This window comes from Salvia miltiorrhiza, chromosome 5 (assembly GCF_028751815.1).
Source record: "Salvia miltiorrhiza cultivar Shanhuang (shh) chromosome 5, IMPLAD_Smil_shh, whole genome shotgun sequence".
NCBI classification, from domain to species: Eukaryota; Viridiplantae; Streptophyta; class Magnoliopsida; order Lamiales; family Lamiaceae; genus Salvia; species Salvia miltiorrhiza.
Genome location: NC_080391.1, coordinates 13,374,913 through 13,435,860, shown reverse-complemented (window position 1 = coordinate 13,435,860; position 60,948 = coordinate 13,374,913). Strand labels below are relative to the sequence as shown.

Below are 60,948 nucleotides of genomic sequence, written 5' to 3'. Positions count from 1 at the left end.
CAATCACTGTTTAGTTCAAATTCCAGCGTGAATTTTAATTTTTTAAATGACATGGTATGAAACGACGTTGTGTTATGCCATGTCATTTAAAAAATAAAATATAAATAACATTATAGCATCCGGCAAGCTATATCACTTTTCTGGTGATTGAAAAATAGATGCACGATATTTTTTATACAAACTTCAGAGTTTGGGCATTTCGACTATATTTCTTATAGTTCAAGATATTTTTGATAAAACAAATATAGTTCGAGGTATAATATGATATTTATCCTATTTTATGTATCGAAGTTTAAAAGTTAACCAACAAAATGAGTAAAAGTGACGTTATATCCAATTACCCAATTCTTTGGGTCCGTTAAAGCCAGTCAAGGTCCGACTTTCATGGCACAGCCCTTATAGACAGACATTTCCAATAAATATGTTGCTTATATTTTCTTTATAATATTTATTTGATTTATAAGTTCAGAGATACACAAAACCCATATATTGCACCAAAAATTAGAATACATTAGCATTAACTAATTCCGAGAGAAGCTGTAGCTAAGTATATGTGATAATGTGAGATTTAAGTTAATAAGAAGTGGAGCTTAAAAATTCGACAATTTTGCACACTAGTAAAGTACACGATCAAACTCTTGATGCACCAAGCTTTCTCTCAAATAACCGGCGCAAAATGTATACTTGCAGACCGCTGGCCAAAACCAGAGCAGCTGATTCGAACAACGCTTTGTGAATTGCTCCTCTGCTCATTCTCTCATTCACTGAAACCAAAAACAAACCAACATAGTCACACTTCCTCTGCATTATGGCCACTATGAATGAATAAAACTGATGTTTGCATCTTTCAACTAAATTGTACAAATTGTAAGCGTTTGCTAAAAAGAGCCTCAGTGTGACCAAATTACCTATAGCCTGACGATCAGTTTGAGCCTCCAGCCAATGCTGCTCGAACTGAATATTGTACAATGCTTCCTCTAGTTTCCCAATATGCTCAAAAAGAGGTTTGAAATGCTCTGCACATGCCAACCAATTTATGAACCTGAGTTGAATATCATAAACAGTCCATACCAATGAAACAACAGGAGAGAGAGAGTCACCGTCTTTAGCATGCTCGTCATGGTACAGGAAATGACCAGCATGCACATCAAAGTCTATAGTTTCATGATACGGGGACTTATTGGTGAAACAGAACCGGTAAATTCCTTGATGATAAGCCACAAATTCATGCTTGTCACTTGTCTTGTCGCGGATGTCATGGACCTGTTCATCATTTGGTCCCTTAACCTGATGATTTTGTGATATCCATCAGGTCAATCTCATCATGTTAAGCAGATAATCAAGTAAGAAATTAAAAGAGAAAATTTAGAACCAACTAGTTTCAAGCAAAACTTAGTATATAGCTCAAAAAAATTATTCTTACTGAAAATTCTACTACTACTCTTTAACACGACAAATGTTTGTCTTATTAATCATTGACATTGAAGTAGTTGGAATTACTGAGGACCCAGAGATATACCTCTGCCATGCACATTTCATATTTAATTTTTTATAAGCAGACAAATAGACACCTAATGACAGATCTGTTGCAGCCAATTCCAGGATATAGACTTATCAAGTATAAATCCATTAGCACATAATATGATGACATTGGTAAAACCTGAATTTGGTGTTACCCGAAATCATTAGAAGATACTGCCTACAAACATACCAAAATGTTGCTGGACTTTTTGGTGCTGGCAAAAATGAGTTTTAAGATCTCTATAGGAAAATGTTGTATATTGACAGGAAAATGTATTAAGAGTGTGACATACCCCTCGATTTTATTATGAAAGAATCAAAATAGGTTGGAAAAAGAAAGAAAACATTGCCCAAGGTGTTTTCAAAAATTTGTTTTACATACATGAATTCACCATTGAAAATTTCTTGTGAAAAGGAAGTACAAAAGTTTACTCAAGTCAGGGCTTGATTAGCATCCCCTCCCAGTCAAACTTCTTCAAGTTACACTCTTTACTTGGCATGAAAAATAAAGAAATGGAAGCATATTAAATAAAGGATACCATCAGTAGCATACTTGGTTCTCAACTAAAGAGGAAGAGAACGCTTCAGATTAATTTGTTTCTAATACCATAGTTTCCATGGATTAATAGAACCAAATGTTAAACAAGAGATTTACCACAAGGTCTACACCATCTTCACTGTAATGCCATGACCCCTCAGATTTAATCACCACAAATGAGAAATGAACGGTATTCCCATACTCCACCTTGTGAGAAAAGCACTCTTCTCTATCTATAACAAATCTAATACCAAAAGCCCCACCAAAACTGCCTAAAATTACCATCAGAGCCACTGCTGCAACTGGAAGCCTCATCTGCAACCCAATTCCATGACTATATCAATTTTGTTTGGTGAAACCGTGAAACAAGGTATGGAGATAAGAGCTTTATGAGGCACAAATCATTTGGCATGTTAACATTAACAGTACATATATAAATATAGAGAGCATCCAATGAGAATGGATATCTTTCATGAGAAATGAGAATACATGAATAAATCAATGAAATCAATCAACCTGGCATGGACAAATGAATGTAACACATGGACAACACATTCAACTAATGTGGTTGTTCATTGTTACTTTGATTTGTTCATACCGGGTTCATGGATTTTATGGATTTGTTCATGTGTAATTCTCAGTGGACCCAAACCTATATATATATATATATTATAGTATATTTGTATGTAATATGTATCTATGTATATATATATACATACTATACATACACACACAGAAACACATAGACAGATAGAGAGAGAGCAGATTCTTTTATTATCAAGTTATCAACGAGACAGATTTAAGAGCATGAAAAGTTGCAGTATATACACAATTACATATTTCAATTTTCTTCCTATCATTTTATAGTTGTAATTGTAAGTCAAAACTTGTAGCCTTTAATTGTTTGAACATAAGGGTTCTGTACTTGATCATGGTATTAAAAACCATTTGATTCAAGTAATCTTGTCAGTTGTCATTGCATACAAGAGGACTACAGCTAATTATTGAAAGGATATGATAGAACTAAATATGTGAAATCATATGCATCACAAAAAATAATTTTCTACTTTATGATTTAATTATAAGACTCGACAGGTTTGTTGATAATCCATAATGACACCTTCATCTTTCTGCACAATTGAGGTTTATTATAAACTGTAAGAACAATTTGATATAGATATCAGTAGACTGACAAAGGAAACATAAACCTAAAAAAGTCCGAGGGTAACTAGTTTGAAAAGCTCTCCAACAAATTCAGCAGTGCAAGGTTCCATTGCGTAACCAAGATCCGTTAGATCAAGGGTGCTACAATTCTCAATATCAATAATTTACTATCTCCAGATATTATGCAATTTAACATCCAAAATGATCCATCTCCACCCAATTGGTTATGTACTCCCCTAATGCAAAATACTGGAGAATGTAATACTGGTTAAGCACAATACCGAAAGCAGCAATTTCTTATTGAAATGTCATTTCCGAAACTTCCAACTAAAATTTAAATATATAACGATAAATTGACAAAATCTACAGGGACATAACCAGGTAAAACAATGCGCCTACGTGGTTTAGCGGCAAAATCCCTAAATCCAAAACGAAATTTCAGGACTCCCTTCAATCCGCGAAAAACTTAAAAGTTATTCCGGATAAATAGAGCTAAAAAAAAAGAAGAAAAAAAGGAGCAGCAAAAGAATTGCACTTTTCCCAAATTATCAAGAACAGTACATTCCAGCCAAACTCAACAGAATCTGGTGGAGATAGACTTTCCGGACATATATCGTTCGAATAATTTTGAAAACCATAAATCATTAGCCCCAAACTCCATCAGAAACGGCGATCAAAATTGATGGTCCCGCACGGATTTATTAGAAAATTGAAAGGACTAAAAAATTCCACGCGATCGAAATTGACTCCCCGGAAATGAAAACGCACCTTGTAAAATTGTTTGATCGTAAATCCACGCGAGGTTTTCGAGCAAAGACTCTGTGGGAAAAATTATAGATTTGGGCGACGGTAAATGACTGAATCTATTCTTGTATGTATAGTGGGGAAGCGGAGTCATTGCTTATGACATGGTTTTGCCAACTCTCACCAGTAAGAAGCCGACACCCGTACTACTATGTTTGTTTTTAGGGTTATTCTTATAAATTAGCCACATGACCATGTTTTAGTTCGAATTTATAAATATAGTCTATGTTTATTTTCGTTATTACTCCGTCGTCCCTAAAAATCATGGACCAATTTTTTTTAAGAAAAAATATGATAGTTGTGTTTAAGTGAAAATTAAATTTCACATCTTTTTGCAAATAATGAGAGAAAAAATTTGTGGGATTATTTCCAAATAAAAAAAATACCACAATTTTCAAATAAAAAAATACCACAATCATCGCCCATTTTCCAGCAGGACCACTGACGTTGAGGCAAGGGCATTGTCGCAACGACGCTAGAAACCGAAGAGGGTGATGTACTCGTGAAGGATGTGGTAGAGATGCTTGTGGAGGTCCTACCGCTATCCTACTTGTTGATTAGGATTTTGGATCTTGATCACTAAAATCCTAATAATATATTACCGCAAGTAATACGGTACAATTGTAGCATATATAACAAATCGAGTAACTTATTCTCAAAGACTGACAAACGAAAATACAATGAGTAATCCTAAAATAAATACTGAATCAATATCTAGGCAAACAAACAAAAATATGACGAAGATCTAAAAATACGACTCAACTAATGCAAAATAAAATCAAAAAAATGAATCAAATAATAGAAACACCGATCCTAGGGAATGAAATTTCATCAATTAAACCTACACATGTGTACAATTAACCTAATAATCCAAATTAATCCAGTCTTGATGAGAGATGATCACATAAATAATCATACATTCTCGCTAGAGCAGTTTATGTCTCAAGAAAATATACTAACTCTTAAAAACACATAAGAATAACTCCCTATGATTCATCTATCTTCGTCGGGCCTCAAGGTTAAAATCATATCACACATTTCCTAATCTGCTCAATAGTTGTATCCGCTAGGTCTCAAACCGAATAACTAAACATGCAAATTATTGATTAGATAATTTACAAGAAATAAGCACCAGAAATTGTGAATCGGAAATTGGAAGGCAATAAGATATCAATAAATCAATAGCATAAATTCAATCAACTACATGCAATCCTATTATCAGTAAATAAACTAGCAATATATATTAAAATAAATCAAAAACATAATTAAAAGAAAAACAATTGAATAATAAAACTAGTAAAACCTGGAAAGAATCCGGATGAACGTGTCTTGAATCTTCAATCCCTGCAAAAAAATAAATCTAAGCTATGAAAACTAAAAAAACAATAAACTCTAATGATAAATACAATTTCATCTAATCGGCGGTGACGGATGGTAGTTAAGACGTCGCCAAAAAATTGGAAAAGAAAGGAGGTGTTGGAAATTCTTAGTTTCATCTAATGATAGGCATTAGAATAAACAATCAAGAATATGATCTAAATATATAATTGATTCGTATGTAGAGATAATTAAACTCACAACAGTTAGAATACTTACTTGTTGTGTAGCAATTTCTACAATTGAATGAACTGCTACATGGTATCCACATGTATTGCAAATCCGATGCAAGAACAATTTCTGGTGCAAAACTCAACCTTAAAAAGTTAGGAAAATTCCGATTAAATTCCACGGTGCTCAAAGTATTTTCTTACTTTGAGATATTAATAAATCGATAAACTAATAATATACATGCATTAAAGTCATTCTTCACAATTTAAAAAGTAAAACTTCACAATTTATAGAATCAAAATCATAAGTTGAAGTTATTATTCCACCACAATCCACACATCATTGTGATTGTAAACTAATCAAATAATTCATATTTGATTCAGTATTTGAATTTTGATATTCGTATTCAATAAATATTTGATTCGAAATATAAATATTCTATTATATTAGATTTCGTTAGTATTCTAATACAAATACAAAATCACGATATTCGACTCAATTCGATTCGTTTACAATCCCTAGAATCAACTAGGCTATCGAATTAAGATGATTGGAAGTGGTAGATGGGGAGAGTATGTAGCCCCGTTTGAGGAATTATGTAATGTAAGTGGTATAATTCACCAAACAACAACTCTATATTCGCCTCAGTTTAATAGCGTTGCTGACTGAACGTAATAATCGAATTCTTAAAGAGATGATAAATGTCTTGTTGATTAGTTCTGGATTACCTCATAACAGTTGGAGGGAAGTTGTTCTATCAGTAAATTATATCCTCAATAAAATTTCACTCATGGGAAGTTGTGTCACTCTCTATGAGCTATGAAAAGGAAAGAAGCCTTCATACAAATATATAAAAGTGTAGGGGTCTTTGGGCCAAATCTTAGACTCTGGACTAGATATTTTAGACCACCGATTTCCTCGACCCAAAGGATCGAGGCTCAATCCGTTGGGCCTGTGCTTGCACATGGGGACCATGTTCCCGTACGTAGTTAGTTTGGAGAGCCCACTCGTTGATCTCTCGGTTGCACCAGGAGCTGTCCCACAACAATTAGAAACCTCATGTCATAATGGGACGTGTAAAGGTTACGCAAGTAACCACCACATATTTATGACGACGACATGAGTTTGAGCCATGATGAGACGAGAGTTGTTACGACAGTAACCCCTGTTGAATTTGAATTAAGTAGGCTCCTATCTTTATGCTACTTTAAACCTTCAAATTCTCCTTCATGAGTGGATTGTATCTATAAATAGGATAGTTACTCATGTATTCCATACATCATAAAACTGCATACAAGCACTCATATTCTCTCTGCATACATATCATCTGAATTCTGTTCTCACCTCGTTTTCTTTCGTCGGAGCTCGTTGATTTGCGGTGTTTCTATTCACGAGACGAATTCGTTTTATCTTTAGGGACAATATAGCAAACCGAGAACACTATCAAAGTATATCTTGTCTTACGGATAGAGGACTCTTCGACTCGATTTTCTGCACCTGTCATACAATTTTGTTCAATTGTAAATTTCTATACAATTTATTCCTTTGTAATCTAGATCTCCTACCTTTCCATATCATTTTATAAGAGCATCCGTATTGGGCTTACTTGATAGCCTACTTGATAGCTTACTTGATAGTAGGGACCACATTGAGTAGAGGAGGCCACACTGGGGTTACTTGATAGCCTACTTGATTTTTTTAGTTTTGATTTTTATGATTTTCATTTAAATTTAATTGCTTAAATTTAAATAACACAATTTAATTCAAATTTAAATTGCATTAATTTTTATTAAATGACGATTTTATATATAAAAAAGAAAAGAAAAAACCCAAAAAAAACCCTTGAAAGCACAGAAGGAGCAGACTAAGGGCCGAACCTCATTAAAACCTTTTCACGGAAAACCCAGTGGGAAAAACCGTGAAAAGGAAAAAGAGTACTCGTCAAAACACAAAACGATAGAAGGAAAGAGCGGAAGGGAAAGTTTCCGGAACTCCGGCCTAACCATCGTCCCCAAACTATCCCGGCTCTCACCCCAAGAAAAAAACTAAACGGCCGGTTAGACGCCGTCGCCGTAAGAAGAACAAACCCAAACAAAGAAAAAGCATAGCAAAACATCCGGGTATATGCCATCTCCGTGAGCACTCCACAACCTCCAACCCGAAATCCAAACGTCTGCCAAGTGATCGAAGAAAAACCCAAACCAAGATCTCCCCAAACCGATGGCGACAAAACCAAGAAAAAGCCGAACCAAACAACAACCCACCAGCCCCAACTACCGTTTCTGACGCAGATGGCTATGCGAAGCCATGTCAAGGCGAACCGCAACCCTAATCTCCTCAATCTCGTGCGGCCACCACCCTTCCGAACGTTGTTGGTTAGCCATTAAATCTGCCGCCTTGTTTCCTTCTCTAAAGATGTGAGAAACCTGCAGCGAGAAAGCATCTAACATCTTTAAAATCCTATTCCACGCCGCCTTAAAACGCCAAGGCACATTTAAAGAACGAGAATTAAGAATGGATATCACGTAGGTGGAATCTGCTTCAATCCAAAGCTTGTGCCATCCACGATTGTGAGCTATTTGAATCGCTGAGATAACAGCCAGGAGTTCCGCTTCGAAGGCAAAACCCGAGCCACCTTTGAAGTGAAAACAACCACGCACCACATTCCAGTTATCTCTAAACACCCCACCTGCAGCAATAGTGCCCGGAGCTCCCGTCGCCGATCCATCAGTATTCACTTTGATCCACGGCGCCACAGGTGGCCACCAATGCACTTCGACAAACTCCGGAGGAGGAGCACTCCTGGTAGTAACACCCACTGCCCGGAGAATCAGATAATCCGACCAAGAATTCCACATGTAGCCTAATTTAGAAAAGTTATCATCAATCTCTTTGAAAGCCACTTTCACAGTGTGAATGACACGACTTGCTTCGAACTTTTGATTATCAAAGATACAATTGTTTCTCTGCATCCAGATGGCCCAGATGACCGTGATGATACCCACTTTCCAGAAATTACCGGTGAGGGGACTAAGTTTATACTGCCAAGCTGCAACCAAAAAACTATGAATATCATTCTCTTGCAACCCTTGCGTGAAATTAAACCACCCAAGTAACGTAGCCCAAATATTCTTCACACGCTCACAATTCCAGAAAAGGTGATCCTGAGACTCACTTCCTTTTAAGCAAAGCAAACAGACGTTAGGCATGATCATACCGTAGCGGATAAGGCGATCATAAGTCGGCATTCTATAATGAAGAAGACGCCAACAGATCAAAGAACGTCGAATCGGAATAAAAGATTCCCAAAGCCAAGAACCCCAAGACACCTTCGGATAATGATGACAATGCTTGTTGAAGGCCAACGCAGTAGTGACATTCCCTTGCAACGAGGGTTTCCAGAAACGCACATCTCCCTCATAACCAAGAGGAGTGAGTAAAATATCACACACTATCTCAGGAAAAGCATTAACAAAGGCTTGCGTGAAATGCCAGACCCCATCGTAGAAATAATCAGCCACCGATTGAGTAAGAAACGGAAGCATGAAAAGCGGAATACCGCATTTATTCATAAGATTATACCCAAGCCAGTCGTCATACCAGAACGAAGTAGAAGTGCCGTCACCAATATACGAGTACGAATCCGCCACCAAGCCATCAATTTCCTCACGTAAGCTCATCCAGATAGTAGAAGCAGCCACCAGAGATTTACAACGCCCAAAGCGATCGAGATATCTATCTCTAATCAAATCATATCCGAACTCACACCCACCAACCACCTTCCATGCCATTTTCATGAGATAGCTCTTATTCATGATTTCGAATGACCTTACCCCGAGACCGCCCTCCTCCTTAATCGAGCAGACCCTCTTCCAACTCACAGAACAAGACGGCGTCTGCTTGATGTTGCCAGTCCAAAGGAAATTACGGCAGCACGCATCGAGCTCCTTAATAAGAGCAGTCGGCCATCTATAAATCATCATGGAGTGCGTCAGGGAGCTTTGGATAACCGACCTGATCAGGCAAATCCTCCCAGCCATCGACAACTGTAATCCCTTCCATTTCGCGAACTTGTTTATCACACGATCATGTATCGGTCGAAGATAGGAGGCACGCACACGGCCCTTAAAGATAGGAACCCCAAGGTAAGAAATTGGAAAGTTCCCCTGGGAAAATCTCAATAATCTCCTTATAGCCCTGCAGGTTTGAGAAGGAACTTTGCTAGTAAAAAAAATTTGTGACTTTTCCGGGCTCACAATTTGATCTGAAATTTGACCATAATATTCCATAATTTTCTGAAATTGCATTAATTTAAAATCCTACAACATACCCAAAAAAAAAAAAAAAACCTAAAGACATAATTTAAAAATACTTAATTAAAACCTAAAAATCATAATTAAAAATTACATAAATTAAAATCCTACTCTAAATAAGTCCACGATGCTTGAACACTTCTTGGACCATGTAGTTGTGCAATGTTCTTTGTGCATCCGTCATGTGCGTCGTATCCGTGCTGAGGAGCTTCATATCGAGTTCCTCCCTCTTGAGCTCGTTCTTCTTGGCGTACTCGGCGGTGATTGCTTTCAAGTTCTGTTCGGACCTGTCCAACCTCTCCACCAATTCGGGTGGAGCCTCCGAGCTCTCCGACGCCTTCCCCTTTCCCTTCGCCGCCGCCTTCACCGCCTTGTTTCCAAATTAGCCAGGAAGACGAGATCTCCTCACCCAACGCCGAGGTGGTGAATTCGCCCGTCTCCGTAGTCTTCGTCCTTTTTGAGGAATGCACGTCTCCCTCGAGGTACATCGACTTAAACTTGTGGTTGTTCCGGAGAATTTTCCACGCGTTCCAATATTCGAACGCGCTCTTAGTTGGGCTCCTATCTTTGAAAAGGATTTGGGCCTTGTCCCGGAGCATGTCGTCCGAATTGTCTCCCAGAGCCGCACATCCGCGCTCACTCGGGCCCAATGCCCTTGAATTTGGCGGTGTTTGAGGTTGGCGCCGATGAGGGGGTTGACACGGTCAAGAATCCGTGTCCAGTACGCCTCCCCTTTTTGATCGGCCCCACGGATGGCGTCGTTGGTCTCCTCCGTCCAAATTTGGACGATGAGGTCCATCTCCTCGAGGGTGTAGGTATGACGGATAGTCCTTCCTTCCGCCGCCGCTGCCGCCTGCTTGTCATGCTTGATCTTGTAGGCGATTTCCTTCCTCCGGCTGCCTTTCTTCGATTTGGCGGCACTATGGGCTGCCGGTGGCTCCTCCTCGCCAGTTGGAGGGTCATCCCCCAAGTTACATCCCTCCAAATCGGGATGATAGTCGCCGGAGAGATCGGGGCACCAATTTAGATCATAGTAGTTTGGGTTGTGTGGATCCATGAAAATTGTAGAGAGAGGAAAAAGGTTGAAGATGGTGTAAAGAAAGAAGGTTGAAGATGGTGGAAATTGTATAGAGAGAAAGAAGGAAGAAAGGGTTTTTTAAAAGAGAAGAAAAAAAAATAAAAAATCGGTCAAAGACCGAGTACCAAGGCTGCCAACGATCATATTCCACCAATTTTGAAAATCTGATTTTTTTTTTTAATTCGGTATGCACGCGCCCGAATTTCTCCTCCTCAAGTGCTACACGATGCATCGAGGAGTCCTCGAGTGACGATGGGCTGCATCGCCCTACTCGATGTCGCCTCTACTCGAGTAGGGCGCATCGAGTAGAGCGATGCGAGTGCTCTAATCGCCACCAAACACGCTGTAATTTTCCAACATAAACTAATTACAAAATATAAAGCGTAGTTCCTCTGCCTCAAAGGAAAAGAAAATGTATTTCAAATGATAGGTTAAAATAAAATTTTTATTTTAAAATATAAATTAAAACTTTTTTAGCCTTGTTCATCACTTTGTTCAATTTAAGGTTTTGAGTTCGAATTTGGTAGAAGCCGAAATTTCAATTTTTGAATTTATATATTTTCACAATAAATTCATATATATTGTATATATAATTCATGATCACTAATTTGTACTCCCTCCGTCCCACGAAGCATGACATAGTTTTCTTTTTGGTCTGTCCCACGAAGCATGACACGTTTTTTAAAATGGCAAAAAAATTTACCTTTTATTCACATTTTCACTTTTCCACGTACCACACTTAACACACAAAATACCAATTTTTTAATTCCCGTACCGAAAAGAAGTGTGTCATGCTTCATGGAACGGAGGAAGTATTTCAGAAAAGTGCCATCCCTTGTATATCTGTTTATTTATTCAAGATTATTAGCAGAAAAAACGTACATTGTACATGTAATTAATGTTATTTTAATTGATAATTTAGTGTTTAAAAAATCTATTAATTCATTACTTTTATAATTTATTGGATGGATATATTTATTTATAAGTCTTATCAATAGCTATAAATATAAAGTATTCTTTATAAATTTTGGATGACAAATAAATGTATATCAAAATAAATTTATATTTTATAAATATAATAATAAATAGAGTAAAATTTTGAAGTAGCCAAAATGATGCATAAAACACAATTTATGGCCACACATTGAAAAAACACAAAATTTGGTCATTTTTATTGATTTGGACGTTTTTACCCTTAATGAGGCGGACCGGGTAGGATCAGGCACGCGGGTCGCGTGCCGGGTCGGGTTAGGCACTTATGGTTTTATTTTGGTTTTATGGTTAGTGCCATAAGTGCCAAGATTTTACTTTGGTTTTATTTTGGAAGTCCGTTGGCACTTATGGCACTAATAGTGCCAAAAGTGCCAACGGAAATTCAAAATAAAACTAAGTAAAATGGTCATTTGGGCACTTATGGCATTAATAGTACCATAAGTGTCATACGTTCAACACAAATACAGAAACAACAACATCATTTAAACCCTAAATGGAACATTTAAACCCCAAATGGATAATCTAAACACTAAATGGAATATCTAAACCCTATGGGGAAGTGTGCACTTATGGCACTAATAGTGCCATAAGTGCCATACGTGCAGCACAGATCAGATCAGATCAGATCGGTCGATGGCTGAAATCGAAGGAGGCGGAGATCAGATCTGCCGATGGAGGAGGCAGCGCAACGATCAGATCAGATCAGATCCACCGCCGCCGCCTCATCAGATCAGATCCAAAAAATCATTCCAGACACGCCCAAAAAAATTAGAAAAAATCAGAAACTCGAAATTCTCCCAATCGAAACGATGTCGTCGAACAACGAGAGCCCATCGTCGCCCACGGCGGCAGCCACCGTCGACACTATGCTTTTGCTTGGCGACCAGAGCCCCAGCAATCGCTCCAGCATCCTCGGCCTCCGCGGCGCAGCTCGCTTTCTCCACCGCGCTAGCAGCCACGGCCGCTCTATATGAGAGCCCTCCGTCTGCATCTGCAAAACTACGCCGGAACAAATCGAGGAGCGCCAGAGCGATTGGGCCAAATCGAAGAACTGCAGTGCGATGGGTAGAAAGGGCAAATTAGGCATTCCACCTAATTAATGGCTAAATTTTGATGTGTTTAGATATAGGGCTAAATTTTGATTTTGTATGCTCAATAGGGCCATTCGGCCCTATTGTTTCTAATAAATATATAATAGGGGTAAAATAGACAATCCACAAGTTGTTTTGTATTAGTATAGTATAGATTACAAATCATCAAAGTGATGCGTTATAGGTCAGTAAACAGAAACGAGCACTGCTGTGGACGCTATAACCAACGACTTGAACGTAACAGGCAACGGCATGCTTCCCTTATCCCTTCTACAGAAGAAGGCCTCGTAAACTGGCAAATTCAACATCACCCACACTCCGCATATCGCCAGCTGCGGCAGCAACTTATCAAACGCCTCCGATGCACAGCACAGCTTCACCGCACCCCACCCTAAGGCGAAAAGGTTGAGCAGCGCAAGCGTCGCAATGATTATCATCATGATGGACGAGCTCCCAAACTCGATCAGCCCCTTCCTGTACCTCTTTTCCGCCTCATCGTCCACAACTTTGGCAGTCAGCACAAATGCTGACTGCGACAGCCCTACCACCCTCATAACCGTCTCTATCAAGGCCAAGAAATAGGCCGTCACCCGCCTAATCACCACCATCCGCTGCACGTTCCACCACCCCTTGAGCGTATCGCCCACTGCAACGTCTTCTGCTAAGCTGTAAGCAGTCTTTGCAGTGAAGACGTACGCGAAGGGTATGATCCAGAAGCTAGAAACCTGGACCATCAATGATCAGTTATGTACAAGATTTTCTCAACTAGCTAGCTAAAATGAGGCCCTAGCTTCAAGGTTACCTTGGGGAACAAGGGCACGTCGCGGAGCAAAGCAAGAGCTGGGATGATGGCATAGCAAAGCGTAGGCAACGAAAGCATGGGCCAGAGAAGGTAGATACAGTATCCCATTTGGCCACCGAAACTGATCTTTCCGCGGCCGAGGATGAAGGGGCAGTACTTGGAGAGGAAGATCTGGAACATCCCCTCCGACCACCTCGTGAACTGAATGAGAGACACGTCCAAGGTTGTCGGAGCAACGCCTTTGAAGGCGTGCTTGCTCGGGTTGTAATACACCGGTTTCCATCCCCTGCATTGGATGGATAAGCCTGTCACTATGTCTTCCACGGGACATCCGTACACCAATCCCATCTGCATACATACCTCAAAATAGAGTCATTGATTCTATGCCTAATGCTTTCTACTAGTAGCAAGAGAGACGAGGCAAACCTCCTTTCCCCACGAAGTGCCTTTCTCGTAGCTACAATTGGCTAAAACCTTTGCAGTATTCTCTAGCTCTTCCTTACTTTTGCCCTTTATGTTATCTTCCACATCTCCGCTTTCAATCCTGTGGTTTACGGAGAACTTCTTTCCCGAAAGGCTTTCCCTCCTGTGGAAACATCCGGTGCCAACATATAGGGCCACACCGAAACCATCTAAGCCAGAGAGCTCAATCTTCATCATCACAACCACAGATTTATCAGTTAGACCCTCAAATCAAGAATGCAACCATGTCATAAACTATTATTCAAGTATAGAGTCAAGGCATACATACGTCGTTAGTCGCAAAATTTTGGTTTCCATAAATATCATTCTTGGTGATATTGTTATACTGCTGAGGATATTGGACGTAGCATGTCTGCGATCCATGCTTTTCGTCCAGAAAGAAGCACAATGCATCGTTTATTGCATCCGGATCATTCGAGTACATATCACAATCCACATTGAGAATGATTGGCGCGTTGCTGATTTCAGACGACACTCTTATCTGCAACATTCATTGCAGAAGAATGGTGATCTGTTTCTCAACAAAAACAGAGGAATTTAGTTGATTAATTACCAATGCATTCATAGATCCAGCTTTGAAGTTATGAGGCCATCCGGGCCTTTTTTCTCGGGACAAATACACTAGTGTTGGCAATCTGTTCCCCTCAACATCAGTTGCTTCAGGATTCCATCCATCTATCAAAATCTGAAACAAGCGAGTTTTACTCTCTCTCTCTCTCTCTGCTTAGGCTATTAAAAGTGACAAGTGCATATGAGAGATGAGAATAACCTGAAGAATGGATTGATGATCCTGCTTTTCGACCTTGGAATTCCACTCCGAGAAACCTTTATGCTGATTCCTAATGTGTTCCGGAACACAGCCCTTTGCAGCCGCTGAATCTATTCGGCCTTTCATCTCCTCGTAGAGTTGCTGATGCAAAACACCAACAATGTTTGAAATGAAATGAGTTGAAACCAAAATTCAAAAACTCCATTCATTCTCAATCACAAACCTTAACATTGGCCCATTCTCGGGCGAAGCTGGAGTCGTCGACAACGATGGTTTGAGAAAAATAGATAGCAGGGGATCTGGGCTCCACGTTGTATTTCTTGGAGAAAGGTATCCAGTATTTTGAAAAAGTAGAAGCCTCAAAGAGAGCATAGAAGGTGAGTTGAGAGCCGCCGTCGTCTGATAAGTAGACGCTCAATTTTTGGGATGGATAATTGTATGACATGACCGATAAAACCGTGCTCACCACCAGAGACGGCGGCTCTAATACCGGATCCGCCGTGCAAACAAATACATCAACCGCCGGTAGCTTCTCCCCGTATCTGCAAATCAGAGTTTATATATGTTGTCCAAATCAAATAATAGGAATTGAGAGAGAGAGAGATACCTTGAGGAAAGCCTATCCTTAAAGGGGTAGCGGTAGACGACGGTCCAGCGGCCGGACTGAGAGATAATCCAGTAGAATCCAAAGAGCAGCTCCGCGCACAGCATCGCAATCCAACTGTATCTTCCGCCTTGTGGGATGTGACCCAATCTGTAAACCCAAACGGAAACTATGCCTGCTAATACTGTTATACACAACGCTCTGTGAGCTGCTCTACCTCTTGCCGCTCGCGTCTCGAACAAATCTCCATCTCCTCTCATCTTCCCTCTCTCTCACTCTACACTCTACACTCTACACTTTGCAGTGCCAGCCTCGTCTACACCAAATAGATTATATTTAATTTTTGTTATCATTTGGCAGATTAGTCTATCGAAACTTTGTGGCCACAAACATGTATACTTGAGTGGGTCAATAAAATTGACCAAAGAAGAAGCTGCAGCTCAAGCCTACTTGGTCCACTACACTTATTATCACGCAAGCTGCAAAATTAAAGAGAAGATGAAAGGGGATAAGATTTAAAAAAAAAAAAAAAAAAAGAAGAAGAAGAAGAAGAAGAAGAAACAGACAAACAAACAAATTGACGTTATTGTTCTCTAGTAGCCGAGTCATGTGACTCATGTCAGCTATACTTTTCTCTCGTATCCTCGAATCTATATCTATATTATATAAAAAGGCAGTTCTAATGTTGAGCGTAGAGCTTGATTGATCTTCTCAAACAAGAACAGATAATGCACACAATCACAAGATCCAACACCCTAGAAACTAGAACACTTGGATTTTACGTGGTTCGGTTCAAAGGAACCTACGTCCACGGCAGAGTCACTAAAATTCACTATGAAACAAGAAAGAATGTTTTACAGATTACAAGATTCGCTAAAGGAGATGAACAAGAATCTATAACCTCTCAAGAAATCTTTTCTCCCCAGTAACCAGCTAATCTCTTTTGCGATGAACCCTAAGATTACAATTATCTCTCAACAGCTAAAAGAAGTAATAGAAACTGATGCTATATACCGCAGCAAGTAAAGTATGAACCATGCTGCTGCACCGAGTTAGTTACAACTTACAACTGATGTGGCTTGGATATCTTGCAACTTAGTCCCTCAAATGTGCATATATGACTATGCACTCCATGTACACGTGGAATTGTCATTAACACCAACAATCTCCACCTTGATGACAACCTTCCACTATTCACAGCTACTCAAATTCAGTTCCTCTGCAAGAACATGCCCCATCACAGGGCATCCTTCATTTGCTTTAAGCAAATCTCAGAACATTTACTAAATCCAAACAATATTTGAATTTAGCACTAGGTAGAGGCTTTGTCAGCATATCCGCAGCGTTTTCTTCAGTTGAAACCTTCACAATCTTGATCTCACCCTTATTGACAACATCTCTGACATAGTGAAATTTTATGTCAACCAAATGAATCGCGCTTTGACTGTCACAATTCACCTCCACCACTTCTTGTAAAATTCCCAGATCTGCAAGCATACATTTTAACCAAGTTGCTTCCTTCACTGCTTCTGTAATTGCCATGTATTCAGCCTCAGTAGTAGACAAGGCTACCACCGGCTGCAACATGGACTTCCAGCTAATGGTTGATCCATATAAGGTGAAGATAAAACCTGTTTGAGATTTTCTGGTGTCCAGATTTGATGCATAATCTGAATCAACATAGCCCTTTAATGGATTTCTCTCAAAACTCTCTGCCTTCTTGAACATTATTCCATATTCTGCAGCTCCTTTCAAGTATCTGAAAACCCATTTTAGAGCTTCCCAATGGTATCTTCCTGGATCACTCATATACCTGCTGATAACACTAAGTCCATGAGATAAATCAGGCCGAGTACAAACCATTGTATACATGATGCTACCGACCCCATTAGCATATGGAATTTTAAGCATCTCTCTCATTTCTTCTTCAGTTTGTGGCCTCTGATTTTCTCTCATCTTTAAATGTTGCCCAAGTGGAGTTATAACTGCTTTGGACTCATCCATTCTGAACTTCCTCAAAGTCTTCAATATGTAATCCTTTTGCAATAACCACAACTCCCCTTTCTTTCTATTCCTTATAATATCCATGCCCAAGATTCTTCTGGCATCACCAAGCATCTTCATTTCAAATCTCTGCTGAAGATCTTTCTTTAACATATCTATTTCCTTTTGATTTTACTAGCAATAAGCATATCATCTACATATAATAGTAGATAAGATGCTATTGTTCCTTGCTTTCTCTTAACATACACACAACTGTCATGTGTGGATTTTTCATATCCAATCTGCACCATCTCTTCATCGAACCTCCTATACCACTGCCTTGAGCTCTGTCTCAAACCATACAATGATTTCTTTAGAAGACAGACCTTGTGTTCATTCCCTGGTGCAATAAAGCCCTCTGGCTGTGACATGTAGATCGTTTCTTCCAAATTACCATGTAAGAAAGCTGTCTTAACGTCCAATTGTTCCAATATTAGATCTTCTTGTGTGACTAAAGACAGCAGAATTCTAATAGAGCAGTGTTTCACTACAGGGGAAAAGATTTCATTAAAATCAATGCCCTCCCTTTGAGTGAAACCTCTTGCCACAAGCCTTGCCTTAAATCTGATCACTTCTTCCCCTTTGATGAGCTCCACCTTTCTTTTAAACACCCATTTATAGTTGATGAGCTTCTGATTCTTGGGCTTATCTACAAGAACCCAAGTTTCATTTCTTTCAAGTGATCCTAGCTCTTCATTCATGGCTATAATCCAGTTTTGTCTATCCACACTTCTTATAGCCTCTTTATAGTTTCTGGGTTCCTCATATTCATTTTCTTCAGCAACTGACAGTGCATAGGCCATAAGATCATCATGACTGTATCTTTTGGGAGGTTGAATAGCTCTTCTCACTCTATCTCTGGCAAGCAAGTAATCATCCAAATTTTCAGCATTATTTTGACTTTCTTCATCAGAAGACTTATCATCTGCATTATGAGCTCCTTCCTTATCAGATTGTTTGCTCTGGGCAGGCTCCACCTCAAACTCTGTGTCTTTGTTGGACTCAATATGTTGAACTCCTGTAGGCTTCAGAAATGGCATGGTATCTTCTTTGAATACCACATCTCTACTAATGAGAATTTTATTCATCTCATTTTCACCACACCATAACCTATATCCTTTTGTTCCATCTTCATATCCCAACAAAACACATTTTAAAGCTCTGGCCTCTAGCTTGTCTTGTCTCAGATGCATGTAAGCAAGACAGCCAAACACCTTCAATCTTGCATAATTAGGAGCTCTCCCATGCCACATTTGCTCTGGTACCTTGAAGTTTATTGCTGAACTAGGACACTTGTTGATCAACTTTGCTGCTGTAGTCTCAGCTTCACCCTAAAAATCCTTTGGTGCTCCAGAACTAAGCAACATGCATCTCACTCTCTCTAGTAGTGTTCGATTCATGCGCTCTATTACCCCATTTTGTTGAGGTGTCCCCGGAACTGTCTTGTGTCTCAAAATACCCTTTTCTTTACAGAAATTGTTAAATTCTGTTGAAAGAAACTCAAGACCATTATCTGTTCTGAGACATTACAGACTTGTTCCTTTCTCAACTTCAACAAGTTTACACCATTCCTTAAACTTCTCCAGAGCATTGCTTTTATTCTTTATTATGTATACCCAAACTCTCCTCGAGTAATCGTCCATGATGGATAAAAAATATCTTCCTCCACCCAAACTTTCAACTCTGGATGGCCCCCATAAATCAGCATAAGCATAGTCAAGAGGTGATGTTGACAAATGTTGTCCAGTGTTGAATGGTTGCCTTTTATTCTTGCCCAAAATGCAGTATTCACAACCATTTTTCTTGCATTTCCCTGAGCAACTGATCAACTTTTGTTTGACCAGTTCATTTAGGCCTCTTTCACCCACATGTCCAAGTCTCCTGTGCCAAACCATATACTCCTCCTTGACCACTGACTCACAATCTCCAATCAGAGTCTTGGCTAATAGGTAGTAAAGACTGGATCTCCTGACACCTTTCATTATAATCTGAGAGCCCCTCATGACCTGCAATTCTCCATTTTCAGATTTCCAAGTGAAACCCTTCAACTCCAATGTCCCTAAAGATATTAGATTCCTCTTGAGTTTGGGGATATATCTAACCTCTGACAGAACCTTTGTACTGCCATCGTGCATCTTCAACCTGATGCTGCCAATACCCCTGACTGAGCAGACTTCATTGTTTCCTAACATAACTGAGCCTTGCTCTCCTTCCTTTAACTCAGTAAACCAACTCTTATTTGGACACATATGGAAGCTGCACCCTGAATCCAGAATCCAGTGGTGATCAATATGCTCATCAACCATATTTAAAACCTCTGCAGTGTCATACTCTTCAGTGTTGTTAGTGGTGTTGCCTGTTGGATTCTTCTCACCTTGTTGCTTTTTCTTCCAAGAAAAGCAATCCTTCTTGAGGTGGCCAGGCTTCTTGCAAAAATGACATTTCCTAGTCTCATTTTCAAGATCCTTATCCTTTTCCTTTCCATGTTTCTTATAATCGGATTGAGGCTTTTTTCCCTTTGATTTCTTGAACTTCTTGACATTAAGAGCTTCATTTGTAGCTTCTTGTTTGCCCTCGTTAATTTTCTGCAACTCCTTTGCCCTCAATGCATTTTGCACTTCATCCAAAGTAATGGTGTTTTCTCTTCCAAACAACATCGCATCTTTAAGATGCTCGAAACTCTTTGGCAGCGCATTGAGTAAAAGAATAGCCTTATCCTCATCCCCTAGCTTAACATCTATGTTTTCTAGGTCATCAATAGATTTGTTGAATTCATCTAATTGATCCTCAATCCCTTTATCTTCCACAAATTTATATGAATATAATTTCTGCTTCATATAAAGGCGATTAGCTAGAGATTTTACCATGTAGAGAGAGTCCAATTTACTCCACACCGCCGCAGCCGTCTCCTCCCTCGCTACTTCTCGCAGAACTTTATCGGCGAGGCAAAGGATGATTGCGCTATGCGCCTTCTGCATTTTCTCATCGCGTTCTTCCTTCTTGATGTCCTGTGGAAACCCCTTCTCACCCATCAGTGCTCCATCAGTGCATATATGACTATGCACTCCATGTACACGTGGAATTGTCATTAACACCAACATCTAACAACTATTTTTTACCGCCAAATTTTAAAAAACTAGTGAGGCGAAACCATCAAACCAATTCATCTTCACAAATTAATTTTGTGGTTCTGTGGGGGGAGGGGGAGGGGGAGGCGGTTACATGGAGGTTTGCAAAATGTATGTATCAAATATACACTCAAATGTACGAAAAAAATGAATCGGATTAAGGTTGAGGCATGGGTCGAGTCGGGCTGGGCACGAGTTGGGCAGACTGGGTAGGCAGGCTAAGCGCGATATTAAAAAATAATGATGTAAAATAATAATCAATCTGAAAAAATATAATCTTTTAAAATATTATTTTTCTTAAAATGTAATGTAATAATCAACCTAAATAAATCTTCATTATCATTTAGTATGAAAATATTTATAGCTTAATCAAAGGCATGGGCCTTGTGTTTGTTTTTTATATAAAATGGGCTTTGAATTTATTTCTTAAGCCCAAAACAGCCCTTTGTATTTCACATATTATTTGTATATGCATAATTAAATTGTAAGTATATTAATTTTTATTTTTTTTAAAAATAGCATAAAAAATCAATTACTTAGTATAATTATTGGTGTATACATAAATAAGAAAAAAAAATATAAAATAGAAATATAAAAAAAGAGAAAGAAAACAAAATATATAAAATAAATACAGCGAATCTTATTGTACATGATTATATAATGGATTGCATCAATTTTAGTCCATATATAAGACTATTGTTAGGGTTTCACGAGCAGCGGGAGGGATAAGCACAGCAAGGTGTTGACATTGAAGGGGCTGCGAGACCGGCGTGTGAGGCTGTCAGTGAACATTGCCATCTAATTCTACGATCTACAAGAACAATTGGGGTACGATCAGCCGAGCAAGGCAGTGGAGTGGCTGCTCAAGGCGACGGCGAGCTCGATTGCGGAGCTGCCGCCGATGAACACCCTATTCCCCGACACACCCAAGCAGCTGAGCGATGAGAAGAGGTCGAGCACCGCCGGCAACGATCAGCTCGATCGATTTGGACGGCGGCGACGATCCGAATTACTCCCAGCAGCAGCAGGTGACCCCAATCGTCGGCGTGCAACAGCACTTCTGAAACCAGTAAGGGTTCGGGGCTGTCTCTATCTAGATCTGAGAGCCGAATCAAGGCGTGGGAGTGGGCCAAGGAGCGAGTTGCAGAGAAGGAGAAGGAGAATGAGCCGATTCACGCGGGGTCTCTGAACCCTATCTCTCACACCACTTCCTTCACGAAGCTCTTGAATGGCGGATGAAGAGGAGGAAAGAGATAAATGTGGCAGCCATGTCATGCTTTTATTGCAAAGATGGAAAAGATATCTTATGTGGCAACCATGTCATGCTTTTATTTTAACACCTGGAATAAATGTGGACACATGGGATCGGAGTCATTTCGGGGATGGCCGAAAATCGGATGCGGGGGAAATTTCCAATCGATTTTCCAATTCATGGATTCTAAAGTAGATTTTTTTTGTCATGGGAAAAAACTGAAATTTGAAAAAGTATGTGAATTTAGCGGCAATTAACCCCATAAATAATTATTTATACAAAAATAATACTCCACCGTCCCCCAAAATTATGCATGGAAGTTTGTAGTAATGATAGTGGAAAAAAGGGTCCCACTGTGAGGGTATTGTTAAATAGATTATGAGTAAATAGTATTATAAGTTAAAAGGGTAAACTTGAAAGAATTATATGTGGGGTAGTGTCTAAAAATATGGTATGCATAATTTTGGGGGTCGTATCAAAAAGAAAATGTATGCATAATTTTGGAGGATGATGCTCCCTCTGTCTGCGATATCATTTCCACATTGTGGACGGCGCGGTTTTAAGATTAGTGGTGGATAGTAGTGGATATGTAGTGAGTGGAGTTTGGGTCCCACTATTGTTGTGAGTGAAAGTTTGTGGACCATACTTCTATAAATGGAAGTGGAAACGATATCGCGAACAAACCGAAATGGCAATGTGAAAATGATATCGCGGACGGAGGGAGTATAATTTAAATAATAATTTAAAATAATTTCCCGTCGAATTTCGACAGATTACGCACTAGAAATAAAATAAAACTTATACAAGAAGAAGCTCTTGCTCTCCAAATTAAAAATCTACATTTAATTGGCGGAATGATTGAGACTAATACAATTTGAATTGATTTGTCAATTCAATTTGACCAAATTTATTTAATTAAATACACAATCTAATTAATTTAATTTTAAAAAATAAATTGGTGTAATTAAGTAAATTATTTCTTCAATTTAATTTAATTATAAAATAATATATTTTGTATAAATTTTTAAAAATAAAATTTGGATTCAACATAGATTTTTTTTGAAAATTTATCAATTAAATTACTAAATAAATTAATACAATTTGAATCTCGCATCAACTTTCTTAAGCTACACACAAGATGATCTTCATAACTTAATTATGATATTTCAAACTTCAAATGAGATAATGTTCACGCTCCACATGAAATAATGCACAAAAATTTGTCAAGATTTTTCAAGTTGCATACAAGATGATGTTTAGAAGTTAGTTATGATCTTACAAGTTCAAGATGATAATGATCTTTAAAGCTACACACGAGATAATTCTTGTAACTTAGTTGTGGTCATTCAAAGTGAAAATGAGATGAGATGATACTCACAAGTTAAATTTGTCATTTCAAACTCCAACCGAGATAATTCTTGGAACCCAATTATTATATTTGAAGCTAATAATGCATATAAAAAGTTTGTCAATATTTTTTCAAGTTCCATACAAAATGATGTTTACAAGTTAGTTATGATGTTAGAAGCTCCAAATCATACAATCTCACAAGTCAACTTTGATTTTAAAAGCTTCAGAGTGATGTTAAAAAAATAGACGCACAAAAGTTTACTTTTGTGTATTTTAAGGTCTAGACGAGATGATGCTCAAAAGTTTGGTGTTCAAACATTAGATGTCATCTTTCGAACTTTAGATGATGATATGATCCTACCGGATTCAGACGAGATGATGTCCAGATGAAATAAAATCTTCAATATCAACTTTTTTTCAAATGATTATTAAATAAAAATTTATATAAAAAAATATTTATTATTCTAACAAAAGGTTAACATTTAATTGAGGAATATGATTTAGATTAATATAATTTCAATTCTATTAACTCAAATTAAATAAATTTAAAAATAATTTATATAAATAACTATTTATACTGTCACACCCCAATTCTTGAAACAATAACTATAACTGGGGTACGACTAATCATCTAAATGAACAAGGGAAAATCCTTGTGAAATCCGAATAAACGGGATAACAATTGGGCTTAGCCCCTTTGGATGAAGAAAGACAGGTATTCAAATGATACGAATCAATCCACAAACATAACAACTTCAGGATCACAAGTTTAGTGTCATGCTTCAGATAACCAACATTCATTAATCGAAATACTTGAGAGTCAATAGTTTAGGCTTCAACAAAAGATAGATACGGGCTAGTTCTACAGCGGAAGTCAAAATAAGGAGTTGAACTCTAGCCTCAGCTCCGCCCCGTCATCACCCGCCATTAACCTGAAAATATTTGAAAGTATTTTTGGGCTAAGTACTAATGTACTTAGTGGGCTGCAACTTTAAAACATTTCATAATCTGAAGAACAGTTTATCCAATCATACTTGACATGACTTAGAAGGTTTTAAAGTGAAAGAACTTCTAAGCATGTTAAAACATTTCATTTATAGATACATATATATATATACTTAGTTTGCGCGCAGATGTCACACTCATTTCTGTTACTCGCTGTGATCCCGGACCTCTAGCCACCGACGGATCCGTTTCTCCCATTTACTTGAACTGAGGGCGTAACCCAGACAAGTTTACTTTTGACCTCGGGACGCTACCCAGGCAGGCCCTTACATTCTATGCTTCGGAACACATCCAACAAGCATCCTTATAACGCCTCTTAGTTAGTGCCCGAATGGAGATCAACCCACCGAGTCAGCTAACGGTGTACACAATTCTCAAATAACGTGTTAGGCCATAAGAGAACCTCAATTGATTCGTTGTGGCGAGCCTTAAACAGAGCAGAGTGCACATAAACATTTTATTGGATAAACAGTTTATATATTACGAACGTTTAAGCTCATTAGCTCAATCATACATTTGGAAAATAAGCCCACCTGTATAGGCAAAGCCTGTCGTTTAACTTAATCTCTGAATCGGAATAGCAGTGCTAATCCTTCTGACGTTCAAAGCCTACAAGAAATCTATTCTCAATAGGTCTCCTTGAATCAAATCTTAAGTCGTTGTGAAGTGCTTAACATTCTATGATTCACTTAGCCGGGTTTTCAAAATTTAATGAATAAATAAATGAAAACATTTTTCTTGAGTTAAGAACACCAACAATATTCTTACTCATCTTTCTTTAATAATTGGAATTATAATTAAAATCAATTAAATCATAAATACTTTTATTGCAAAATATAATGCAATTTCATGTCATAACATGGTGTATTACTCCACTAAAACCCTTTAAAATCCTTAATACAAAATCAAGGTAAAATTTTCGGACACCAACAGTTCATCACTCTGTTCTGTCTCAACTTCAACGAATAAACTGTTTTAATTCCGAAATCTCCTGGACTCGAGACTTATACCGATGAAAACCTCTTTGAGTCTAGTTTTGTTTAAAAAAAAGTAGAGTGAAAAACTCCAAGTGGTTTAAGAGATATGGGTGTTTTCCCACAGTCTACCAGATTCGGCAGTTTGGCACGACCGGACGCTAGGATTTTTAAAAATTAGCAAACGTTGTCCAATTGCTTTAAAATTTTGCATGAGTCTGTATAACACTTGTATATTTCTCCCATAAAAATTTGGGAGGCTGACTAGTTTTTAAAGTCACTGAAAAGTGTGACTCCACAGACTGCTCTTCTAAATTTCCGGTGGAAATGCGCAGTAAATGATTTATATTTTAAAAAGGTAGTAAAACAGGTTCAAATGACTTGAAATTTTACCAGTGTTTACAAGACTCATATATATACACACCATAAAAGTTTGAAGATTTTTAGACAAGGAAAACCTCGTCGACTCATCAGTCCAGAACGTAAGAAAATTTCTGGAATGGTCGAATTTATAACATATACACATATCTTTTTAGATCCATGCTTTCACCATCATTCTCATGCATTTTCTTACTAAGAACTCATCATGCTTCACTTATCAATACATATATCCCTTTCAAGGGTTCTCAAGAAATATATCTCTTCCTCTCATGCATCTAACATGTAGAGGTGTATGAGCACATGAAGGTAGTGGAAAGTTGAAAGAATTCATCATGCTCTTCTTTTATCAAAATTTTCGAGAATTACAAGAGTAGAGAGGGGACTTTCATGCTTCAATATACATCGATATACATGCTTATATATCAAGGAAAATATATATATAATCATGAGAGGAGGATTGAGGTTGCTACCAACAAGATCAATGGAGGTGAAGTAGGGGATGATGCGTAGGCCTCTTGGAGCTTGATCTTGAAGATTGAAGTACACTTGATAGCTTGGTGTGAGGGTAGCACTTTTGGCTTCCTTAATCCTTTCCAAAAATGGTGAAACAAGGAGAGAAGTGTGGTGGAGTGAGGATGGGAGGGGGCTGCCGAAGGGAGTAAAAAGGAGAGAGGGAAGCTTGCTTTGATGAGCTTTGATGAGATGATGTGATGGAGTGATTTCTTCACTTAATGCATATCTTGAATTTAATGGGATGATAAATGTTGAGGATGTCATCCTATTAATGGTGTAGGAGAGTGAGAAGAGAGAAGGAGAGAAGAGAGAAGAGAGAGAGCCGAGCATGAGGGAGGGGAGAAAGATTGTGCATGTGCATGTGTGACCTCAAAATAAGGGATTGTGTTGGCTAAACTAGGTTGGCTACTTAGGGGAGTTGTTAATGCTTGCATGTGTGTTTCATTGATGGTGAAGAAGAGAGTAATGAGGGAGAGAGGGGACCTGCGTGAGGGAGGGTTTCATTTGGTTAATCAAATACTTAACTTAAGTGGTCCAATATAAAAATCAAAGCCCAACACATAAAATAATTAAAGTCCAATCATAGACTTTAATTTAAATCTTGTAAAAATATTAATTATGTGTAAAATATTTCACATATACACATGCTCATATTTAAATTAATATGCAATGCACAAAAATTTAAATAGCTAAAATATTTACAAACGTTTTTGTAAATCATTTTGTTGGAATTAAATAAATTCTTTTTCTCAATCCGGCGTGAATCATCTTAAATCTAAGTTCAAAAATTATTCTAAACTTAGCTCGAGGAAACAGGGTATTACATATACAAAAATAATATCATATAATTTAAAATAATTTTCAGTCGAATTTCGACGGGTTATGCACTAGTTATTTTTCTTAAAATGTAATGTAATAATCAACCTAAAGCCATGGGCCTTGTGTGTGTTTTTTTATATAAAATGGGCTTTGAATTTATTTCTGAAGCCCAAAACAGCTCTTTGTATTTCACATATTATTTGTATATACATAATTAAATTGTAAGTATATTAATTCTTAATTTTTTTTAAATAGCATAAAAATTCAATTAGTTAGTATAATTATTGGTGTTTACATAAATAAAAAAAATATAAAAGAGAAAGAAAACAAAATATATAAAATAAATACTGCTAATCTTATTGTACATGATTATATAATGGATTGCATCAATTTCAGTCCATATATAAGACTATTGTTTACATAAAAATGATAATAATATTTTATTAGGCCTGTTAGAATTTTACTAACTTTGAGTAAAAGATGAATTAAAAGATCTATATATATATATATATATATATATATATATATACAGGGGAGGGCTACAGTGAAAACACTTCTTAAAATATAAATATAAACATTTTTTAATGTACGAATTTTATCCAACAAGGTTACGAATTCACCCATCATGATTACGAATTGTGAAAAATAATTTTTTGCTACCTTTGAGATTCGAACCCAGGACCACGAATTCATCCAACAAGGTTACGAATCAACCGTAGATCTTGATGATCTAAGGGCTGAAAATTGTTTATATTTTATATTTTAAGAAGTGTTTTTATTTTAGCCCTCCTCTATATATATATATATATATATATATATATATATATATATAGGGTGAGGCTACAATGAAAACACTCCTAAGTGTATAAACTATGGACAAGATCCAGCCCTCCATCTGTATGAAATTAACGGACCAGATTAAAAGTTCGGCCTTCTTATGGTTCGTTCAGTTTGTGTTAATAATTCGTAACTAATATTGTATAAAGGGTAACTATGTCATCAAAATCGAGGTTGACTATTCGTATCTATCAATTTGTTCTGATCGCGGCGGGATACGGAAAGATTTGGTTTTCCATCTGAACAATGATTTTGGTCGAAAATTTAGAACGTTTGATATGAATTTAATGCAAAATAAAATAGCACCAATAATATTATTCCATAGAACCGATAAATTTTAGAATGCAAAATAAAATAAAATTATACTAATTATATTGAGTGTGAATTGCAAAGTATTTGATGCAGATTTTTATCGGTATTCACTCTCTCTCTCTCTCTCTTCAATTATAACCTACCAAATCACTCTTCCATCTTCTTCACTCACAAACGGCGGACGAACTAGGGTTCGATTGTAGGTTCTGATTTCAGCGACGACAGGTAAATGGCGAGGATGAAGAATGCAATGGCGGCGCGAGGTTCGTAAACGTTGGGTTCAATTGTGGGATCGGTTTTAACCCTCTTTTATTTTTGATTCTTTCAAAAATTTAATTTAAAATAAGAAATTTGTCATTTTTTAAGGATTTGGGAGTTGTAAATTTTGAGAACCCTTTTTGTGTTGGATTGTGGGTTTCTTTTCGAAAGTTTTATGCTTTATAATTGTCCTTTGTGTCTTTAAATTATTGTGGGGTATGCTTGTCACGTTGCATGTGTGCATTGGTTATTTTTTATGCCTTGAACTCAAAGTTTTTTGTATGTTTTTGGTATACCTTTGTGGGTTTTTTTTGGGGGGGAGGGGGGGTTATAGGTTGTTGTGAACAAGTCATTGTACGAATTTGTATGTAAGGGTGAATATTATATTCACTTCTTTTATTGGTTCATATTTTAATATCTAATGTACTTAAAGTGGAATTTTGAATGAGCCGTGTGTAGTTTCATATATTTTATATTCTTTGAAGATTTATTGTTACGATATAGTCTGAACTGAACGGGTGTATGAATGAATAATTTTTGGGACTAAGAACTAGACAATGTAAGGGTTGAAGCTCAGAATTATAATTGAATTTATTTGCAGGCAAAAGCAAAGAAGTGAGTAAAGAAAAACAAATCCAAGAGATTCCTAAAACTGGAGTTACGAACTGCCAAGCAACTAAAGGTGTATTATGTACTCCCTCCGTCCCGCTATTCATGTCTCGTATTCCTTTTTGGGTTGTCCCACCGATAATGTCCCGTTTCCTAAAAAGGAAATAATAAGGGGATGCTTAACCCCTAATTATCACACTAATTAACCCCTAATTTTCTTTCTCTCTCCACATTCTCTTTCCTCTCTCTTTTCTTCACCAATCCGCCGCCCTCCCACCTCCCACCTCCACCATCTTGCCACCTCCACCGCCCTCCCACCTCCACCATCGCGCCACCCCCTGCCGCCTCCACCCACGCCGCCTCTTCTTTTCCCTCCTACCTTGCTTTTCTCTTACCCCAATTTCTAGGGTTCCTTGCTTCTCTTCGAATTTTCGCCCCTTTGGTGAGTCCCGCCACCACTGTTGCCGTCGCACCGCCGCCCTCTGTCTCAGGTAACCCCATTCTCTCTCTCTATCGAGATCTCTTTCTCCCTGCTTTCTCTCTTAAGGGGAAGTGTGAATTTGATGGTGTGGATGGAATTAGGCCCAATGAAGAAGAATCTAACGGATTTCTCTCTAGATGCTTGGAGGGGAAAAAGGCAACTGATGTGAGACTTGCTTCCATAGCTGTTGGGACTGCAAGTCGTGGAGGTCTGGGAAAGCTTTCCATCCGAGGAAGTGCTTCTACTCGTGGGCTGACAGATCTTGGTCTCAAGGCCATATCCCGCGGTTCCCCCTCTTTAAGAACTGTTTCGCTTTGGAACCTATCTTCGATTTCTGATGTGTTCAAATAGAATGGATTAGTGAAATGGGTTGAAGCTTGAAGTTGCAGATTTCTGGAAATGTTTATTAAAGCTTGAAGTTGGAGATTTTGAATTGCAAATTTTGAATTCTGTATTTTTGAATCCAGAATTGTAGATTTTGGATTCAAAATTACTTTTGAAGAACACATTGATTTTGCAGATTGAAGAACACATTGATTTTGAATTGTAGATTTTGTATTTTTGAAATGCACATTGATTGAAGTATTTTCGTAAATGCAGATTTTTTTAGTTTTTTTGGAAATTGCAGATTTTGGTATATTTCAAATTTTAAGGAATAATTAATTTAATTATAGGTTATTAAAAATTAAATTAATAAGAAAAAAATTAAGACTTTTTGATATTGATAAAATAAAATAGAAATAATTAGTTATTCCCTAATCACAAAACTTAAACATGTGGACCACACTCCTTATTCACCTAATTTGCTTCTTCTTAATCTCCGTGCCGAAAAGTAACGAGACTTAAATAGCGGGACGGAGGGAGTACTATTTTTTAATAATAATCATAACTATATTTTATTTATTTCGAAATGATATATGCTTATGTTTCTGTCCATTATAATTTGCAATTTCTATGTAGTTCATACGAAGAACAAGTGAAAAGGTGTGTTGCAAAGGTTTGAATCCGAAGCTGATGTAACAAATTTTGAAGGTATGTATATGATTTATGCTTAAATTGCTCTATTTTTAAGGGTTTGTATGTGCGTGTTTTAAGATAATCTTCTGGAAATTGGTGCGTTTATGGTGTATTTTATGCTTTGCAGGATATTTAGGCTTTCGAGATGGAAGAATGCAATTTTGGAGAATTTTGGATGAATTTGGCGTTTTCTAGGTGTTCTGGTCTCCAGAGCAGAGGAACCGACATCTCCAGAGCAGAGAAGTGAAAAGTCAGAGAAATCACCATTCCTCTGGTGAAAGCCCAGATCAGCGAAGTCGAAAGCCAGAGCAGAGAAACCAATCGCCAGCGAAGTCGAAAGTCAGAGCAAAGAAATCAGTCAGAGAAGTCGAAAGTCAGAGCAGCGAAATCAGAGCAGAGGAGCTAAATGTTTCTTGCAGAGGAGCGACATCAGAGCAGAGAAATCACCATTCCTCTGGTGATAGCCGTTTCCCTGACGACAGCTGGCGAGAGCTGCGATTTCGGCAAGAGTGGGAGTATTTTCCAGAGCGTGCATCCAACTGGAGAGTTGCTTTATTTTACACGATTCTATTACCTTTAGAATTCTACTTTGCATGGCAACTTCCATGGTGATCGAAGGAAATCTGAAAACTATAAATAGGTCCTCTTTTGACCTATCTAGGGAGACCAGAAAAGACTCGTTATTTTAGTTTTATAGCTTTAGAATATTTTAGCTTTCCAGTTTTCAAGGCTTGGATCAAGATTGAAGATTCAAGCTGCTACAATCGTTTTCATTCGGTTTTTATATAATTCAGTTTTTACAATTGCTTTCTTTTTAATTATGTTTATGCTTTCTTTTGCTATGTCTGGCTAGTTTCCTTTAGCTGATTCTAGGGTTTGTAAATAGTTGATTGAATTTATGTGATTTATTTGTTAATACCTTTGTGCCTTCCAGTTTATGATTCATAATTCCTGGTGCTGAATTTCTTGTGAATTATCTGATCAATAGTTTGCATGTTTAGCTATTCGGTTTGAGACCTAGCGGAGATAACTGTTTAGCGGATTCAGGAATGTATGATATGATTTTAACCTTGAGACCTAGCGGAGATAGGTGGGTCATAGGGAGCTATTCTTAAGAGCTATTGGGAGTTAGTAGATTTTCTTGAGACCTAACGGAGATAGAGAATTTATTAATCTACGATCGTTGCTGCTCTAGCGAGAGTGATTGATTAATTAAGTGATCTCTCATCATAACTGGATTAAATTGATACATAGGGTTAATAGATTAATTGCGTAGATTTAGTTAATGAATTTACTACTCTAGGATCAGTTGTCTTTTAATATTTGATTTTTCTACGTGCTTTTATTTATTGCTATTTGCGTTTAGTGTTAATTAAACCTTCTTTACTTTCGTTTGCATGTCTACTGTTATAGTCTGTTTAGGGGATAGCTAAAGTTATTTTGTTGTGTCAGTCCCTGTGGATACGATACTCGGTTACTGATTATTTGCTACAATTGCACAGTGTTAGTTGTGGTATTTGTTGCTAAGAAATTAGTTATCAGTATAATAAGTGTGTAGAGAGTAAGTTAAATAGATTATTAAATTTGTATACTAAAAAAGTAAACTTAACTTTTAAAAAATTGTTTCACAGTTCATACAAAACATAAGAACGATCCTTTAATGTTGAATTAAAAAGGGCTGTATTTGCAGATATTATTCTTTAATTTTTTGTTAATTTGTTGTGTTTATATTTAATTATTTAGAGAACTGTAATGTTGACAGTTGTGTTCATGATTTATAGCTTAGTTTCGAGAGATTTATTGATTAGGGAAAAAATAGCATGGTTTTTTATATAAATTAAGGGAATTAGATTCGTAAACAAAAATATTCTGATAATAATATAATCTCAGGTTCTGTATTTCCTTTTTATATTTTAATATAATGAGTGTGTAGTATTATGTTGATGCTTGAGTTATTGAAATAATTTCAATTACTACTAACAAAATTTTATGGGCAGCTGTGAGAATTATTTATGTCTTACAAATTATGTAGTTTAATTTTTTTTAATGTGTATTAGTATTATAATACCGTTTGGGAATTATAATAATGTTTGTTATGAATTAAGTTTGTGTTAAGAATTATATTTTAGGGTCTTACGAATTATGTGATTACGTGTTGCAGCCAATGCTCGTAAGAGGAAAGCAAATGAAATCGGCAGCTCGTCAGGTGATATACCAATCCAACAGCCCGATAATATCATCATGTCTGATGTGCCACTGTCGCCTGTTGGCATGGCAAAAAAAATTCGTAAAGAAAAACGCCAGGCTGCTTTAGGGAACTATAAACAGTTGCAAGTTCGGCCTGCTGAGGAGTACCCATCTCTTTTCACTAGAAGCACCCCATGTGTCCTATATAAGGCTGTCAGTGAGATGAGTGATCTTCAACACTTTGTTGTTGCGCGATCAACTGTTGGAACTATTAGTTAAGGATATGCCGGGGAAGCTTAACTACTGGTTGTTAGATCGATTCAATTATAAGAGGTGTGAGATTCAGCTTCCGTGCGGGACCAAAATACTAGTCACTGCAGACGATGTTCATAGGGTATTTGGGTTCCCCAACGGGGGGAGGGATATGCCACTGCTAAACAGGGATGATACTACTGCGCTGTTGGGGCAAAATACGATAATGGGATAAATCGCGGTGTTACGAATTATATTTTTGTGTTAAGAATTATAATCACGTATTATTTAAAATAAATTGATTTAGTATTCTACGATTTTTTGTGTTTTAGTACGTAATAAAGTCACTTATACGAATTAATTTTTTTATTTTTTAGTGAGAATTGATATGATAAATTATAAGAATCACCAGTGTTACTAATTATGTTTTATGTGTTACGAATTATGTTTTATGTGTTACGAATTTTTAATAATCTTATTGTGAATTGGTATGTTAATTTCAAATTTTAAATAATTGTTGTGTTTGGGGAGGACTTTTGGCAAAACATGATAATGAACAAAAACTTGGTGTTACGAATTATATTTTTTGTGTTAATAATTATAATCAAGTGTTATTTAAAATAAAGTGATTTAGAGTTCTACGATTTTTTGTGTTTTAGTACATAATAAAGTCACTGATACGTTTTTTTAGTGAGAATTGATATGATATATTATAAGAACCATCGGTGTTACGAATTATAATCTATTCTACTTTAAAATAAAATGATTTGTTAATCTATGAAATTTTATTAGCGAGAATTGGAATGATAGGTTTTAATGAGGACGTATGGCAACTAGTCAGTCATCATAAAATAGAATGAGTATATATTAAAATTATAAAGATTTGATTTGAACAAAAGATTTGATACGGTCATTAGGCGTGAATAATTATATATTAAGTTGAGCAATTACATACTTAACCTTTTACTAATTAGGCGTGAATATTAATAGATTAAATTAGGCTAATTTCAAGCCATTAGATCAAACAATATCTAGTGGACAAGATTCATCCATATTTTATACACTTCCCATATATATATATAGGGTTGGGCTAGGGTGAAAACACCCCTTAGTGTTTAAAATAAAAATGAATATTAACCACAGATCTTATCAATCTTACGGTCCAGATTAATTTTTAACTATTTGACCGGTTCAAGATTTAATATAATGTGATTCATACATGAAACTGACGATAAGGATATTTTTGTCTAATAATATTTCGGCTGATTATCTTCATCAACCTCCCTCCGAAAATAGCGCCCCATTTAATTGGTAATTAATATACCGTATCATTTGCCTGCGAACTAAAAGGATTTGATGTGATCTTACGAATCTCTGAACAATTAATAAAATATTGCTTCTAAGTGTATGAATCGGAAGATGGAGGGTTTTAATCTAGATATCTCTCATTTCATCATTTGCTACTGCAATACAAGTTTCCTCATTTCATTTGGGTTTGCGCAGAAGGGGGGGATTCATACTAAGGTTATAGGATTTTTTTTTCACTACTCTCTCATTTTCCTCATTTCATGCGGCTAGGGCGAATCATACTAAGATTCATGCGATTTTGTTGGCTTCGCGCAGGGAGACGACAATTCGTATAGAAGTATCGAAGATCTAAAAAACCCAGCGTCTTACATATTTAATGGCGATTACCAAAGCAAAGAGAGCTGGTATGTATATTTTGATGGTGTGGTTCCTTTTTTATGACCATTTTATTTCTGATGCGACATGGATATGAACACTTAAATCTGTTTTCCGATTTGTGTTCTTGTCACAGCCCGCCCTAACTATGGATAGTTAGGCCGAGTGATCCACGACTAGGGATGGGGTTAAAGAAGAAGGGGAAGAAAAGGGGCGTCATTTATAGCCGTAAAACTTACTCATCTTAATAAAACTCGTCATTTTTATTCATTAATACTCAATTGAAAACAGTCTATGAAAGACAGCATAAAACTTAATTAATATCATTAATCAAGTTATACATCGTATGAAACCATTCTCTTAAGACTCAAAGTATGACATAACATACTATAACATCAACAACATCTTGCAGCGGAAAGTAGCTAGACATATGTATGAAGACATATTCTAGACAGGTTAACTATTTATTAACAACCCTGGAGACTCCGCTCATTGCAGCACCATCATCACATCAGCTCAACCTGCACATTTAGAAAACATATGCAGGGCTGAGTACAAAAGCACTCAGTGGGCACGTATGCCTAGGTATAAAAATACATGCTTCAAAACTGTAAATTGTCATGCCATCATAAACAGTACAGCAAGGGAGTTTTTCGCTAAAAAGGCCCAAGCTTACTAAGTTCATGTCACGACCGCACTTGCTAAGGATAGCAAATTCGGGAAAATCGCGACTAAGGGAGGGAATTTAGGAGCGGGATTTAGAAAGGGCATATTCGTTTTCTTGATGACTCGACTTGTATAAAGAAATCAATCGAAATATCTAGATATCAATGAAGGCCACAAGGGGACCGTACATAATATTATTCAAAGGGGTACTCAACGAGTTTGAGTACATTATTAAATAGTACATATTGTTTTGACAGATAACATAATGTCTTAGTAAAATCAGTGTTTGCAGCGGAATAATAATTTGAATATATGTATGAAGACATATACTCTACTCTGAGGTACTCATCCTAGATTAACAGAAGCTCCGCTTGCACACTACATCCTCGATCACAGCTCAACCTGCACATTTAAAAATACATGCAGGGCTAAGTACAAAAGTACTTAGTGGACACTTGCCGAAATTTACATACATGCATAATATTTTATTGTCAAGCCTTTCAACAGTAGTAATATACGAGGGTTTTCCTTTAAAGACTCGTATTTACCAAACATAATATCATTTCTTTCATCAATAACCCGCGCAGGTATTTTATATCATTAATCACCATATCAGTAACTCGTGCCGAGAGGGAGGCCTCCCTCTACGGACACTATGATCGGCCAACCCGCTAGATGACTCACGATCACAAGGTGTACACTAATTCCGAAGGGATTTGCAGTCCCATCCAGAATCCGAATTCGATTATCATCAGATAGGCAATTAATAATAAAACATAAAGCATTTAGGCATTGACAATATCATTTAAATTCATAAGCATAAAGTCTTAACAATTCTAATATATAATTTTAGTTTATACATAGAAAGCCCACCTGAATAGCAGACTCACGGTTTAGCTCTAACTCTGGTGCTTGACCTTTAATCCGAGAAAATAAAATAAGATTCTAATTCTCGAAAAATCTCAATAAATGAGGATGCGTGAAATGATTATGCATGACTCATATTCTTTTAATTAAATTATGAGATGCTAATCCTATTTAAGGAATTAAAGCTCGTCTTATGAGGTCGGATTATTAATCTTTAATAATCTACTCATCTTAAAATAATCTAATTTACTTACTAATTAATGATTAGTAAGTCTTAAAAATTTATCTCTAATAAAAATAATTAGGATTAAATAATGGGGCCTAAATTAATAAATTTCATTGGGCTTAACTAATAAATTTCATTGAACTTAATCAATTAAAATAGTAGGAGTTCAATTAATAAAAATAATAAATCCATTATTAACAATTAATAGAAGCCCAATCAAAATAAATAATAACAGCCCATTTATAAAAATAATAGAGTCCAAACAATATATATATTAGCCCAATGGAAATAAAATAAGCAAAGCCCAATTGAATTAATCTCCGGCCCAATAAAATAAACTAGGCCCAAAAGGAATTTAATTTGAGCCCAAATGAATAAATTCAAAGCCCAATGCATTAATAATATTAGGCCCAACATCAATTAAATTCTAGAGCCCAACACATGAGGCCCAAGATAATAAAATCATGAAGCCCAATAAGTGAGCCCATCATCACCCTTAAAATAATTAGTAAATTTTAATATTAATCACTAATTAAAATAATTAGGATTAATACAGAAGCCTAAAATAATAATTCTTATTGGGTTAAATAAATAAATTTCATTGGACTTAATCAATTAAATCGTAGGAGCCCAAGTAATATAAATTCGAGACCCATTATTAATAAATAATAGGAATCCAAGTAATAATTAATGTGGACTGGAAAGAATTAATCTTAGTCCAATAGACACTTTAATCGGCCCAAATGACGAATTAACAGCTGGGTTGAACTAAACAAATCTGAAACAGGCCCAATAGAATTAAATAAATTCCAGCCCAAGAACATTAAATAAATTCGGCCCAGTTAGAAATAAAAAGATGGCCCAATAAAAGAGTCCAAAAATTCTCCCCATAAATCTTCACTCTCGGTTATCTCACTACCGACAATTCTCCTCTATCTCTCTAAATTATCGGTTCTCTCCCTTTTTTTTTTTTTTTTTTATTAAAGTAGCCACTCTCTCTCTCTCTCAATTATCAAAATTAAAACTCTCTCTAAATTCTCTCTCTCAGCTCGATCATCTCTCTCTCACTGCTCATCATCTCTCTCTCTCGCTCCTCTCTCGATCCAGCCATTCGCCGAGGAGTCCTGGCCGTTCCAGTCGCCGGCGAGGAGTTCCGCCTCCGTGGCTCCGCGCTCTGTTGTTGCTCGCCCGTTCCAGAATCCTCCCCCCCTCTCAATCGATCTGTTGCTGCTCCCTGTGTAGGTGCTGTCGCGCCCAAAGGCTGCCGCTCCAGCCGTCGCCGGCGAGCGGCCGCTGCCTCCCTCCGCGACGTCGCTGCTGCTGTAAGTCCGGCGACTGCTAGACATCGTTCTTCCTCCCAAATCGGTGTTCTCTTTCTCTTCTCACTCGATCCAGCCGTCGCCGAGGAGTCCTGGACGTTCCAGTCGCCGGCGTCGCTCCGGACCTCGACGCCGGTCTGCTCCTTCGTCTCCTCTCTCTCGATTCGAAGCATCGGTGGAGAGCCCTAGCCCTAGTTCATCTTCTTCTAGAAAATCCCGCCGTGGCTTTGCTTTGCCTCTACGATCTGCCTTGGTTCGATCTTGGCCGGGGTCGTCTGTGAATCGTCGATTAGCGCAACGCCGTCAAAGTTGGGCTCAGGAACAGCGAGGTTCGACGCCGTGCTGTCGAAAAGCGCCGCGGTCTCTCCGGGGCTTGGCTAAAAAGGGCAGTCGGTCCTATGTTCCTAAAAGCTAAGTTCTTGTTCTATCCTTCTACAATTGTATTTCAATTCATGTTGTTGCCGATGGAAATTCTCATGACTTGGTTCTAAGTACAAAGGCAGTATAAAGATATCAATGTATGAATAAATCTATTTCTGTTTAATGCTAATCATGTACGCATATGTGATTTGCTATGTCCCTCTGTTTTACTCTCATCCTATGTTTCGAATTTCTTTTATATGAAATGAGGGAAGTGAAATGCATATATGAGGATAGTGAACTGAAAATACCTTGAGGATATGGTTGTGGTGTCTATTTGCTGCTGTGTTGAATGAAGCAGGAATTAACTGATACTTGAAAATTTCTTTGGCAGAGAATGATGAAAACGTTTAAGTATGGAATGGGTATGAGATGAGGATTAATAGCTGCTGAAATCTGAAACCAAATGAAGGTGTTCGGGTGTGAAAATTTTGCAAAAATGCTGCTGGAGCTGGAGTCAAAGAAGAATATTTCAATAGGCGTGGAGCTGGAGTCAAAGAAAAAATGTCAATAGATGGCTGAGCATGCTTGAGCATGCTTAAAGGATATCTGCAGATTTTCTTCACACACATACACTATTCCATTTTTTTTTTTTTTTAATGTTGGTAGATAGATAGAAAAATAGGGGTTTGTAAAGTGAAGTATAAACAGAAGCAATAATTCTTGTCTTGGAATTTCTATATCTGTAATATTGTATTGCATCTTTTTTTTTTTTAAATAAAATCCAACTACCGGGTTTTGTTAATATCGCGTGTTTATAAAACTACTCGATATCTGCTTCCTTTCTTAGCTAGAATAAATTCTAAATTAAATCCGTAGATTTAATTCTTCATAAACCGGAATAAATTCACGACTCAAGAAATAATAATAAAAATAGAAAAATAATTCTATTGTGATTAATAAATAACATGACTTAACTAAGTCAGTTATGAATCTGAAATAAATAATTATTGGCTTACTCAATAATTCTCATCGCGGTTTTATTTACGCGAAGCTACTGACTTGGTAATAAAATAATAATCCTGCTTAATTGAATATAATCCAAGGTCATAAGCTGAATTTAAATCATAAATAATTACTGGGCTTGATTTACTGAAAGATGAAATAATAATATCATATTACTGGATTTAAATATAATAAAAGAGCGGGTTGTTACAGTTCATTTGTGATTCTTAAAGTTCGTCTGATCAGACTAAGTTCTTTTGTAATCTATCATATCTGGAACTTTGTGCCGGAGAGGTGGCCACCTCTCACGGTCACTTGACCGGCCAACCCGCTAGATGACTCACGGTCACTGGTGTACACTAGTCCTGGCAGGATAGCTATCAACTGCTCAGGACCCGAATTCGATTGCATCATTGGCAAAGCCAAAGCAGATAGATATCATACTAAAATTGAAACATTTTATGGCAAGACAATACTTGAAATAACTTTAACTCAAAGATTTTGTCATGAAATAACTTGTTTGAATGTAACATTTAAACTCATTTGATATATATGAAACTGAAATTAACAGTTAGATCATCTCATGCATTCATTCGTATAAGAGGCCTACGATACGTAGGGGATCTCTATATACGTATAGTAAAAGTAATGCCCACCTCGTTGTGTCTCTGTATCAATGAGTAACGTCACTCTCTCCCTCAAGTCGTTACTTCCCAAAAGGACCTTCATCGTTATGAAGAATTGGTGAGAAGTTATAAAAGAAACCTCGATTAATAATCTAATCTCTTTTATGAAACATTAGTATCTCTAATGTTCATCTCTCTTGATTGTTAATCAATATAACAATTATTATCTCTCGTCATTACTCATTAATTATAACATCCTTATGTTATAATTAGCAGCGCTTCAATTAAAAGAAATATTTAACACATCGAAAAGTCCACTTTCTTAGCAGATCTATTCGCTCTCATCTCGTCTAATTAACCGATTAGAAAGTTAAACTTTCCATTAGGCATGTATTTGAGTCACGGGTCAACAAGAATTGACTATGCTCAAATTCTAATTTCACTAAAAATTTCGGCATGACCTATTCATATATAATGTCAGCCACGAGATTTCAACGCGTGAATCTCACTACGTGAACTCGTCTCTCGACTCAAAACTTAACATCTTGACATCTTTTCAACGCAAACCAAACAATTCAAAATCATCAAAACTCTTTATCAGTAAACTATCATTTATACTCGACACCAATTGTTCGAGTGTCAGATACCAACATTTATGTGCGTTAATCATAACTCTCACAACTCACACCATTTAGTCATATCGTATCATCCATCAAAACAAATATAATCAAGTTATTTTCTAGAAAGTTTTGCTGTTTTTGTGTCATCTTTAAAAATTCATAACAACCAACTCAATCATCATAAACTCTCATACCAATTGATCTCAAAAACTTCATGAAGTGTAGTTCACTCTAAAAATGGTAGTTAACCAAAAAGGTTAAAGGTTTTTGGAGATATTGCTCTTTTAGTGCAGGCTGTCAAAGATTGACAGTTTCTGCCAATTTTGTTTAGGCCATTAGAAACCAAGGCAAACCTTAATAAAATTCCATCAAATTTAATCATCCAAAACTAAAGGTATCCTTGAAGATTTGGTTAAAATTTCACAAGAGAAAACGTTCATATGATCTGCCAAATAAACAATGAAACTCATACACTTTTACTGTTGGACAAATATGACAGCAGAACAGGGCATTTTTGAAATAATAAACTGCTCTGTTTCAGAGGTCATAAAAATCGAAATCTTATGTTTTTAGAAAAGTATTGAAGTCTAGTTTCGTTTAAAAAAAAAACGGTGATGCTAAATCCTTCATGGATTAATAGATATAAACGTTTTTGTGAAGTCTACCAATAGTTGACAGATTCTGTCAATGATTTTTCAAAATATCTTTAAAATAGCAAACATCATCCAAAAGACATGAAATTTTGCAGCAACGAAATACACATATCATAGATAAACATACTAAAATTTCGGAGCCATCAAGCAATGAAAACTCATCGAAACATAAGCTTGAAACTGCTGTAAAATTTTGACAGAATTCCAGTTTTAATTTCGTTCAACAATTATCATCCATAAATTGTAAATCAATTAGCATGCTCATGTGATATCGTAGAACACATATACGCAATAATATTCATTATGCAACGTCTCAAACTTCACGAATTTAAATAATCATACTCTAAAAATTTATACAATTTTCGTGCTTGGAAAAATACGAATTTAATATATATCGATTCTAGCATACCCCTAAGCACAAATATCAAGTCAAAACGATCAAACAAAAATCGAAAGACAAGCTAATATGTGAAAAACGGGGCTGCCCTCATGGGTTTCATAGCTACGGTTCGTTCCGTTCTTACTCCCTTTATTAAACATGCTCAACATCTACCCAAGAACAACATACTAAAATTTTACGACGATCCGACGTCGTTTCAAAATAAAGTCGAGAATCGACGTTTTTCGACGTCGACGAAAATCGAAAATAAAACCATCAAAACGTAGGTAAAGATCTTACCTACTTAGATACGTGATCGAAAAGATGATCGGCGCTCGTCTCGGTGCTCAAATCGGAGATCAAAAGCTCCGTCCAAGCTTAAATGGAAAATGGCGTGTGTAGTGTGTGTTTTAGGTGTTGTGTGTGTGAATATGTGAGTTGTGTGTGTGGTGTGGGCTGATATAGCGTGAGTTAGTGAGGGGAAAGGGGTTTTGGGAGGTTTGGGGGTGGTTAGGGGTAGGGTAGGTTAGATATTTAGGATATTAACCCGTTAGTCGTTAAATATCTCGTTTCGTCTCGTTTTAACGACTAACTACCCATACTCTTCGTTACTCGCCCTCTCAACCTCTACTCACTTTCATTGCACTCGTAATTCTATATAAATAAAGAAAACGCAAGCTCGTTCTCGAAATTCTGATAAACGAGCTCATTTCGTTTATCGAGAAATCCTGATTTACTATTCACTCGTCGTCCAAAAATAAAAACTTTCATTATTGGACTCGTATCGAAAAACTAAGAATATTTCTCGACGACGTGCACATAAGATTTTGAAAGTCGACAAAAGACGAAATAGCATTATTTTACTATTCATCGTCAAAAAGTCAAAATTTTCAAAAACGTCTTAACGGACTCAGATCTCACTTCCGAGTTCATCGTTCTCATTCAAATAATTATCTCGAATTATTCAAATACTCAAACTCAAATACGGATATAAAATCCCACATCATTCTCACATCATCGAAAGAACATCTCAACATCTTAAAAAAAATAACAAGAAAACTTCATATAACCCCTCATCTATTTACAAAGTAAATCAAACAAGGGATCTAAAACCTAATTACTCAAACTCAAGCAATTAAACACGTCATCAAAAGCCCGGGTATTACATACCCTCCCCCTTAAAATAAATTTCGTCCCGAAATTTGTACCTCTTGTAAATGTTTCAGGTACTTCTCTCACATCTTATCCTCAAGCTCTCTTTCCACTTCTTTCTAACTATCATATCTCCATTGGACCTTATCCAATGCAATCGACTTATTACTCAATTGCCGAATTTTATGATCTAGCATCATCTGAGGTCTCTCTTCATAACTCAAGTCTGGTTCTAAGATCATTTCTTCTTAGTAAACCACATGGTTTGGGTCGAAAATATATATCCTCTCAATTGTGACACGTGAAACGCGTTATGCACATTTCCAAAGCTAGGTGGCAAAGCCAACCTATACGCTATTGGACCTATCTTTTGCAATGTCTCGTAAGGACTTATAACTCTGGGTCTAAGCTGTCCCTTAACTCCAAATCTATTCATCCCCTTTGAGGGTGAAACCTTCAAGAAAACTTTGTCTCCTATCTCGAAACTTTGTCTCACATCTTATAGGCAAACTCAATTAGTGGCAACACATTCTCCCGATGTACTCCTCTATCAAGGATAGTAGTTCTTATCATATCTTCTATCGTCTGCTATGCTAAAATTCATCCTTGTACCCAACTCTTTCTGTAACTCATCCAAAAACGTGATGTAATAATTTTTTTTTTCTCTCTCAGGTGATCTACACCGGTACTCAATGCAATCTTATAATCTCACGAACGTACAATTGTGCTAACTTATCTGGTCCATACGCGATTAGGATCAGTATGAAATGTGCAGATTTTGTTAGTCGATCTACAATCACCCAAATTGCTGTATTTCCTCTTTGACTTTTCGGTAAAGCTATCACAAAATCCATCGCTATGTGATCTCATTTCCACTCGGGAATTTCCAACGGTTTTAACTTCCCATAGGGTCGTTGGTGTAATGCTTTCACTTGCTGACAAGCTAAGCATCGCTCTACAAACGAAGCTATGTTTCGTTTCATTCCATCCCACAAAATCTCTTTTTCACAACCTGATACATCTTTGTGTCTCCTGGGTGGGCGGTGTAAGGCGTGTCATGAGTCTCACTCATGATCGTATTCTTAAGTTCATCATCGCGGGGAATACATATTCTCCCCTCAAATAAGATAGCATTGTCTGATGTTTTTTTTTTTTTTTGTAACTCTTGAGATCTCCTGCTCTTATCTTTTCTCGTAACTTGTTCATTGTCTCATCTTTCCTTGTGCTTCAATCACCATTTTCCTCAAACAATACTCATCTTGTCAAAGTCCTTTATAAGCTCATCCTTTCTCGTGAGAAGACATCCTAACTTTGACGAGACCTTTCGGCTCAATGCATCGGCTACTACCTTGGCCTTGCGAGGGTGATAATTAATGTCGCAGTTAACATCCTTTACTAATTCGAGCCATCTCCTTTGCCTCATGTTAATATCCTTATGCTCGAAAAAGTATTTCAAAGTTTTGTAGTTCGTGAAAATCTCACATCTAACTCCGTAGAGATGATGTCTCCAAATTTTCAGGGCATGCACAACGGCTGCAAGCTCTAAATCATGCATTGAATAATTTATCTCGTGGGATCTAAGTTGTCGTGATGCATAGACTATAACTCTTCCTTCTTGCATCAAAACACATCCTAGCCCATTCTTTGACGCATCTGTGTAGATGGTATACTCTTTATCCATTTCCGGGACTAGCAGCACTGGTGCTGTAGTCAATTTCCTTTAAGCTCTTAAAAACTCTCTTTACACTCCTCTTTCCAATTGTACTTAACTTCTTTTCTCGGTCTTGCTATCATGGAAAATCCTTTAATAAACCTCTGATAGTATCCTGCTAAACCTAAAAAGTTGCGAATCTCGTTAGGCGTAGTTGGTGATCTCCACTCATGTACAACTTGTACCTTGACGGGGTCAACTTTAATTCTTTCGGATGATACAATATGTCCTAGAAAAGTTACTTCGTTCAACCAAAACTCGCACTTGGTGAATTTGGCAAAAAGCTTCTCAACTCTTAGCGTTTCCAACATCGTTCTCAAATGTTTTGGCGCCCCTGCACATTCTTCGAATAGATGAGAATATCATCTATGAAAACTAGGACAAATTTATCCAGTTATTGATGAAAACTCGATTCATGTGATCCATGAAAACTACTGGTGCCTTCGTCAAACCGAATGGCATAACTATGAACTCATAGTGCTCATACCTCATTTGAAAGCTGTCTTAGGTATATCCTTCTGTCAAAATTTCAACTGGTGATAATCTGATCTCAAGTCAACTTTCAAGAAAAAGCTCGCTCCTCGTAATTGATCAAACAAGTCATCTATCCTCAATTTATTCAGTTCTCGATAATTCTTGTACCTTCTCAACGTGTCATCCTTTCTTTTGACAAAAAGGACTGGTGCTCCCCACGGGGATACACTAGGTCTAATAAAACCTAACTCTAGCAGTTCTTGTAGCTGAATCTTCAGCTCTTGTAGCTCCTTAGGCGACATTCTATAGGGTGCCTTCGACACTGGTGCTGATCCAGGTTCTAGGTCGATAGTGAACTCCAACTGTCTTGTTGGTGGCAATCCTGGTAAGACCTTGGGAAATACATCTCTATATTCCCTTACCACTGCTACATCCTCAAAGTTTTTACTTGATTCTCCTTCATCATTCAAGTAAACTAGGTAAGCTTGTGCTCCTTTCTTCTTTACCAATTTCGATGCCTGAAGTGCCGAAATGATTGGAACTCTCTTCTTTCTATCAATGCCGTGAAAACATGTATGTTCCTTCCCAGGTGGTTGGAAAGTTATCTGTCTCTTCTTACAATCAATCGGGGCAAAGTTTTCTGCTAACCAGTCCATCCTTAGAATAATGTCTACGTTCCACATAGGCATTAAGTGCAAGGTTCTTGCTTTCATCTTTAGTGGTCCTAACTCAAGCTCTAAGTTAGAAATCATGTGAGAAACTGTAGTAGCTCATCCTACAGGAGTGATTACTCTCAACTCGGGACTAGCTTGTTTTGGTTCGAGTTTGAAGGTAACATGCTTCAAACAATTAAAGAATGCGAGGCTCCTGTATTAAACAATATTCTAACTGGTGCATCCAATAACCTGCCCATACTACCTTAAAGTCCTGCCTTAAACCGGCACATAAAACTCAGACATCTCTTCATCAGTATCCATCTTCTGATGAGCAAATCGTGATAGCTCACAGAATTCTCGATTATACTCTACAACCGATTTCTTTCCTTGCATCAAACTTCGATAATCAGCCTCTCGCTGCTTAGTGTACTCCTCGGTACATACTTCTCAAGAGTAGTCTTCAATTGTTCTCAAGTATAGTCTACCAGTTGCTCAGGTGTTAAAGTCCTCTGACGTGCCTCTCACTAGTCTTATACATCAAAAGAATCTAATAGGATAACTCAAAAGTTGTAAGGGTCCAACCCTAGAACGACATCAAAACAAATTGTTCAAGAGACTCAAATGAATGACCAGAGGGTAGAATGAAGTAACTACCAGGTCGAACAAAAATGACCTAGAGTAAGAACCCATCTGGCTTTTCAACCGAAAGTTGAAACACGTGGGTTTATAAACCCAAAACACGTCTACTGAGATTTGGATCATGCGGACTGGCCAGGTCCAACATAATCACTCCCCAGTCACACGGGATATACTATCCCGAACTTGGAAATTCTGTGTCTTCTAAACCCTCAACATACTATACATAACAAAACTTAAGTTCACACCAGCAAGCTAAAAGCTTAAACTCAGGGTCCTATGTTCTAGACTCTTGTTTCGAAAGTTCAATATTTTTTTACTCTCCTCTCATGTTGCGGTGGTGGTGGCGGAGTATTATCCCGCCTATCCTTCACATCACACTCTTGATGACATCTTTGAGGCATTTTTGAAATCACAAAAGGAAAACTCAACTCGACCAACGCTCTAAGCATCCTCAAAACTCAAGTTCAATTTACTAACTCAACTTTAAGGAAACCCTCACGGTCACCTTAACATTCATCTGTAAGGCAATAAGCACTCACGAAATGCTAACAAAAAGACCACTTGAGTCCACAAAATATATCCATCAGTAGAATGCCTCTTTATAGAGGACTTACATAAAGGGGTTATATAAACCCTACGAAAACCATAGTATCTATCGTAATGTCCCTTCTAAACCGACACCATTAATAGTACTATGTCTCGGTCTGGACCTCCTACGGTAATTGCTACCAGTTAACTCATCTAGTTGCTACTTTAGCACACTAGGAACATCCATCTATTTAACATCAGTAGGGTACTAAATTCGCATGCTTATCTATCATCATGTCAAAATCTCAAGTACCAGTATCTCCTAAGTAAGTTATATACATCGCAATGTAATTGCAACTAATCAAAAACGAGGGTGTACCGCGCATACTCTCAAGATCATCCTTAGCTCTAGCCTACATCGACTTCTCTTCTCATCCTCATCAACTCTAGCCCTCCTCGGCTACTTCTCATCCTCATTATCGTTTATCATTTTATCATCTTTGGTAACTGATACTCAAGGATCGACTCGATATCTACTACACTCTTCTAGAGTCCCTGGTAGAAAACAAGCATCCGGTCAGTAGATTCGCATAGAAAATCTGGGTATCTGTAACAAATCTCATCTCCTGTGGGTCCAATGCTCAAGACAACATGTCCCATCATATTGAGTGGCTTTCTTCCTTGCTCAATCCTACCACTCGATTGGTAGCACGGGGACTAGGTGCACGATGCCATCCAGTCTAGTAACAACCATAAGGCTTTCATCCTTTCATAGTCTATGAACATGTGTTTGAAAATCTGCTAGGGTATCTCTGTACCACATACTGTACACCTCGTCCTCGTATCCGATCTTTCCTGAGTTCGATCTCACAACAGTCCACTTTCGTGCAGTGCCAACAGTCCTGGCCAACCTATAAGGAGAACTTAAAGGTGACTCTAGGAACTAACTCTACTTAGCTCCAGCAACAGAAATAAACAAAACATAACTTAGCAAAACTCCTACTAAGTAGTAATGTTTTCTTAAAACTCAAGCTCAAAACATCTAAATTCTCATCTCGTCCCATCTTTACATAGTAGGTAACCTCTCTAAACAATGATATTAGATCCCTTAATCTAAATCATCGCGACTCAGTAAGACAACTCAAACAATTCTCTCTCAAAGCCATCTCCAAAGACTATGGCTCATGATACCTTCTCAAGTACCATTCAGGTTGCGTGAGCAAAACTCGCGTTACAAAACATCTCAAACATATCGTACAATATCTCATTGCAGCATGCTAATAACTCATCATTAATCATGCTATTATACTCAAGCTCATAACTCAAACTCATAACTCATAACTCATACCAACAAGTACTTAAAGCAATTGCTAATTCTCTCAAGCTTTAGCTCTAAGTTCTCATTTCATCCTTCTACTTAGTAGAAAATCTCTCTTAACAATGACATTAGATTCCTTCATCTAAATCATCGTGACTTATCACAACTGCTCAAACAATTCTCATCACAAAACATCTCAAATACATCACATCATAACTCATAATTATGCATCCTCAATCATATAACATCATATGATATAAACTCTCTCATGATTCATCATGTAACATCAACATCATACTCTTACAACATAATAACTCATTATTAATCATGTTGTCATCCTCAAACTCAAATTATGCATCTTCAAAGTGTAACATCATAACTCATCATATAACCTCAACATCATGCTCTTCAAAATTTAACGTCAAATAAACTTTGAAATTTTACATACCTCGTTGAGTCTGGTGTGATGGTGCGCTGAGCTCACGGTTGTTAATAACTATTAGCCTAGTAACTCATTCTAGACTAAACTCAAGACTTCAAATTCAGAGCTTTCCTTCGCTCTGATACCACTCTGTCACAGCCCGCCCTAACTATGAATAGTTAGGCCGAGTGATCCACGACTAGGGATGGGGTTAAAGAAGAAGGGGAAGAAAAGGGGCGTCATTTATAGCCGTAAAACTTACTCATCTTAATAAAACTCGTCATTTTTATTCATTAATACTCAATTGAAAACAGTCTATGAAAGACAGCATAAAACTTAATTAATATCATTAATCAAGTTATACATCGTATGAAACCATTCTCTTAAGACTCAAAGTATGACATAACATACTATAACATCAACAACATCTTGCAGCGGAAAGTAGCTAGACATATGTATGAAGACATATTCTAGACAGGTTAACTATTTATTAACAACCCTGGAGACTCCGCTCATTGCAGCACCATCATCACATCAGCTCAACCTGCACATTTAGAAAACATATGCAGGGCTGAGTACAAAAGCACTCAGTGGGCACGTATGCCTAGGTATAAAAATACATGCTTCAAAACTGTAAATTGTCATGCCATCATAAACAGTACAGCAAGGGAGTTTTTCGCTAAAAAGGCCCAAGCTTACTAAGTTCATTTGTGATTCTTAAAGTTCGTCTGATCAGACTAAGTTCTTTTGTAATCTATCATATCTGGAACTTTGTGCCGGAGAGGTGGCCACCTCTCACGGTCACTTGACCGGCCAACCCGCTAGATGACTCACGGTCACTGGTGTACACTAGTCCTGGCAGGATAGCTATCAACTGCTCAGGACCCGAATTCGATTGCATCATTGGCAAAGCCAAAGCAGATAGATATCATACTAAAATTGAAACATTTTATGGCAAGACAATACTTGAAATAACTTTAACTCAAAGATTTTGTCATGAAATAACTTGTTTGAATGTAACATTTAAACTCATTTGATATATATGAAACTGAAATTAACAGTTAGATCATCTCATGCATTCATTCGTATAAGAGGCCTACGATACGTAGGGGATCTCTATATACGTATAGTAAAAGTAATGCCCACCTCGTTGTGTCTCTGTATCAATGAGTAACGTCACTCTCTCCCTCAAGTCGTTACTTCCCAAAAGGACCTTCATCGTTATGAAGAATTGGTGAGAAGTTATAAAAGAAACCTCGATTAATAATCTAATCTCTTTTATGAAACATTAGTATCTCTAATGTTCATCTCTCTTGATTGTTAATCAATATAACAATTATTATCTATCGTCATTACTCATTAATTATAACATCCTTATGTTATAATTAGCAGCGCTTCAATTAAAAGAAATATTTAACACATCGAAAAGTCCACTTTCTTAGCAGATCTATTTGCTCTCATCTCGTCTAATTAACCGATTAGAAAGTTAAACTTTCCATTAGGCATGTATTTGAGTCACGGGTCAACAAGAATTGACTATGCTCAAATTCTAATTTCACTAAAAATTTCGGCATGACCTATTCATATATAATGTCAGCCACGAGATTTCAACGCGTGAATCTCACTACGTGAACTCGTCTCTCGACTCAAAACTTAACATCTTGACATCTTTTCAACGCAAACCAAACAATTCAAAATCATCAAAACTCTTTATCAGTAAACTATCATTTATACTCGACACCAATTGTTCGAGTGTCAGATACCAACATTTATGTGCGTTAATCATAACTCTCACAACTCACACCATTTAGTCATATCGTATCATCCATCAAAACAAATATAATCAAGTTATTTTCTAGAAAGTTTTGCTGTTTTTGTGTCATCTTTAAAAATTCATAACAACCAACTCAATCATCATAAACTCTCATACCAATTGATCTCAAAAACTTCATGAAGTGTAGTTCACTCTAAAAATGGTAGTTAACCAAAAAGGTTAAAGGTTTTTGGAGATATTGCTCTTTTAGTGCAGGCTGTCAAAGATTGACAGTTTCTGCCAATTTTGTTTAGGCCATTAGAAACCAAGGCAAACCTTAATAAAATTCCATCAAATTTAATCATCCAAAACTAAAGGTATCCTTGAAGATTTGGTTAAAATTTCACAAGAGAAAACGTTCATATGATCTGCCAAATAAACAATGAAACTCATACACTTTTACTGTTGGACAAATATGACAGCAGAACAGGGCATTTTTGAAATAATAAACTGCTCTGTTTCAGAGGTCATAAAAATCGAAATCTTATGTTTTTAGAAAAGTATTGAAGTCTAGTTTCGTTTAAAAAAAAAACGGTGATGCTAAATCCTTCATGGATTAATAGATATAAACGTTTTTGTGAAGTCTACCAATAGTTGACAGATTCTGTCAATGATTTTTCAAAATATCTTTAAAATAGCAAACATCATCCAAAAGACATGAAATTTTGCAGCAACGAAATACACATATCATAGATAAACATACTAAAATTTCGGAGCCATCAAGCAATGAAAACTCATCGAAACATAAGCTTGAAACTGCTGTAAAATTTTGACAGAATTCCAGTTTTAATTTCGTTCAACAATTATCATCCATAAATTGTAAATCAATTAGCATGCTCATGTGATATCGTAGAACACATATACGCAATAATATTCATTATGCAACGTCTCAAACTTCACGAATTTAAATAATCATACTCTAAAAATTTATACAATTTTCGTGCTTGGAAAAATACGAATTTAATATATATCGATTCTAGCATACCCCTAAGCACAAATATCAAGTCAAAACGATCAAACAAAAATCGAAAGACAAGCTAATATGTGAAAAACGGGGCTGCCCTCATGGGTTTCATAGCTACGGTTCGTTCCGTTCTTACTCCCTTTATTAAACATGCTCAACATCTACCCAAGAACAACATACTAAAATTTTACGACGATCCGACGTCGTTTCAAAATAAAGTCGAGAATCGACGTTTTTCGACGTCGACGAAAATCGAAAATAAAACCATCAAAACGTAGGTAAAGATCTTACCTACTTAGATACGTGATCGAAAAGATGATCGGCGCTCGTCTCGGTGCTCAAATCGGAGATCAAAAGCTCCGTCCAAGCTTAAATGGAAAATGGCGTGTGTAGTGTGTGTTTTAGGTGTTGTGTGTGTGAATATGTGAGTTGTGTGTGTGGTGTGGGCTGATATAGCGTGAGTTAGTGAGGGGAAAGGGGTTTTGGGAGGTTTGGGGGTGGTTAGGGGTAGGGTAGGTTAGATATTTAGGATATTAACCCGTTAGTCGTTAAATATCTCGTTTCGTCTCGTTTTAACGACTAACTACCCATACTCTTCGTTACTCGCCCTCTCAACCTCTACTCACTTTCATTGCACTCGTAATTCTATATAAATAAAGAAAACGCAAGCTCGTTCTCGAAATTCTGATAAACGAGCTCATTTCGTTTATCGAGAAATCCTGATTTACTATTCACTCGTCGTCCAAAAATAAAAACTTTCATTATTGGACTCGTATCGAAAAACTAAGAATATTTCTCGACGACGTGCACATAAGATTTTGAAAGTCGACAAAAGACGAAATAGCAGTATTTTACTATTCATCGTCAAAAAGTCAAAATTTTCAAAAACGTCTTAACGGACTCAGATCTCACTTCCGAGTTCATCGTTCTCATTCAAATAATTATCTCGAATTATTCAAATACTCAAACTCAAATACGGATATAAAATCCCACATCATTCTCACATCATCGAAAGAACATCTCAACATCTTAAAAAAAATAACAAGAAAACTTCATATAACTCCTCATCTATTTACAAAGTAAATCAAACAAGGGATCTAAAACCTAATTACTCAAACTCAAGCAATTAAACACGTCATCAAAAGCCCGGGTATTACAGTTCTGGTTTCAAAATATATGAATGTTCCTTGAACTAAAAATATATGAACATTTAAATGTGTTTACCGATCTATGTGTGAGACAGTAGAATGTTCCTTGAACTGTCTTTATCAAAAAATCTAATTTTATTAAGGTGGGGACCTACTGTTTTGTCGTTTGAAGTGTAGATATAAAAAATTGAAGCGCCGTTAGGTAGACGTATTTTTTTAATCTTTTTGTTGGTGAACCCTATATTTGTTTACTATTTGTGCTTCTGAGATACTATGTGGTTCATTAGTGAAGCCGAATGTGAATGCTAGTGAAAGTAAATATTTTCTTGCTTTAATGTGAATTATAATGTATATGTACGAATCACGTGTATGTGTTGGTTGAACCATATGTGATTTAAGCAGATATGTATGTGCTGAAATGGGTATAAACTCTTTATTGAATTGTAATATGGTTAGGGCAAGGTGGTTCGAAGGATAAAGGGAAACAGATTGCTACCAGCGATCATGAGGATGACGTTTTAAAAGGTTATGTATTTCGTTGTTTGTGTTTATAATTTAGGTGTGTATGCATTCGGCGGAAAATAATTGTAGTATGAACCAGTTAAGCTGCAGCATGAATCAGCATAAATTTGTTTCATTTGTTGTGATGTATGAACATGCCATTTGGTAATATATGGTTGAATCAGTGTTGGGTTGTGTATTAACCATAATATTTGCGAATTTGATTTATTTGTTGTGATGGATGCACCTATCTATTTTAAGCATGAATCATTGGAAAAATATAAAAAGAAAGTGTTCATGGATCAGTTGCATGGATCATTTATAATACTGTCTTCTAACGTTATGAATTGTCGTGTGAATCACAACATATATTGCCCAAAAGAAGGGTAAAGGTACAGTGATTGGAGATAACAATTATGACGCCGATGAAAACAGAAAGAAAGAAGGTACGAATGTAAATTCATATATAAATTTTTAAATATTGTTTTAAGCAAAGAACTAAAATAATTTGTTCGCCTTGTTGCAGTTAGGTCAAAGCATAGGAATGATGAACTCATGTCGGCGATGAAGCGTGCTTTGATGGAAAGTATGTTAGACGGTATGTGAAGATATTATACTATTGTTGGATGGGAGAAAAATAGTGTTAAAGACCTCGTTACTGTAGGTGCGACTGACTACTATGAGGAGGTTGATGATGATCCAAGCGTCAATATCGACTTTACACTGCTTGGATAACGGCGTTTGGGAAAAACAAATTGTGCACTTATTAGAATAATGGCTGAAACAGTTCAAAGCTTTTTTATTCGTTTCAAACTTTAATTTAATCAGTTAGTTTTTTATAAGATGTATGGATGCAAATTTGTGTTTGGATTGTGATCGTTTTAAGATAAAGAATATTTATAATATGCGTGAACAGTTCCATTAGATGGTTTAAAATGGTTTTTTTTCGATCAATTTCATTGGTGAATTGGTAAATACGAATGAGCACGTACGTTCAAGTTCACCATGATTTTTCTTGCATTCTATATATTCTTGTAGAATAAAACTTTGGAAGATGCAATGGTTATCTGCAGCAATAGAATGTGGACAATTAATACATTTAGTTACAATGTTGGTTTCTATCAGTTAACAAGTATGAATCAATAAGCAATTTACATGAATCAGATAACAATGCATACAATAATATAGTTTAATGCGTTCATTTATGGTACATACTACTCACTCTCTACATACAAACTGCCGTTGGAATGAATATAACAGTAACTAATGAATGGAATGAATATAGGGGCACTTTTTTATTAGTCATTTAAAAGAATTAGCTAAGTTAAAACAGTAAAGATGGCAAAGGTGGTAGCCAAAAAAAATTATTTCGCAGGGGACTCAATGGAATGATCGTTTTAAGATAAATAATCTTTATAGTATGCTTTCTTGGAAGTATGAATCTATAGGCAAGTTACATGAATCAGTTAACAATGCATAGTATAATATAATTTAATTAATTCATTTCTGGTACATACTACTCAATATCTAAATACAAATTGCCGTTGGAATGAATATAACAGTAACTAATGAATGGCATGAATATAGGGGCACTTTTTATTAGTCATTTAAAAGAATTAACTAAGTTAAAATAGTAAAGATGGCAAAGGTGGTAGCCAAAAAAAATTATTTCGCAGGGAACTCAATGGAATGATCGTTTTAAGATAAAGAATCTTTATGGTATGCTTTCTTGGAAGTATGAATCTATAGGCAAGTTACATGAATCAGATAACAGCGCATATTGTAATATAATTTAATTAATTCATTTCTGGTACGTACTACTCAATATCTTAATACAAATTGCCGTTGGAATGAATATAACAGTAACTAATGAATGGAATGAATATAGGGGCACTTTGAAGTGCAAGAATCAACAGTAATTGTTGTGCTAAAGTATTTTTTTTAACTATCCAAGCTTATTAGGAAAACATGTTATATGTGGAATAAGTATTATGAACATTCCTGATGTCTGTATGAAGCATATTTCATTTTTAGTCATTTAAAAGAATTAGCTAAGTTAAAACAGTAAAGATGTCAAAGGTACGTGCATTAAATTGCATTAAATAAAATAAGATGGGTGTCATAACTTTAAAATCTAGAGGTGAAGTCTGTAAATCCAAAACTGTGAAGCTTAAAAAAATCACTCCTCGTCGCTCTCTTCTTCGACAACTTTTCCACAATTGCGGGAATCATGTCTAACTAGACGACGACATTTCCTGCATCTTCTCTTTGGTTTTTTCGCCTTCTCAGCTTCTACCTCATAAGTTGACTTCAATCTCTTGCCACTTCCCTTAGTCTTCACGGCATCTGGAGGATGAACATTTACAACTGAAGGGATCTTCGAACCATAGAATAATTCAAACATTTTTTGCTTCCCGCTCACCGGAGACAAGCATTGAGCGCCGTTTGAATTAAGTTCTGCCCAACGTTTCAGTTCTGTTAAGAGTGAATCAGCTAGCTCGTCATTCCCTTCTGCAATGCCAATACAACGAAAAGCCTCTGCCATCAATGACTTGTTGCGTGACTTCATGTTGCTAGTTGATATAACTTCTGCACTAGCAGCCTTTAGCCATCGATGTACTATATATTTGGAAGGAATTAACTTCATTCCCACATTTCGCATAACAACAAACATATGCCGACATGGAAGACCAACACTCACAAACTTTTTGCAGGAGCATGTAATGGTTTCTTCTAACGCTATATACACAACTTTAAACACACCATTAGATCTGTCATCTACGGAGTACTGTTGCTTGTTGTCGTCTGTCTCCATTGACTTTATACGGCATCTATCAGTAGCCTCAATGATCTCTGTTTGAATATCCATAAATACTTTCCTGGTGTATATAAGTGAGGCATGGTGTTCCAGTGGGGTGTGAGTCTTCAATTGGGGCACCGTTGTCTGATCTACAATGCACGCCTGTTTGTAATTATGCCGTTGTGCCTCCATAGCACTCTCAAAGTGAATGTAGAATGCAGCGAGATTGGAATTCCGATTCAAGTATCTCCGAAAAAAACTATTCTCGCTTTCGGATAATGATGTCGTTCTAAACAAGCCGCTCATGCTCAAATCTCGAAAGTAGGCAGGTATCCAATACGAACAGAGTGAAAACATATCGGCAAGCCATGTGTTGTCAGTCAACTCATACTGATCTAATACTTCTGTCCATTTCCTTTCAAAATCAACTGGCTCATCCAATTCCGACCATACGACAGAATGTATCTCGCTTTTCAGTTCGGCATCTTCTCGTAAAGAATTCGGCAATTTTTGAGCAAGCTTCATCATGATATGCCACATACAGAACCTGTGTCTAGTGTTGGGCATTACATTTTCAACAGCAATTTTCAACGCTGGGTCTTGATCTGTTATAATCATTGCAGGAGCGGTTCCCATGCATTCAATAAACTGTTTTAAAATCCATGAGTATGAATTCACGTCCTCTCTGGTTAGTAACCCTGCTCCAAATGTAACACACCCACCATGATTATCCTTGCCGGTAAATGGAGCAAAAATCATGTCGTACCTGATGAGAATAAGGCTTGTATTAATGGAAAAGTAAAAGAGTACAAAACATCCAAGAAAGCGCAAAAGAGAGCAAACAAAAGACCGAGGCTCATTAAAACCTTCTAAGAAGAAGAGACCTTAGAAGGAAAAAGAGTACTCGTGAAAGACTCACATTCGGTTCAGGAGCGGGAAGAGACAACTTCAGGAGCTCCGGCCTAACCATCACCCCTAAGAAGCTCGGCTCAAGAAAACCGGAAGAAGAAGAACCAAGAAAGAAAACAGGAGACCAACAACAAAAGAAAACAACCCAACCAAAGCCTAAGGGAACCAACGAACCTGCTTATATAACCATACGGATATGACTATGCGTCGACATATCCCTTGCAACCGCAATCCTAATCTCCTCAATCGCAAAAGGCCACCAGCCTTCCTGCCGATCATCATTGGCCATAATATCTGCTGGTTGATTACCCTCACGGTAAATATGCGAGACCATCAAAGAAAAATCCCGAAGCAGGCGAAGAGTATGCTGCCAAAACGCCCTAAATCTCCAAGGAACATCACTCGAGCGAGAGTACAAAAGGTGAACCACATACATAGAGTCAGCCTCAACCCACAGATGCCGCCAGCCTCGGGTATGAGCAATGTGAATAGCATAGATCACAGCCAACAATTCCGCCTTGAAAGCAAATCCGTTGCCGCCTTTAAAATGAAAACAACCTCGGACATGAGACCACTTGTCTCGAAAAACCCCACCCGCAGCAATAACTCCAGGAGCTCCCGCCGCCGAGCCATCTGTATTAACTTTAATCCATTGACCAACGGGAGGCCACCAGTGAACCTCCACCATACAGGGGGGAGGAGCAGCACGGTTCCTCACCCCAATCGCACGAGTGATCGAATAGTCAGCCCAAGAATTAGAAATATTACCCAACTTTCGGAAAACCCCATCAATCTCCATAAAGTAAGCCTTGACAAAGGCCAAAACCGCACGTCTATCAAAGCACAAATCCTCAAAAATAAGCGCATTGCGTCCCGACCAGATACGCCACATCAGAGTGATAATTCGCGCCTTCCAAAAAGAACCAATTTGGGAACTCCAAGAGAGATTCCAAGCCAGAACTAAGAAGGAATGAATATCCATGCACCCCAAGAGATTCTCTTTACCAAACCAACCTAAAAAATCAGTCCAAATAGGGCGAACACACGAGCACTCCCAAAGCACATGCGAAATCGTCTCACTATCTTGGAGACACAAAGAACAAGCATTGGGCGCAATTAACCCTTGCCAGATCAGAACATCAATAGTAGGCAAGCGCCCATGGAGGACACGCCAACAGAGAATAGATCGCCTCATCGGAATAAAGTCCTCCCAGATCCATTTGCCCCAGCTAACAGCAGGAAAACGATGGCAAATATTAGAAAAAGCCAAAGAGGCCGAAACCTCACCCTTAACCGACTGTTTCCAATATCTCGTATCCCTCTGGCCGCCCATCGGAATACGCAGAATATCATCCACAATATCAGGAAAACGAGAAACAAAGGATGTCGTGAAATGCCAAACACCATCATAAAAATAATCACTAACCGAGAAGCTCAGAAAATCATGCATATATATCGGAATTTTAAGTTTATCCACAAGCTTGTACCCAAGCCAATCATCTCGCCAAAAGTAAGTATGCTCACCACGGTCAATACAAACATAAGAATCATCCACCAACTGATTGACTTCTTCTTTCATCCCAATCCAAACAGAAGAGTTCGACACCGAATCCTTTGCAACCCCAAAATTGTTTAGATATCTCGATCTCAGAATTGAATGCGCCCAAACAGTTCCCTGAATTAACTTCCAAGCCAGCTTCATCAAATAAGATTTGTTCATTAACGTAAAAGATCTAATGCCGAGGCCGCCTTCTTTCAAGGGGGAGCAGACTCTACCCCAACTAACAGCACAGCTGGGCCGTTTATCAATATTTCCCGACCAAACGAAATTACGACATTTCCTGTCAAGGGAGTGCAGTAACGATTTTGGCCATTTGTAAACCATCATGGAGTGAACAATCGAACTCTGAATAACCGACTTGACTAAACAAAGCCTCCCAGCCATAGAAAGATGACGACCTTTCCATCGAGCAAACTTCTGGACAATCCTATCATGAATTGCCTGAAAGAAAGAAGCTCTCGGACGCCCAACGAAAATCGGAACTCCCAAGTAATTGAAAGGAAGGTTCCCGGTAGTGAAACTGAGCTCACGATGAATAGCACTTTTCCTGTCATTGAGAACTCCCGAACCAAAGTAAATGCAAGACTTCTCCAGACTACACTGCTGACCCGAAAGAGAGTCATAGTACGAAAAGATCTGATGAATTTTTCTAGCATTCCGAACCGTAGCTTTACAAAAGATCATAACGTCATCCGCATAGAACAAGTGAGTAGGGAACTGAAAAGTTCGACTATAGCGCATAGGTTCTAGATGCCCAGAATCAACGCAGCTGCTAAAAAGCCGACTCAAGATATCCTCCGCAATTCCAAAGAGAATCGGAGAAAGGGGATCTCCCTGACGCACTCCGCGAGAACAAGCAAAATATCCCCGCAGCTGACCATTATAGAGAATAGAGAGCCTCGCCGAGCTGAAGATAATAGAAATCCAGTAAATGAATTTCTCATGATAATGATTAGCTCGCAAAACTTGCAAGATAAAATCCCATCGAATAGTATCAAAGGCTTTTCGGATGTCAACTTTACAAGCCATATTACGTCCCCTGTCCGTGCGTTTCATACAGTTGAAACCTTCCGAGCTGAGCATGATGCAATCATGAATATTACGCCCGCTAATAAAGCCGAATTGATTGTCAGAAACATGAGACTCAGCCACCACGCCAAGACGAGAGGCAAGAATCTTCGAGATAATCTTGAATAAGAAATTCGAAAGGACAATCGGGCGAAGATCAGCAACAGTGTCGACTGAATCCTTCTTGGGAATCAAAATCATCGTACTGGAATTACACCCAGAAGGTAAATAAGAATGGCGAAAGAAATTCTGAACAGCCGCAATGACATCCGCTTTAATCACATCCCAGCAACTTTGAAAGAAGTTACCAGAGAAACCATCAGGGCCAGGAGCACTTGAAGCATCCATATTAAAAACCGCCGCCGCAATTTCACTCTCATCGGGTATACTCACCAACCGCGCATTCTGATCATCAGACACCCCCGACTCAAAAAGCGCATCAATCTCTAACTGATCTCCAGAAGGTCGACCATCATCAGCGAAAAGAGACGTAAAGTGGTCAATAATATGATTCTCAATAATAGTGGCATCATAAGTCTCTCTACCATCAATCTTGAGGCGAGTGAAAGGCGCATTCCGTTTCTTGAACTTGGTCAAACGGTGAAAAAACTCAGTATTCCTGTCTCCATCCCGAAGCCAGTTCGCACGGCTTTTTTGCTGAAGCAAACAGTTCTTATGTGTCAACGATACATTTAGCTTTGCCTGAAGACTAACCTCCTCATCAAAGAGATCGTTCGTATATCCAGAAGCAAAAATCTTCCCCTGAGTAGTCTCAAGCTGTTTCATGAGAGAAGAAATGGAGGAATCCACATTGCCAAAAACCTCTTTATTCCAAACCCCAATCTCCTTACGAAGCCTTTTCAATTTCAACATAACACATAAAATCGGGCAGCGCGTGCTGACAGTCTCCCTCCAAGATGTCGCCACCATCTCCTGAAAGGTCGGATGCAAGGTCCACATATTAAGAAAACGGAAAGGCCTCCGACCAGTAGGGTTTGTCAATTTGCATTGCAACACCAACGGAGAGTGATCCGAAGTGAGGCGAGGCAGGACAGCAGTAACCAACGACGACCAGAGATCAGCAAAACCCTGCGAAAACAAAGCACGATCTAAAACAGATTCCACATGGTGTGGTAAAAATCTACGTCCCGACCAAGTGAATCGAAGCCCCTCCGTAGGGGATTCAATAAAGCCAGAGTTATCAATAAAATCACAAAACTCCTCACAAGAACCTCTATGTGGCGAAGCTAAACTCAGACGCTCATGAGCACCTTTCACCGCATTAAAATCGCCCATGAAAACCATTTTTCCAGAAACGAAACGAAGAAGATCATGCCAGAGATCACGGCGGTCATTTTGGTCATTCGAACCATGAATAAAAGCAATACGAAAATCATAACTATGCCACAGGCAGTCCACCACAACCACCTGATCAGAAGAGAACAAAACATTAGAAACAACAGAAGAGTGAACAAAAACCCAAATATTCGAACAGCGAGGAGACCGGCAGTTTTGATGCACCGGGACAAGATTCAACGAATGCCAGTAACTCTGTCTAACTTTCTGAAACGCCCGTTTCGGTTCAAGAATGCCCAACACCACCGGGCTAAAAGAATTACAATTCTCCTTCAGCAGACGTTTGGATTCATCTGTTAAACCACGGACATTCCATGCAAATTAATTCATCAGAATTAATTTATGTTAGCGGAGGCAGCTCCGCTTCTTTCAACCTCTTCCGCCCAGCTCTCTTTGGCG

General features: G+C 37.5%; 2 protein-coding genes across 4 annotated transcripts; both read right to left on the bottom strand.

The window, feature by feature from the left end:
* Positions 1 to 472: 472 nt before the first annotated feature.
* Positions 473 to 4,223, bottom strand: LOC130986155 (transmembrane emp24 domain-containing protein p24beta2-like). 3 transcript variants are annotated; one of them, XM_057909449.1, is made up of 5 exons: positions 3,992 to 4,223; positions 2,177 to 2,374; positions 1,101 to 1,287; positions 909 to 1,016; positions 473 to 764 (listed from the first exon to the last, which is right to left on the bottom strand). In XM_057909449.1, exons 2-5 carry the CDS (start codon positions 2,372 to 2,374, stop codon positions 631 to 633), a joined length of 627 nt encoding a protein of 208 aa, XP_057765432.1. In that variant the 5' UTR covers positions 3,992 to 4,223; the 3' UTR covers positions 473 to 630. The 3 variants fall into 3 exon arrangements, with proteins under 3 accessions (XP_057765432.1, XP_057765431.1, XP_057765430.1); XM_057909448.1 differs by lacking the exon at positions 3,992 to 4,223 and adding an exon at positions 3,623 to 3,889; XM_057909447.1 differs by having other exon boundaries at positions 473 to 1,016; positions 3,992 to 4,165.
* An 8,942-nt stretch (positions 4,224 to 13,165) lies between these two features.
* LOC130986154 (cellulose synthase-like protein E6) lies at positions 13,166 to 21,081 on the bottom strand. Its single transcript, XM_057909446.1, has 10 exons — positions 20,847 to 21,081; positions 16,275 to 16,387; positions 15,712 to 16,187; positions 15,328 to 15,646; positions 15,105 to 15,245; positions 14,889 to 15,020; positions 14,604 to 14,816; positions 14,279 to 14,503; positions 13,853 to 14,200; positions 13,166 to 13,775 (listed from the first exon to the last, which is right to left on the bottom strand). Exons 3-10 carry the CDS (start codon positions 15,966 to 15,968, stop codon positions 13,236 to 13,238), a joined length of 2,175 nt encoding a protein of 724 aa, XP_057765429.1. The 5' UTR covers positions 15,969 to 16,187; positions 16,275 to 16,387; positions 20,847 to 21,081; the 3' UTR covers positions 13,166 to 13,235.
* Between the last annotated feature and the right edge of the window lie 39,867 nt (positions 21,082 to 60,948).

Bases quoted from the DNA above. Each gene is read 5' to 3' on its own strand.
- LOC130986155 (XM_057909447.1), bottom strand. From the start codon at position 2,374: ATGAGGCTTCCAGTTGCAGCAGTGGCTCTGATGGTAATTTTAGGCAGT. The intron at 1,288-2,176 runs GTAAATCTCTTG...CAAAATCATCAG, and splicing joins AAGATGGTGTAGACCTTGTG to GTTAAGGGACCAAATGATGA. The intron at 1,017-1,100 runs GTGACTCTCTCT...TGGCATGTGCAG, and splicing joins TGACGAGCATGCTAAAGACG to AGCATTTCAAACCTCTTTTT.
- LOC130986154 (XM_057909446.1), bottom strand. From the start codon at position 15,968: ATGAGAGGAGATGGAGATTTGTTCGAGACGCGAGCGGCAAGAGGTAGA. The intron at 15,647-15,711 runs GTATCTCTCTCT...TCTGATTTGCAG, and splicing joins AAGGATAGGCTTTCCTCAAG to ATACGGGGAGAAGCTACCGG. The intron at 14,504-14,603 runs GTATGTATGCCT...GTGATGATGAAG, and splicing joins AAAATTTTGCGACTAACGAC to ATTGAGCTCTCTGGCTTAGA.